The sequence below is a fragment of the Bubalus kerabau genome, chromosome 10 (genome assembly GCF_029407905.1).
Source record: "Bubalus kerabau isolate K-KA32 ecotype Philippines breed swamp buffalo chromosome 10, PCC_UOA_SB_1v2, whole genome shotgun sequence".
Taxonomy (NCBI): domain Eukaryota; kingdom Metazoa; phylum Chordata; class Mammalia; order Artiodactyla; family Bovidae; genus Bubalus; species Bubalus kerabau.
In genome coordinates, this window is record NC_073633.1 from 9771602 (window position 1) to 9843690 (window position 72089).

At 45.9% G+C, this 72089-nt stretch overlaps 1 long non-coding RNA gene across 1 annotated transcript; it reads right to left on the bottom strand.

The window, feature by feature from the left end:
- Positions 1–7562: 7562 nt before the first annotated feature.
- Positions 7563–36739, bottom strand: LOC129620385 (uncharacterized). Its single transcript, XR_008698503.1, has 3 exons — positions 36452–36739; positions 35737–35879; positions 7563–7799 (listed from the first exon to the last, which is right to left on the bottom strand). It is a non-coding gene; the product is annotated as an uncharacterized LOC129620385 (long non-coding RNA).
- Positions 36740–72089: the final 35350 nt, after the last annotated feature.

The window sequence follows — 72089 nt, forward strand, 5'->3', positions numbered from 1 at the left end:
TAAGTGTCTTACACATGTTGTCTCCATTTATCATTCCTACATATTTCTATCCCCATTTTTTCAGAGCTAATAGAACCTTTGGGCCAGGAAGGTCCCCTGGAAGAGGGCATGGCAACCCACTCCAGTATTCTTGCCTGGAAAATCAAATGGACAGAGCAGCCTGGCGAGCTACAGTCCATGGGGTTGCAACGATGGGACACGACTGAGCGACTTAGCATGCAACAGAACCTTAGGGAGGTTGACTAACTTGGCTGAGGTCGTGAGGCTGGTAAACAGCTCAGCTGGGACTTAACTTGTTTGTTTGACTCAAAGCCTGAATTCTTAACCATTATGCACCCCAGACCTACTGAATCTGAATGTCTGGTGAGCGGGGATGGCCTGGAATTTGAAGATGATCTTTAGGTCATTCTATTGTATCTTAACCCCTTTGAGAAGCACTCCTGTAGAGAGTGTGGCAGAAGGAGAGGAAGAAGGGAGGAAAGCTATCCATGGGGAAGGGAGGTTGAGATTTGGTCTTGAAGGATTAAGAGTTTCTAGGCAGAACAAAGGTAAAGTATATCAGTCAGAGAGAATGGAATGTACAAGATCCTTGAAGTATGGAAATTAAGGGACTTGGTTTGGTGTGAATGGAGACTAAGGCTGATGGAAAGGATGAGAGATGGGAAATGAATCTGGTATGCAGTTTGGACTTGACTGTATGCCTTTATCCTACAGGCAGCAGAGAGTCATTGAAAGGCAAGAGCGCTTCTTTAATAACTGCCATCATCACCTTGATCATCTCGCAAGAACAACATTGGATAAGTCCTTTATAATTTGCAAAGTGCTTTCTATAATACGAACAGAAATACTGCTCTAGAGTGATGTGGACCTGAAGCTCCATGAGGGCCCCATATCCTTGGGCTTTTCTTATTGTTCCTAGTACCTAGCAGAGAAGCTGGTACAATGTAGGAGCTCAGTAGGTAAGTATCTGCTGAAGAGGAAAAAAATTGGAGGAATCTAGTTTAGAGGCTGCTGCAATAATTCAAGTAAGAGAGAAGTGATGAGAAGCATCACTTAATCCAAAAGTGTAGAATTCTTTGAACTACTGACTCTGGAAAGGAAAAACCTATGGCCACCTACCTCCAAGCACCTTCAAGAGGTTGGAATTTAGTTATCCAAAATGGTTGCTGAATAATTGCAACAATTTTCCTCTCCAACATACCAAAAAGAAAATTGGCACCTGGGCGGCCAACACCCAGCCAAGCCAGGATTTCCTCTGTTGTATGCTCTTTATGTCTTCTGGCTCCTGAATTTTGGTCCCAATGGTCTCTATTATGTGGCAATAACATTCCATGCCATTGTTTGCTTCAGTGTTTTAAAGGGCAATCACCATGCTAATGAAACTCAGTCTTGGCTCAAGAACTAAAATCTACCTTCTGTTTCTCCACCCCTCTGGGAAGTCCACATGGACCCTGATAATAGCTAACCTACAGATGACTGACTTATATTAGGCTCTTTTATAGCACCTGGGGCTTCTCTGGTGGCTCAGATGGTAAAGAATCTGTCTGCAATGTGGGATACCAGGGTTTGATCCGTGGTTTGGTCTTGCCTGGAGAATCCCATGGACAGAGGAGCCTGCCAGGCTGCAGTCCATGGGATCATAGAGAGTCACGTGACTGAGCAACTAACACTTTCACTTTTTTTCACTTTATAGCCCTTGACATATATTAACCCTGTGAGGTAGGTATGACTCAGATGAAGAAAAAAAGAAGTCATGAGATTTGCTTGACAGAGGCAGACCTCAAACTTTGGCTATTTGACTTGAGTCTACAGTTTCCAACAATATACCTGACTGTCTCCCAGATACAAAATTTCCTATTTTGTTTCCTCCCACATTGCCCATGTAAGCCTGGAAAATAATTTAATCTCTGAGAGCCCCAGTTTCCTCTTCTGGAAAATGGGGATAAAAGTAGCCACTCAGGCATGTTGGTGGGGGAATAAGTGAGGTAATATATGAAGACAAATAAATGGCGCTGTTTCCTTTTCTGGTCTTCCTCATCTGGGCCAGCAGTTCCACATCTGCTCAGCTGCTTGGGCCACTATTAAATTCTTCCTTCTCCTCAGCATCCAATCCATCAGCAGATCATTCAAGCTTTCCCACCAAAATAATTCATGTATAAGTCTACTTCTTGCCCTTCACCACATCCCATCTTGTCCACCCCATCATCATCTTCTTCATGGACCATTGCAAGAGCTTTTAAACAGATCTCTCTGGTTCCACTCTTGCTCCCAAATGTGATTTTTAAAATGCTTATCCCAAACAATAAAGAACAAAAATTGTGAAAACAGTTGTTCAGTTAATCACCACAGAGTGATCACAAATGTGCAGCCAGCACCCAGACAGTAAAGTCCCTTTCATGGGATCTCAGTTATTACTCGCTTACTCTGCCTCAAAGGTAGCTGCATGTCTGACTTCTGACACTATAGATGAGTGTTGCTGACTTTTAAAATCATATACCACTTGTGTTTTGTATTTGGCATCTTTTGCTCAATACCATGCTTGACATTGTTGCTTTTGTCAGTAACATGTTGCTTTTCATCACTGTGTAGTATCCCACTACACAGTGGGAAAGATATACCCATCTGAATGAAGAGTTCCAAAGAATAGCAAGGAGAGAAAAGAAAGCCTTCTTAAGCAAACAATGCAAAGAAATAGAGTGAGACAATAGAATGGGAAAGACTAGAAATCTCTTCAAGAAAATCAGAGATACCAAGGGAACATTTCATGCAAAGATGGGCTCGATAAAGGACAGAAATGGCAAGGACTTAACAGAAGCAGAAGAGATTAAGAGGAGGTGGCAAGAATACACAGAAGAACTGTACAAAAAAGGTCTTAATGATCTGGATAACCACAATGGTGTGTGTGGTTACTCAACTAGAGCCAGACATCCTGGATTGTGAAGTCAAGTGGGCCTTAGGAAGCATTACTAAGAACAAAGCTAGTGGAGGGATGGAATTCCAGTTGAGATATTTCGAATCCTAAAAGATGATGCTGTGAAAGTGCTACACTCAATATGCCAGCAAACTTGGAAAAGTCAGCAGTGGCCACAGGACTGGAAAAGGTCAGTTTTCATTCCAATCCCAAAGTGCAATGCCGAAGAATGTTGAAGCTACCAAACAATTGCACTCATTTCACATGTGAGCAAGGTAATTCTCAAAATCCTTCAAGCTACGCTTCAACAGCATGTGAACTGAGAATTTCTAGATGTACAAGCTGGATTTAGAAAAGGCAGAGGAATCAGAGATCAAATTGCCAATATCTGTTGGATCATAGAAAAAGCAAGGGAATTCCAGAAAACTTCTGCTTCATTGACTATTCTAAAACCTTTGACTGTGTGGATCACAACAAACTGTGGAAAAATTCTTCAAGAGATGGCAATACAAGACCACCTTACCTGCTCCTGAGATACCTGTATTCAGGTCAAGAAGAAACAGTTAGGATCAAACATGGAACAACAGACTTGTTCCAAATTGATAAAGAAGTATGTCAAGGCTGTATATTGTCACCCTTCTTATTTAACTTCTAGGTAGAGTACATCATGTGAAATGCCAAGCTGGTTGAAGTACAAGCCAGAACCAAGATTGCAGGGAGAAATAGTAATAACCTCAGATATGCAGGTGACACCATCCCAATGGTAGAAAGCAAATAGGAACTAAAGAGCCTCTTGATAAGAGTGAAAAGGGAGAGTAAAAAAGTTGACTTAAAACTCAGCATTCAAAAAACTTAGATCACGGCGTCTGGTCCCATCACTTCATGCCAAATAGATGTGGAAAAAGTGGAAACAGTGACAGACTTTATTTTCTTGGGCTCCAAAATCACTGTGGATGATGACACCACCATAAAATTAAAAGACTCTTCCTCCTTGGAAGGAAAGCTGTGACAAACCTAGACAGCATATTAAAAAACAGAGGCATCACTTTGCTGTCAAATGTCCAGCTAGTCAAAGTTATGATTTTTTCAGTAGGCATGTACGGACATGAGAGTTGGACCATAAAGAAGGCTGAGTGCTGAAGAATTGATGCTTTCAAAATGTGGTGCTGGAGAAGACTCTTGAGAGTCCCTTGGACAGCCAAGAGATCAAACCAGTCAATCCTAAAGGAAATCAACCCTAAATATTCTTTTGAAGGACTAATGCTGAAGCTGGAACTCCAATACTTTGACCAGCTGATGCGAAGAGCTGATTCATTGGAAAAGACCCTGATGTTGGGAAAGATTGAAGGCAGGAGGAGAAGGGGACATCAGAGGATGAGATGGTTGGATGGCATCACCGACTCAATGAACATGAGTTTGAGCAAACTCTGGGAGATGGTGAAGGACAGGGAAGCCTGGCGTGCTGCAGTCTATGGGGGTCACAAAGAGTTGTAAATGAGTTAGGGACTGAATAACAACAAGTATATGACGATATCTCAATTTGTTGATGGATTTTTCAGTTGTTTTCAAATTTTGTGTAGATCTTTTGATATATATATGTAAGGTGTTTTTTTTTTAATATTTCCATGAATGAAATAAATGTGTGAGGTGTGTGTATATATTCAACTTTAGTAGTTATTTCCAAAAAGTTCTCCAAAATGGGGATACCAATTTAACTCTTTACCAATTTAACTCTTAAAAGCTATATTTGAGAGTTCTGCTTGCTCCACATCCTTGACAACACTCTGCATTGTCAACCTATTTTCACTTTCGACCGTTTTATGTATGCAGTGAATATGTAGTGGTTTCGATCTGAATGGCTGATCAAGTTCATGTTTAATGATTATTTAGAAAATTTCTTTTGTGAAATGGTTGTTCATTTCTTTTATCAGCTTTTCTATTGTGTTACCTGTCATTTCCTTATTGATTTATGGGAATTCTTTACATATTCTGGGTAAGAATCCTTTCAGGTTATATATATTGTAAACATCTTCTCCCAGCCTGTGACTTGCCTTTTTCCTCTCTTGATGGTATCTTTTGAGCAACAAAAGTTGCTAGCTTTATTTTTAATTTATCAAATTTTCCTTTACAGTTAGTGCTTTTTGTGCTCTGTTTAAGAAATTTTTGTCCATGCAAGATGACGAAAACATTCTTCTCGTTATCTTTTAGAATCTTTATTGTTTTATCTTTTATATTTAGACTTACAACCCGCAGAGAACTGACTTCAGTCATGGTATGAAGTAGGGGTTAAGATCAATTTTTTTGACTGTATGGCTACGGCATTGACACAGCACCATTAACTGAAAGACCATTTTCTCTTGCACTGTTCTATATGCTCTTTTTGTCATAAATCAAGTGTTCATATTTGTTTGGGTCCAATGTGGCTTTTAAAAGTGTGAAACAGGTCACGTCATTAGCGTCTTACATCTCTGATACATCTTTCCTGTTGAATCCAGAATAAAACGCAAACTTCCTATCGTACCCTTAACGATTTCACGTGGTCCGGTCCCTGTTAGTCATCCTTTTATTCCACCACTTTCCCTCTTGCTCACTCCACACCAGGTGAGCAGTTTCTTTTCACTCCTTGAATATATACGTCTCATTCACAGCTCAGGACCTCAGCTCTTTCCATTGTTGAGTATTCCTCGACATGCAGACATTTTTACAAATGTCTTCTCTGGGAAGTTTTAGCTGCCTATGTTCTCCAAAACAGCCCCTTCTCATCCCAAGTGACATTCCATAGGATTACCTTGTTTCACTTTCAATAACACTGATTGCCCTTTGAAACATTTGTTGTCTGTTTCTCTTACCAGAATATAATCTCCATGAGAGCAAGTCAATTGCTTTTACCTCTGAGCTCACGGTGCTGGAAAATGTGGCTCAAGGAATGTTTTTCGACTCAGTGAGAGTGACCGCTTCTCCACTCTGTTTTCCATGTCATCCAGCTCTTGTGTCAGCGCAGTGCACAGCATCTCAAAAGTTGTAGTGTTGTGTGACATGAACATTTCCAACATTATCAATTTCATGCTTGACTTATTTTCCTATTTTTACTGATATTCTTAAAATCCCAGCTGTCATTATTTCATCAAATCAATTTATAAGGGGAATTCTCCTAATTTTTGAGGGCAATTCTCCTAATTTGGGGGAGGAAAAGGAGAAACATTGTTATTTCTTGAGCACTTATCTCATTCAACCCCAAACAGCCATTTGAAGGAAAGTGTTCTAACCCTCGGTTTACAGATGAGGAAATAGGGACTCAGAGAGGCTCACTGTGCAGTCAGTCCTCATAAAAAATAGTTTAATCAGATTGCACACAGATTTCACAATGAAGCCAGTTCAAGCCCATGTCAGAACAATTCCACAGAATTTGTGGCACATGAAAATGAGGCATTTAGCAGAGGATTTAAATTTGGTTTAGGGAAATAGAACTTGGGTTCTAGACTTGGTCTTATCCCTTAAGAAATTTGTGACATTGAAAAAACCACATGAAACCAAATTTCCTCATACCTAAAGTGAGAATAAAATAGAATCTATTTTTTAGGATTATCTAGGGGATTAAATGGTAATATGCCTCTAAAGTGCTTGTATATAAAAAGAGCTCAGTAAATGTTGGTTGCTATTATTATTGCTGTCTTGAATAGTAACCCAGCTTGCTCTTTCAAGTTTTGCTGAGGAGTTGCAATAGGAGATAAGATGATTAGAAGTAATTAATGTAGAACTTTAGAGTTGTATGTAAAATCCTTCAAACCAGAACTTTGAGAGTCATCTTCTTCTGGTGAAGAAGAACATTCTGAATATGTCTCCACTTGCCTGTACAGAGAAAGGGAATAGGCTAGAGAGGTGAACTGACTTATTCAAAGTCATGGAGCTTGGATCCAAACCCAAACCCACTTCACCCTCAAGCTGGTACAATTCAAGGTACTTAGTCCCCTCCCCTTGCTCCTGAAATCACAGCCCCTCCCCTCTCCATTGTGTCTGCCATAGGGATAGAGAAAATCCAGAGATAATCCCTAAGCCTCATTTGAGCTAATAATCACATCCATTTATCTCCCCACCAAGCTGCTTATTGCAGCAATGGACAGGCAGTCCAGCTGATCGGGGTCAGCAACTCCTCTGTCACTGCCTGGTTGGGGGGTGGGGGGAAGGTAGAGAATGTTCTAACGACAGGGTGGGAGGCAGAGTCCTACAGAGAAAACAGCAGACAGACTCGGACTCATTGGTTGGGGGTGGCATCCAGGGGCCAAAGACAGCATTACCCATAGCTCTTTAGGGCAAATGAGAGACAAGTACTTCATGAGCATTTATTCGGGTTCAGAGACCAGAGAGGGTAAACTCTCTAAGTTTCAGTTTCCCTATCCACAAAATAGAGATAAAGACATCTCTGTTGCAGGGTCCTTGTGAAAATTCAATGATATGTTGAATCGCAGGGTGTTGAGATGTTGAGATGTGCTGAGACATCTCAGGTGTTGAGATGGCCTGTTTCTAGCTAAGTGTCAGTTGACACCACAAAAGCCAGAAATAAAATGTAGGCGCCAAGCACCCTAGGCAATGTGAGGTGCCAGTCCACCCACGAAAGACATACTCACTGATTCTGAAGCAAGTTTGTCATAGTCGTTGTTGTTTGGATGCTCAGTCGTGTCCGACTTTGCGACCCCATGGACTGCAGCACGCCAGGCTTCCCTGTCCTTCACCATCTCCCAGCGCTTGCTCAAACTCATGTCCATTGAGTCAGTGATACCGTCCAACCATCTCATCCTCTGTTGTCCCCTTCTTCTATTACTTTCAATCTTTCCCAGCATCAGGCCCTTCACATCTGGTGGCCAAAGCATTGGAAGCAAGTTTGGCCAAACTTAAGGGCATAAAAAGATTGAAGTTAAAAGAGAGAAAGAGAGAAGTTACCTTTGGAGTTAGTGTCTTTCTGGGTACCACCCTACCCTCCCTCTGTGATGGGGATGAAAGAGGAGCACCTTAAGAGCAAGAAGGGCTCCAAGGAGATTCCCCTGGAGAGTCTCATCTGTATCTTCTGATGTCAGAAGACACGAGGCTGGTATCATCTATGTCTAGAGAACCCTAAAGAGTATGATTAGGAGGCTGTATTGATAGAATTCATTATTTCAACAAATATTTACTGAACACCTACTATGTGTCAAGAATGGTTTCAGATACTTAAAATTCATCCATGAACAAAACAATCCCTGACTTTGAAGTGCTCACCTTCTCATGGGAAGGGAGATACATAATAAACATATATATGAGTAAGACATTTGCTGTGAACACTGTTATGGGAAATTATTGAGCAGAGATGGAGCTAGGAAGTGCTGGGGATTTTAATATTTTTTCTGGTGGGTCAGAGAAGTTCTCACTAATAAGGTGCTATTTAAGCAACGACTTGAAGAAAGCAAGGGAACAAGCCACATGGGCATCGAACAGGGACTGCAAAGGCCCTGGGGTGGGAGTGTGCTTGGCACATCTGAGGAATCCAGCTGGAGATTCAGTTGGCTGAACTGGGGTGAGCAAAGGGGAAGTGGTTAGAAGGGGAGTCAGAGAAATAGAAGTGGGGGAGCTTGATTGCTATGGTGAGGATTTTGGGTCTAGGTAGATACTCGATAAACACCGAATGAGTAAAGGCAAGAGCAGAAGAAAGGACTGGAGTCCAGGGGAGTTGGTTTGGATACTGGCAGTGAATCTGCCCAATGGGAAACAGCACTGTCAGGGGGCCTTAAGGCAGGACAAATCATCCCCTAGACTCACAGATGGTGGAATGCAGGGTTTTCAGAATCATAGACATAAAACTGGCTGTCATAGTGCATATATTTGTGTACTGAGGGGAGGGCAGGGACCAAGAACTTAGGCCTGGACCAGGTTTTGCCATTTAGGGGCAGGTTTGAATTTGGTTTTCTAGAAACTTATCTTGTAAGAAGTCAGTGGCACTTTCATGAAAAAAAAAAAAAAAATAGAATTTAGGAGTTCAAGTCCATCTCCACTGCTGACCTGTCATGTATTCTTGGCTTGAATGTCAGTTTGCTCATCTGGACAACTGGGTTACTAGTATTTACCTTTCAGAGGAAGTGTGAGGCTCCAAGAAGGTAGTGGGTGGAAAGGAACATGGTAAAATGTGAAAAGGTGAGGCTTAAATTGTTATCACCACCTTGGGGGCGGTTAACACACCCTCCATTCAGGAAGTATGTAGGATTTGTGGTCTCGAGTCAATTTCTAGTCACCCAACATCTCTTTTCCCCTTCGTAAGAGTAGCTTTCATCTCGCATCTCATGTCTCATCAGTATCTTTCATCTCCGTCGTCATGGAAATGACATGAGGATCAGCCAGTGACATAATCGAAGTCAGCCAATCAGGGCCAGTAAGACTCAACACTTTTTCTCTTGTTCAGCAACCTCCATCTCCTGTCCCCCTCACTTTTATTTTTCCTGGAGTATTTTAAAGCAAGTCCTAGAATCTTACCGTTTGACTTAGTTGTGCCTCTTACCAATAAGAATTTTTCTTCCTTTTTTACAAGTAACCATAATGCCATTATCATGGCTCATAAAATTAACAATAATTTTATAAAGGTTTTTGACAATAGCAAACTGAAACATTAGCTCGAAATTCTAAATAAAAACACTGGTGATTAGAAAGCCTGCAAAGATGTACTGATCCAGGGACAGAGTTAGATGGTACTACTAGAAATTATATTGTAAAAGAATATTAACATGGGGAAAAGTTCAAAATGAGTGTATATAGTAAACATTTTGTAAAGTGTGAAGTATGTATAATATTTTTATTGTGTACAAATATATATGTGTATATATAAATATATACATATACATATATATATATATATATATAAAATCTGCAGATGGTGACTGTAGCCAAGAAATTAAAAGATGCTTTCTCCTTGGAAGGAAAGCTAATGACAAACCTAGACAGCACATTAAAAAGCAAAGATATCGTTTTGCCAACACAGGTCCATATAGTCAAAGCTATGGTTTTTCCAGTCATGTATAGATGGGAGACTTGAACCATAAAGAAGGCTAAGTGCCAAGAATTGATGCTTTGGAATTGTGGTGCTGGAGAAGACCCTTAAGAGTCCCTTGGACTGCAAGGAGATAAAATCAGTCAGTCCTAAAGGAAATTAACCCTGAATATTCATTGGAAGGACTGATGCAGCCAAAACTCCAATACTTTGGCCACCTGATGCAAAGAGCCAACTCATTAGAAAAGCCCCTGATGCTGGGAAAGATTGAAGGCGGGAGGAGAAGGGGATGACAGAGGATGAGATGGTTGGATGGCATCACCAGCTCAATGGACATGAGTTTGAGCTAACTCTGGGTGATGGTGAAGGACAGGGAAGCCTGGTGTGCTGCAGTCCATAGGGTCCCAAAGAGTTGAACATGACTTAGCGACTGAACAACAGCAAAAGCAACATATATTTTAAGAAGCTGAAAAAGCATATACTGATATCTCCAGGACTATCCGAGAGGTGAGACAAGTGTTTATTTTTTTCCTTTGCATCCTTTTATGCTTGTGTGTGTACTGGGGACCAGGGACAGGAAGAATGTTGGGGAAGGATTATGGTCACTCTAATGGAACTGAATTAATGTAATGATTAAGACTCATTTCTGAGACTTATATAGAGCTGTTGGCAAGTGAACTTTAGTAATCTTTGGAGATACTGACAGATGTCCTCTGACAAGGGATTAGCCAGCTTTAAAATGAAGATATTGTTGTAGTAGGCAGAGAGGAGGGATGGAATGAAACTGGATTCTTGGTGGCATCATTTGAGAGCCTGAACCAAGCCTTACCTGAAACTAAGCCAACATCTGCCCTTTTCATTCATGTGAGGCAACAACCTTCTTTTATTGTTTAAACCAGTTTAATTTGGATGTTCTGATACTTTCAACATAAAGAATTCTAACCATTATATAGTTGGTTCTGAGTCCCAAAGTTTGATGAAAAAAGATTGGATTTGGAATTTCCTGATGTGAAGTCCCATTCAAAGACCTCTTGCCCCAAGGCAGTGTAGCTTGTCTATCTCAGTTTCCCTTGAGAATGAATGCATGGTTAACTGCTACCTCTTTCTCTTGGTGATAAATGGGACCAATCCAACAGAAATGTAATCGTTGTGAACTGGTATTGGGGACTGGCTGGAACTGGTCTGGGTTATTTCCTGGAAGAGGCTGGTATCGTCCAAGCAGACATCTGGAATGAAGAGGAAAGCTGAGGACTGCACAGAGAAGAGGGGAAAGAAAGACGAAGAGCCAAGGAGGCAGAGACACACGGAAAAGCAGGATGGGAGGCGGGAGATGAGCTATGGCAGAGCGTGGTGGGGTTGTGGAAAGAGACAGCTGTCCCTGATGCCCTTCTCAGTGGGTGCACAGAAGGCCTGGGGAATATACTGAAGGATGGGCAGGCTGGCAGCGGGAGAATATCCCGAAAGATTGAGGAACATCCTCCTTTGATGGGGCAAGTCTGGTAGCCAAGGAACACAACAATAACATGGTGTGGTCAAGGTCATTGAAGAGGATCTTGATTTCTCAAGATTAATTGGGGACAAGAAAAAATACCCCACTTAACATGAACCACTTCAGGTAGGGGCTACCACTTAGTAGTAAATGCAGGCTAATAGATTTGATTTGGACTTGGTCAAGGGTTTAAAAATGAAATAAAATGAATGATAGCCTATATTTAACAAAACAGAGGTCATAATGAAAACGATATGTTGGTTTTAAGGACAAATAAGAATTGAATCAGGTGTTGAATTTAAGGGTGTTTATTTTTTTTTCAGTAAAATTGGACAGCTCATTACAACCTTCTTTATTTTTCACTTGACTTTTGTAGTACATTTATCAAGAGGCTCATTTTTGAACAAATATTCATGGATTAAAAAAAAATTCCCAAGGGTGTCTCATAATACTTTGATATCAAAATTATGCTCCTTTGAAGTGCCTTTGCATCCATTTGCATGGTGTTTCAGTTACTTTGCTACATAATAAGCCACTTCAAAAGTTAGTGGTTTGATAAGAAACAATCATCTATTTAGGTCACTAATCCAGAGTTTGGGCAGGGTTTGTGGGGAAGGCTGGTCTCGGCTCCACGTAGCATCATCTGGGGATACTTGGCTGGGGCTGATGACTTCAGCCCTGAGGTTGCTGACTCACATGGCTGGCAAGTTGGTGCTGATGGTAAGCTGGGATTGAGGATTGGAAAAGGCAATGGCACCCCACTCCAGTATTCTTGCCTGGAAAATCCCATGGACAGAGGAACCTGGTGGGCTGCAGTCCATGGGGTTGCTAGGAGTCGGACACGACTGAAGCAACTTAGCAGCAGCAGCAACAGTGCCCCGATAGCTCTCCACCTGACCTTGTCACAGCTGCTCAGCCTTCCTCATGTCTGGATTCCAGAAGCTGCACGCCTTGTCTAATCTAGCTTTAAAAATCAAATAGTGTCCATCTTTCCATACTCTGTTGGTCAACCAATTGCTAAGTTTGGCTTTGATCCAAGAATAGACATAGACCCAAGCTCTTGATGGAAGGGATGTCAAAGAATTGTGGAGTCATGTTTGAAAACCACCATGGTCTACTCCCTAATCAGAAATCATTTGTTTTTCATATATGCAAAATATATTCACTTCTACTAGTACTTTCCCCAAATCTCATCTGTTCTGTGGTCAGGTGCAAGCTCAAGGTCTAGAATCACGCCATCTGAATCAGGTTCGGTTGTGGGTGACGCTTCTCAGCTGCAGGATCTGGGTACGGTTGCCCGAGTGTCACTCCTCTTAATCGAAGAGTTGGGGAACTAAACAGGTCACTTATAGGCCTCCTCCTTCAACCTAAGTGATGAGGCAAGCACAGCATACCTGCTACAAACACTTTCACTGGGAAAGGGGGGAAACAAGCCAGCCCCTTTTCATCAATCCCATATTATGCAGTGGGGTAACTGAGGCAGGAGATGTGGCCCTGATAAAGAAGGTGTTTATTTTTGAGGTTCCATATCTTAATCTTTGTTTGGAAGGCTTTGATTTTTTTTGTTGTTGTTGTTGTTGTTCCTTTATGCACAGCCAGCCAACCAAAGCTTAGAAGTTTCTTTCCAGTGCTTCCAATATTCTGAACAGCTTTGCTGAATACTTCCCCCTTTTCTATTATTCCCTCAGCAAAGATAAAGCAAATATCAAGATTATATGAACTTAACCTATGGGGGAAAAACATGGGCCATTCACTATAGATATTTTCAAAGTTTCATTTGGAAATGATTTCAAACTTACAGAGAAATAGCAAGAAGAATAAAAAGAAACTCAAAATGCTTTTTAGTCAGACTGAAGATAAAGAATCTCAACTAATTGGCTCCCAACTCCAAAAGAGAGTGTAAAGTGAAAAGAGAGGGCAGGATGTCTCTGAGAATATAGGCAAAGCTTGGGCTCACCTCCAGGTGCAATTTGAGCACAACTCTTTAAAATATCCAGTAATGGACATCATTTGACTCCTGGCCAGCAACCTTCCCCCTTCCTCAATGTTAATAGGATACAAAATTTCCAGATATGTGCTTTGCTTGGGACAGACCCCGCCATGGGTCTCTTACAACAACCAAGCATGGGCTTTGGTCCTAAGCTGGACCAATCAGAATTAATTTGCTAGAATTATCCTAAGAATTCTGTGACAAAGAGCTGTTCTTCCCTGTTGGTCATAAAAGTAGAAACATATAGCCTAGGGAGCTACTTGAATCTATCTTGGGAATACTAGGGTAACAGCTTTGGGATGAAGGCAACACTGTAGATGATAGAAACCAGATCTTTGGTAATGTCACTGAGCTACTGGATCTAGCTTTGCCTGAAGCCTGAAATACTTCTAAAATTTTAAATGTCCATCAGCCAATAAATTCCTTTTATTTTTAAAAGTCCATTTGAATGAGGTTTCCTGTTATTTGCAACCAAAGGTTTTTTGATGTACTCACCTAATGCAGATAGTCAGTTAGGGACTGAGGATATTGGGCCAAGGATAAATTCCAGTGAAGGAAAGAGATCCCAAAGTTGGAGGGATAAGCGTGGTATTGTGTGATATGCTTTAGAGAGTGCAGCTGGGTTTCTTTCAAATTTCCTGATTTGTCCAGAATTGGAACAGAACTGGGTCTGTAGAATGGTGGTCAGTGGGCCTCAACTATGAGGATATGATGAGAGTAAAAGCTGGTACCTGATGCTGGGCAAGAGCTCACCAGCTCTGGAGCAGATCTGCCTCAGAACCTGGAGAAAGATGAGGGCAGGGGCTGGACAGTTTCAGGGGGCAGGCAAGCAGGGGAAGCCTCGGGCTCTCAGAAACTCTGAGTGCAGAGAGCCTTCTTCTTGAATAGTTGTAGAAGGGGCTCCACAGGGGCAGTGGCTCACAGGAGCACACACGTATGACTTATCACGTGCCTGTGAGGGTGAAAGTGACGGTGATGATGTTAATGATGGCAGTGATAGTAACAATAATGATTTTGATGATGAAAATTAACAAACCCTATGCGTGCTTATGGATGTCTGTATTTTGACATGTCCAGTACAATTATCTTATCTATAATAGCCTCCTTACTTTCCTTTGGATACTTTTTTCTCCACTATCAGTCCTTGTTGGAACTGGGTGGGATTGAGCCTGCCTAGAATCCAGGGTTTCAAACACGGCCGCTACTTAAGCTTGGCCAACAGGAATATGGTACTTCCTGGTTATAGTGATTGCTTGAGGAGTAGACCTTTAGCCTAAAGTGTGCCAAGCAAAGACCTTTTCGATCTTAAGATTATTGGTAAATAAACATTCTCTGATGGCAGAATATAAGTCTAGGGCTGCTTCAAGGGAACATTTATTTGAAAATAAAGCAATTTTGGAGAACAGTAGAAGAAAGAGGCAGCAACAGAGAGAGATTTCTGATGATGTCACTTGATGGCCTTGCTTTCGAAGTTAGATGTACTCTTGACTCTTCACAGTTACACTTTGAACCAATAAATACCTCCTCATTTTCTCCCCTTGAGTTGCATTCAATGAATGTTGGCCATTTCTAATCAAAATAGTTCGAATAGTGTATCTCTTACACGACCCTTACAGTAACCCTATGAAGTAGACATGTAGTATGTCTCTTTTCCAGATAAGGAAACAAGCTTAGAGTGAAAAGTGCCTGCCTCCACCTGCAGAGCTGGCAGAGGGCCGAGTTTGCTGAGAATCAAGACTTTTTCTGGCTCCAGGTTCAGTGAGATGCACATTCCATGGCCTGGATGAGTTCCACGTTCCTTCCCGGCACTCAGATTCTATTTCTCTGTCCTCACTGCCTCTGAGTTGGACCGGTGCCGGGTCGGGGGCAGCAGGTAGTGGACCAGCTGCTGCCTGGGTCAGGAGCCCAGCATGTTCTCAAGGACACAGATGGGCTGGCAGCCTTATGCATGGGCAGGGAGCCTGAGGCGGGGGTGGACACTGGCTCCTGGAGAAAAAGCTCATTCAAGACTCACTGATACCCAGCATTGGGCTCTAAGCCCCCAGGGTGCAGGCTTGGCACGATTATTCTCTATGTGCCCAGTGCCCAGCATGCAATGTCTGTTTAACTCAGCCCTTGAGAGCTCTTACACAATCGGGGGGAACCCCCCCTTGGCGATGGTGATTGTCTGCTTGGATGTGTGTGCAGTGGGGAGAAACATGGCAAACTCTGGAAGCGCATCCAGGGGAGCCCCAGAAAAATCTTGTTGAACCGAGAGGAATAAACATCTTAAATCCCTTGGAGTTGCTAGACCCATCAGTCTAGAATTACAACTCTCGGATTTCTGTAAGATTAATAAGGGAACAGATGACATTTTCTAGATTACAAACTACTAATGACTAGTTAGCACCATTTATTGAACAACTATTATGTGCTTGGTACTAGTTTGGAACTTTACATTCACGATCTCATTTGATTCTCAGTATAGTCCATGAAGAAAATAATCTGCCTGCAATGAAGGAACCCTGGATTTGATCCCTGGATGGGGAAGATCCCCTGGAGGAGGGCATGGCAACCCACTCCAGCATTCTTGCCTGGAGAATCCCCATGGACAGAGGAGCCTGGCGGGCTACAGTCCATGGGGTCGCAAAGAGTCAGACACGACTGAAGCGACTAAGCACAACACAGCACAGCTCAAAGTCCATGAAGATGTATTTTTGTTTCCACTTGATAGATGAAGAAACAGAGGCTTGGAGACATGAAATCGTATATTGAAAGCCCCATGGAATGCATATTAGCAGAGATAGGAATTTCTACCCAGATCTGGATGTTCTCAAAACCGTGTTTTTTTCCACTGTACCTGTTCTGCTGCCAATTATTGAATCAAGCAAGAGCAATCAAATATCCTCAAGGCCGAGTGGCTTTCACTTGATTTAAGCATCTAGAACAGCTCTGCTTCTGAGAGGCATCTCCTCAGTAGGTCTGAGCATCTCTGGGAATCTCCTGGCTGCCTCTCAAGCGTATTAAATGGCCAACACAGAGGCCTTCATCTTCTGTACCCTAAACCTGCCCCCAACCCTGCCTTCCCCATCTCACTGGGGGCAGGGTGGGGACACTTGATCAAGACAGAAACCTGGACATGACCAGAGACTTTTCATTCCTGTGTCTAATCCATTGTTAGGTCTGGTGTGGGTCCCACTCCCCATCCCCACCTTGCTCCCCATGTTAGTTTAAACCTCTTCATCTCTTGCCCAGGTGGCTGCAGCAGCCTCCACAGTGGTCCCTGCCTCCATTCTCCTCCCATTCTTCCTCTCTATGTCAACTGCTCAAGTGACCTTCTTGAGCACAGATTCATGTTCAATCACTTCTTGTTGCCCGGAGGATAAAGTCCAAATGCTTTAGCCTGGTAGCCAAGACCTTCACAGACAGACGCCTGCCTACTTCCTCCTTCCCAGCCTCATCTTCTACCAGATCCACATGTCACTCCAACATCTCACACGATACACCCTGATGACTTCCTATCGCCTATGTGAGGCAGGAGACAAGAGCTGAGAGCCCCAAAAGCAAGAGGAGAGATGGCCGTGACAGCGAGCTGCCTTTTCCTGGCACATGGACCCTATTCATAGGCTGTTCAGAGTTGTAGGGTCCTGCTGGTTCTTTCCTCCCTTTTGGGAGAAAAAGTGACAGAAGGATCAGGCCAGAGCATGGACAGGTCCCCGCCCAACATGGGCACCATGGGGAGGGGGTCTGAAGTATAAAGTAGTCTCTATCTGGCTTTCAGTAACTATCTCCCTCAATAAACGACTCTACTCTAATCCCAGAAGATGGTGGCAGGCAAAAACCAAGGCCAGTCGCTTATGCTCCAGTTGAGTTGACACAAGTCTTTATGCTCTGCCAGGTGAGCTGCAGTGTAGCAGGAGCCATTTGTATTTTTTACCTTGAAATAACTCATTTTTATGGAGTGTTTCCTAAGTATTTAACCTAGCTTTCACAGAAACAGCCACATTGTCTTTTTTGCATTCGTATTTTATCAGTTCATGTCATGTTCAACTAAAGAATGTAATTACCAGAAGGAGTTCAATACGAGTGAAATATAGAGAAGAAAGTCCTATTTCTTTGAGAACTAAGTTGAATGCTTTTGGAAACACTCCATAAAGGTCAGTTGCTAAAATTTCTTTTTTGTCAAATTATGTGTGGGTGAGATGCCTGTAAAATATTAGGGAAATAAGCATAGAAATTCAGAAAGATTCTGCATTCAGGTTGCTTTTTCTAGTTTCATTTTGAGGGTGCCTGAAGTGTAAATGTTAGACATATTATGGCTACAGTTTATGGAGAAAAGAGAGGCAGGATTCTATCAACAGGGCTATTCTTCAAAGCCTCAGAGGCTTCCATCTAAATATTGTTCTGATACATGTACATTTTACATGTTTTAAGTTAGAACAAGATGTTTAGCAGTAGTATGGGTCTGAGTATTTGAGTCCCCTCCTCCACCCACCAAATTTGTATGTTGAAATTCTAGTGCCCAGTATTATTAGAAGGTGGGGGTCATGAGGGTGGAGTCCTTATGAATGGGATTAGTGTTCTCATAACAGAGACCCCAGAGAGCTCGCAGCCCCTTCTACCACGTGAGGACACAGCCAGAAGGTGCTGCATCCAGACAGGGAGCCTTCCCGAGAACACGGCTGTGCTGACACCTTGATCTTGGACTTCCCACCGTCCACAACTGTGAGAAATTCCTTTTGTTTGTAAGCTATCCTATTTAGGGTATGTGGTCATATCAACCTGATTGGACTAAGACAGGCCGCATATATTATCTAAATGATTTTCCTGCTTTAATGGACTTTTGTGATTAACCAGTCAACTCCCAGCCACAGCTATGGGCATTCAGTTATAGTCACCATACACAGTGCAGAGGAAGGTGACATTTTTGTTTGGGAAGCTTAGGAATAGGGAGACCAGACAGTAGATACAGACATGCAGAGATAGAAGAGGAGAAATACAGATATGGTTATGTTGCTGCTGCTGAGTCGCTTCAGTCGTGTCCAACTCTGTGCGACCCCATAGACGGCAGCCCACCAGGCTCCCCCATCCCTGGGATTCTCCAGGCAAAAACACTGGAGTGGGTTGCCATTTCCTTCTCCAATGCATGAAAGTAGAAAGTGAAAGTGAAGTCGCTCAGTCGTGTCTGATTCTTAGCGACCCCATGGACTGCAGCCCATCAGGCTCCTCCGTCCATGGGATTTTCCAGGCAAGAGTACTGGAGTAGGGTGCCATTGCATTCTCTGAGACACAGGTATAGAGAGATCCATATACAGTCACCATTCTTCCACCATTCCCAGTTCACGAGGATGCTCTGTGAACTGTTTCCCACCCCCTCCCCAGGCAAAGTCATGCACTGTTATCTGCATTCTGCTTCACTTTCCACATTGCACACCAACTCTTTTGTGTTTTGGACATCCAGAGATAAGTTTGCAGCAGCAGGAGCCGGCATTTTGAGACCAGAGAGACTTGAGTTGGAATTTCAGTTCTGTCTGTCCCTTGCTGGCTGTGTGACCTGGGGCAATACTCACGAACCCTCTGAACCTGAGCTGTGGCCTTCAACAGGAGCACACACAAACAGCCTCATAAATAAATGACAGGTGTTATAATTATTGTTATGGGACATCCTCTTATCTTGTACAATTCTGTTGATGCATCGTTTTTCTCCGGAGCTCCCCAAGTGCACGGCAATGTCCTATTCTACTTTGTATTCTCAGCGTCCCTCGATTAGAGTGAGAATCCCCTGAATTTGTAGAATTAAATCATCTTGTACCTCTTTGATGTTAATAATTTTTGAATCATCATCAGGGGCCTTAGGGTGCTTCCTTGAAAGTTTCAAAGGGGATGAGGGGAAGGAGAGAGGAGTCAGAGTTGGGAGGAAGGCAGAGGGAGAGAAAAAGAGAGGCAGGACCTGGGGCGTCAGGCTGGCTCTTCCACCCTCTCATGGCCTCATTAGCGGCCGGTGACCAGGTGGAAGGACACTGCTGAGGAAGATGCCTGAGATGGGGGCAGGCTGATGGAGATGGAGCTGCTCTGTCAGCCAGAATGTCAGTTTATGTCAGTCACTCTGGTCCCTCTGGCTGGGAACGAAGCTGGTGCCAGGAGCCCCAGGGGAGGCAATAACAGATGTACGGATGGGGACAGGAGAGGGAGTGATGGCATTCTCTGAGGCCTTGCTGTGACTTTGGCACGGTGCTAGGCCTTTTTACCCCATCTTCATTTCCTGCTCGTGTTGACCCCAAAGAGGAAGGCAGTAATTATACTGCCAAGTTAAATATGAGAAGCTGAAGACTAGAGAGGCTAAGGATACCAGCCACAGTCACACAGCTGCAAGGAGGGTTTGAAACCAGATTAGCCTAAAGCTGGGTACTAGGCTTTTTTTTTTTTTTTTTAGCAAGATGTCATCCAGTCTTCTGCTCTGGCAGAGCCGACCAAGAGCCAACCAAGAACACAGGATCCTGTGAAATAAATTACCTTAGGACTCTTGTCATGGATTGTCACTGACTTAGGGTCAGGAGACCAGTGCAGAGTGCCAACCTTGCCATTTCCTGGCTTTGTGACCTTGAGCACACCATTCCACCTCCTTGAGCCTCACTTCCATCACCTGCAAAAAGGGGCAATAATATGCATCCTGACTAACAAGGGGACATGTTGGAAAGGTGGAAAATATTAATAACAGTTACGGAGTGCTTGTCCTATGTCAGGTACTGTGACAAGCCCCTAAGAGTTTTATTGCATGTAAACTTCACACAAACCTGGGATAGAGGTTACTGTTAGTGCCATCTGAAGAATGTGGAAAATGAAGCTTTGAAATGTTATATAAACTTCTCCCTGCTCACACATTTAGAGTTGGAGGCAGGCTGCCTCATAGACCATATGATGCAGAGCCTGGATGCTCACCTTCCCTAAAATGTGGGTAAAAGAGCTTTTTAGAATGTAAAAGAAGCACAGAAATCTATTACTTAGTGAGGCTACCATGGAGCAGGTCTTTTGCTTATGGCTTCATCTGCATCATTTTACATACTCCCCAACTGCCCTGGAAACCAAGGTCCAGCACACCACACCTCAGAGAGGCTGATTCATCTGCCCAAGGTCACACGGCCAAAAGTGGGATACAAATCAGGGGTGCCTGATCCCAAAACTCTAGGGTTGATGCTCCCATTGTAGACAATGATGGCGGTTGACTTGGTCCAGGGGTGATGAATCCAGAACGTGGCCCCAGAGTGAAGCCGTCACCTCCTGAGCGCCTGGATGAGGTCGTGTCCTCAGTGGCCCTCTTGCACTTCCGCCTGGAGACAGCCCTGTGGATGCTGCTGTTTTGTTTTCCTTTTAATGTTTTCACTCATGTTTCAGCTCGGCTTTTCTGTCCCAAGGCGCTTTAATCACCAGGGGCCCTGTTCCAAATGTGCCATGCATAAATAATGAAGGAAATAAAGAACGCCTGCTGCTTCCACTACCAAGTTGAGCCGGGGGTGGGGGTGGGGGGGGGCAGGTGCAGTGGGGGATGCGGGATGCTGGGGAGTGGCAGGGATCTCCCAGGGTTTGAGCCCCACCCTGCCTCTGTCCTGCGGTGTGACCTCTGCCAGCTCTCGGAAGCTCTCTCTGCTTCAGTTTCCTCACTTGCCAAATGGGGAGGAAAGCACCCCTGCAATCCTCACAGGGATGGCCAAATCAAACCGTCCTCAGGACGTTTGGGGAAATGTGAGCAGGTGAACAAGGCAGGCCGAGGGTGTGCGGTGGTGACTGCTAACTACCCGTGCAGTTTAGGTGGGTGATCTTCCGTCTGCTTCTCTCTGTAGCCCAGCCAGGAGGCACCAGGAGCCCAGGTTTACTGGCACTCAGAGGGGAAGGCTCCAGCACGACACCCCCGATCTGGGATCACGTGTCTCCTAGGCTGGCGCTTTTTACCTGCAGGATGCAACCCCATGGGGAGTGGATGTCTCAAGCTGCTCTTCCCCAGGGAGGAGGTTTTTCCTTTGAGCAGAAACCCAAAGACCTGCAAAGCTCCTGCCTGCTCAAGACAAGGGCTTGTCAGCTGGAATGGAAGGGGCCCGGTGCCTGTCTGCACCTTGCACGTGCAAGCCAGATGTCCTTAGAGGCACTCAGGATGGTCAGGGTAGTGAGTGATTTCAGAGGGAAGCATGCTGAAGCTAGGCCCACTGTTTAAAGAGCAAGGACCACCCAGGGCCTGGAGGTAGGGGACAGGCATGGCACAGAAGAGGCCCCAGGAGACCATCCCTGGGACAGTGGTGGACCTCGGGGTCCTGGAGGGGTCATCCAGCCATATCCCTTTGCTCTCAGGATTGCAGGCTCTGAGGCTGGTGGGATTGTATCCTATGGTCTTGTCACCTCTCAGCTGTGCCCTTGAGCAAGCGACCTAACCCTTCCGAACTTCACTTTCCTCATGTTGATACTCTTGTCTCATAGACTGGTCATGAGGTTGAGTGAAGATACATAAAAGGCTTGGCGTGATGCCTGGCAAGCTGTGACTATTCAAGAATTTCTGTTGGTTATTCATGTTTGCAAAAGTAGAGTTTGAATATCCTCCCATCCATACACTAATCCATCTGGTCATTTGTCCTTCCACCCATTGGTAAATCCATCTATCCACCTATTCTTTATTCTTTCATCCATTTATTCAATGAACTTTCATTGAGCCCTACCCACGTTCTAGCTCTTATCAGTGCTGACCCCTGGAGTCCTGCGATTAAAAACAAAACCAAGCAGAATGGAAACACACAGTTTTCATGTGCTGGGAGCTCATAGTTGAGCTGCGGGGTTAGCTATGTGTGTCAGATCAGGGCCTTGTCAGGAAGAATGTGAGTCCAACTGCGAAAGGCTCAGTGGAGGAAACATTCACAGGACAGGGACCAGGTTAAAGGGCTAACAAGAGATGGTGTACTACCTGGGAAACTGTTACCACCCTCAGGGGACAGAGGACAAGAGGAAGAAATGGTTACTGGAGCTCTACCAGAGCTGTGGCACAAGCTGGAATGAAGCAAAGCTGGAATCAAGATTGCTGGGAAAAATATCAATAACCTCAGATATGCAAATGACACCACCCTTATGGCAGAAAGTGAAGAAGAACTAAAGAGTTTTTTGATGAAAATGAAAGAGGAGGGTGAAAAATCTGGCTTAAAACTCAACATTCAAAAAACAAAGATCATGGCATTCGGTCCCATCATTGCATGGCAAATAGATGGGGAAACAATGGAAACAGTGACAGACTTTATTTTCTTGGTCTCCAAAATCACTGCAGATGGTGACTGAAGCCGTGAAATTAAAAGATGCTTGCTCCTTGGAAGAAAAGCTATGATCAACCTAGAGAGCATATTAAAAAGCAGAGACATTATTCTGCCAACAAAGTTCTGCCTAGTCAAAGCTATGGTTTTTCCAGTAGTCATATATGGATGTGAGAGTTGGACCATAAAGAAAGCTGAGTGCCAAAGAATTGATGCTTTTGAACTGCGGCATTGGAGAAGGCTCTTGAGAGACCCTTGGACGCAAGGAGATCCAACCAGTCCATCCTAAAGGGAATCAGTCCTGAATATTCATTGGAAGGACTGATGCTGAAGCTGAAGCTCCAATACTTTGGTCACCTGATGTGAAGAGCTGACTCATTGGAAAAGACCCTGATTGAAGGCAGAGGAGAAGGGGACGACAGGGGATGAGATGGTTGGATGACATCACTGACTCCATGGATATGAGTTTGGGTAAACTCCAGAAGTTGGTGATGGACAAGGAGGCCTGGTGTGATGCAGTCCATGTGGTGGCAAAGAATCGGATACAACTGGGTGACTGAACTGAACCAAACCAGACCAGAGCTATGACTCTAGGAGGAGCATTGCCTGAGGGTGGGGTGGGGTGGGGAGCAGCTGGAAGGAAGCCAGAGACTCAACCCCCACCCAGTCTCCTCCTCACTCCATCCTTTACTGGTGTCTCCCATTTGCTAAGCCAACCAGATTAAGGGGGTGAAGGAGCCCAGCTGCGAGGAAGGTGCAGAGGGGGAGGGCAAGCGGCAGTCAGTGTGGGATCTCCACTCTGTTCTGTAAACAGCCGGGAATGATGCTCGCATCTTGCATGGGGAGACAGTTCTGTGGCATCACAGCAGAGGACTCTAAATGCTGGTGGGAGTGACGAGGGTTTCTTGGACGACAGGACCCTGGGGTCTAGGGATGAGTACGTGTTAGATTGCATTCCTGACCGAGAGCTGCCTGAGCATAGAGATCTAGGTGCAAAGCAGGGCAGCATAGGGTGCATATGCAAGAGGAGGGGCAGACAGAGAGGCTCCCCTGGGGCAGGGCGGTGGGGGGGCAGAATGGGGTGCAAGTGCTTACTGGTGGTCCTAGAGCAAGGAGGGGAAAGACTGGGATTGGCTCCAGGTCCAAGGGCTTCTCCAGTCTTTTCCTCCCTCTAGGACTGCATTTCCCAGTTAGAGTCATTTTTGAAAAATTAATTTTTAATGACACAAGTAAGCCCTGAATATATTCTCCTTGTCAAAAATGAAAGTGCTGTGGATCCATCACTCCTGCTGCACTGCGTGCCGCACGGCTGGGGTTTGGTCTGTGACTTCCTTTGTCTAGTAGTTCTCCACCAGGGGCAACTGTGCCTTCCAGGGACATTTCTGATTGTCACACGTGGGCTTTGGTACTACCTGCAGCGAGTGGGTAGAAGCCAGGGAGGCTGCCAAACACTCTGCAACGACAGGACAGCCTTATACAATGAAGACTTCTCTAGCATGTCAGTAGGGCTGAGGCTGAGAAATACTGGCCTAGGCTAGGAATTCTTAGCTTGTTTTTTTCACTATTGCCCCCCTAAAGAGTCTCTCTCTTTTTTCCTAAATACTAAAAAAAAAAAAATACTAAATACATCTCCTCTCACCCATGACGTATTTTTATTATATCATTTATCTGCTATGTAGTCTATGCATATCTGTGCTTTATATACAAGGAGGGTAAGACTTCTTAGCCTCCCTCAAATTGACTTTTGACCCTTGGTAATTTTGAACTGTGGTGTTGGAGAAGACTCTTGAGAGTCCCTTGGACTGCAAGGAGATCCAACCAGTCCATTCTGAAGGAGATCAGCCCTGGGATTTCTTTGGAAGGAATGATGCTAAAGCTGAAACTCCAGTACTTTGGCCACCTCATGCGAAGAGTTGACTCATTGGAAAAGACTCTGATGCTGGGAGGGATTGAGGGCAGGAGGAGAAGGGGATGACAGAGGATAAGATGGCTGGATGGCATCACTGACTCAATGAACGTGAGTCTGAGTGAACTCCGGGAGTTAGTGATGGACAGGGAGGCCTGGTGTGCTGCAATTCATGGGGTCGCAGAGTCGGACGCAACTGAGCAACTGAACTGAACTGAACTGAATTGAATATTGCTGTCATTGAGAACATAGGGTGTGGGTATTTACACAGTAACCACGCTCTCTGTGTGTGTGAATTTTAATCTAAATGGTACCATGCTACATAAAGAGTTCTGTGACATAGCTTTTCGGGTCAGAGAGAGGTTTTTTTCGTTTTCCTTTAGGTTCTACACAATATTTCATTTTATGGAGCTGATGTTATAGACAACCATTCCCCTTCTTGAAAGTGAAAGTGAAGTTGCGCAGTCGTGTCCGACTCTTTGCAATCCCACGGACTGTAATCTACCAGGCTTCTCTGTCCATGGGATTTTACAGGCACGAGTACTGGAGTGGGTTGCCATTCCCTTCTCCAGGGGATCTTCATGACCCAGGGTCATGAAGGCAGGTTCATTGCAGGCAGACGCTTTATCCTCTGAGCCACAGACAACTATTCCCCTTCTTAAGAATATGTAATCTGTTTCCAGGTTTTTTCCCCTGAATACAAGCAATATTACAATTATTTTTTAATTAAACGGTCTATTTTGAGATAATTGTAGAGTGACATGCACTTGTAAGAAATGATACACACAGACCCCATATACCTTTCAATCAGTTTCTCCGATGGGAACACCTTGCAAAATTATAGTACAGTAACAAAACCAGGATATTAACAATAATAGAGCTGAGATATAGAACAATTATAACAGTGAAATGTATATATATTAAATTATATTATATAGTATATATAATGTTATTATATATAAATTACATACTCTTAGAACTTCTCAAATAATACATATAATAAATATATTCTTCATTTACCCTAGATACTCGTCCTTGTTGGATACGTAGTTTGTGATATTTTCTCCTAGTGTGTAGCTTGTCTTTTCATTCTATTAACAGGATCTTTCACAGAGAAACATTTTTTAAAAAATTTTAATGAGATCCATCCAACATATCAATTTTTCCTTTTATTGATTTGACTTTTCACATCAAATCTAAGAACTCTCTGCCTGGCTCTAGGCCCTGTAGATTTTCTCCTATGCTTTTTTTTTTTTTTCCAGAAAGTTTTATAGTTTTACATTGAACACTGAAATTCATTTTTAAGTTAATTTTTATATAAGCGATGAGATTAAGGTTGAGTTTTTTTCTCCTATGGATGTCCAATTACTTTAGTATTGTTTGTTGAAATCCAATGAAATGCTTTTGCACCTCTGTCAAAAATTGGTTGAATGTATTTATGTGGATGTGTTCCCCGGTTCTCTATTCTCCTCTTTTGTTTGCTGAATATTTATTGGAAGGGCTGATGCTGAAGATGAAACTCCAATACTTTGACCACCTGATGCGAAGGACTGACTCATTGGAAAAGACCCTGATGCTGGGAGGGATTGGGGGCAGGAGGAGAAGAGGACAACAGAGGATGAGATGGCTGGATGGCATCACCGACTCGATGGACATGGGTTTGAGTAAACCCCAGGAGATGGTGATGGACAGGGAGGCCTGGCGTGCTGCAGTTCATGGGGTCACAGAGTTGGACACGACTGAGCGACTGAACTGAACTGAAGTGAATACCTCCATCAATCCCATACAATCCTGATTACTATAGTTAAATAATAAGTCTTCAAATCAGCTAGAACACTTTTCCCACTCTGTTTATTTATTGAGGCCTCACTGCATGGTGTTCAGGATCCTAGACCCCTGCCCAGGGATGAAACTCTGAGACGGAAGCATAGCATCGCAACCACTGGGCCGCCAGGGAAGTCTAGTCTTCTTTTCAAAACTTGCATTAACTATTTCAGCTCCTTCACCTTTCCACATAAATTTTAGAATAATCTAATCTATATCCACAAAAATATTGCTTAGATTTTGATAATAATTTTTTTAAAACTTAAATGTTAATTTGGAAAAAATTGACCTATTAAGTCTTCTACTCTATGAACAGAGTATGCCTTTCCACTTATTTAGATCTTCAGTTTCTTTCATCAGCATTTTATAATTTTCAGTGCACAAGTCTTATACATGTTTTATTAGATTTATGCCTAAATATTTCTCTTTTTCCAAGTGTTTCTAAATGGCATTGTGATTTTAATTCTGGCATCCATGTGTGCATTGTTAGTATATAAAAATACAATTGATTTTTATGTGTTTATCTCATATCTTATGACCTTGCCAAACTCATTTATACTCAATATGGTATAGGTTTGCTTTTGGCTTTTTTTGTTTGTTTTAAATTCCTTGGAAATATTTGTGTGCTTATGTGTGCTCAGTCATGTCCAACTCTTTGCAGCCCCATGGGTTGCAGCCTGCCAGGCTCTTCTGTCCCTGGAAAAATACTGGTGTGCAGTTCTGCTTCCTACTCCAAGGGATCTTCCAATCCTGGGATCAAACTCGTGTCTCTTGTGTGTCCTGCATTGGCAGGCAGATCCTTTACCACTAGTGCCACCTGGGGAGCCCAGGAAATGTTTACATATAAAATTACAATCATGTCATCTGCAAATACTGACAGCTTTATTTCTTACTTTCTGGCCTCATGCCTTCTTTTTATTTCCTTATCTTGCTTTATGCTGCTGCTACTGCTGCTGCTGCTGCTGCTAAGTCGCTTCAGTCGTGTCCGACTCTGTGCGACCCCATAGACGGCAGCCCAGCAGGCTCCTCCGTCCATGGGATTTTTCCAGGCAAGAACACTGAAGTGGGGTGCCATTTCCTTCTCCAATGCATGAAAGTGAAAAGTGAAAGTCAAGTCGCTCAGTCGTGTCTGACTCTTTGCAACCCCATGGACTGCAGCCCAGCAGGCTCCTCCGTCCATGGGATTTTTCCAGGCAAGAACACTGGAGTGGGTTGCCATTTCCTTCTCCAATGCATGGAAGTGAAAAGTGAAAATGAAGTTGCTCAGTCCTGTCCAACTCTTCACGACCCCATGGACTGCAGCCTACCAGGCTCCTCCGTCCATGGGATTTTCCAGGCAAGAATACTGGAGTGGGGTGCCATTGCCTTCTCTGTCTTGCTTTATTGCACTGTCTAAAACTTCCAGCATTGTGTTGAATAAGAAGAGTGATGAGATCAGACCTCTTGGCCTTGTTTTTTAATCTTACATTGGGCTTTCAACATTAATGCTAGCTTTTGATTTTGTGTAGAAGCTTTCATCAAGCTGAGGAAGTTTCCCCCATTTCTGTTTTTCTGGGAGTTCTTATCATTCATCATGAATGGATATTGAATTTTATCAAATACCTTTTTTGAATCAGTTGGTATATCCTGTGATTTTTCTTCTTTAGGCCGTTAATATAGGCTTCATTAATTGTTTTTCAAATATAGACCAGTGTGGTGTTTAATTCTTTTCATATAATGCAAATTCTATTTGCCAATATTTTGTTAAGCTTTTTGTGTCTATATTTAAAAAATTTTTGTACTGCATTTATCTGATTTTGGTATAAGAGTAATAGTAGATTCATAACATGAGTTAAGAAGTTTTTCCACCTGTTCTGTTTTCTGGAAGATATTGTGGAGAATTAATGTTAACTTTTCTTAGACATTTGGTAAAACTCTCTGGTAGTCCAGGTCTGGAGATTCCCTTTTTGGAAGTTCTAATATTAAATTATGAATTTAATATCTTTAATAATTTTGAAAGTGAAAGTCATTCAGTCTTGTCCAACCCTTTGTGACCCCATTCACTATACAGTCCATGGACTTTTCCCGGCCAGAATACTGGAGTGGGTAGCCTTTTCCTTCTCCAGGGCATCTTCCCAACCCAGGAATTGAACTTAGGTCTCCCACATTGCAGGTGGGTTCTTTACCAGCTGAGCAACAAGGGAAGCTCAAGAATACTAGGGTGGGTAGCCTGTCTCTTTTCCAGTGGATTTTCCTGTCCCAGGAATTGAACTGGGGTCTCCTGCATTGCAGGTGGATTCTTTACCAACTGAGCTATCAGGGAAGCCCTTAGGGCTATTCAAATGATCTATTTAGTATTTGATGAGTCGGGGGTAGTGTGCGCTTTGCAAGGACCGATCCACTTTATCAGAGGTGCCAACTGATGTGTGAAGAGTTGTCTCAGTGTTCTCTTCTTCTCCTTTTGATGACGCAGGATCTGTAGTGATATCCCTGCCTTTAGTCCTCATTTTCCCTTCTTCCCTTTGTTAGTCATGCCAGAAGTTTGTCAATTTTATTGACCTTTTCAAGGAACCAGCTCTTTCTTCCCTTGACTTTTCTCCATTTTTTAAATGATTTTCAGTTTTATTTATTTCCCCTCTTTATTATTTCCTTTTCTTTGCTTACTTGGGGTTTATTTTGTTTTCTTTTTTCCTAAGTTCTTGAGGTAGGAGCTTTGATTACTGTGAGGCTTTTCTTATTTTCCATTGTAAGCACTTAGTGCTATAAATGTCTGTCTTACCCTGAATTGTGGCACAAATTTTGATATACCCTACTTCCATTTTTACTCAGCTCAATGGGCTTTTTTGACACCCCTTGAGACTATCTCTTTGACTCATGAATTCTTTGGAAGCATGTTGTTTATTTTACAAATGTTTAGAGATTTTTCTGCTGTATTTCTGTTATTGATTTCTAGGTTTACTTCATTGTGTTTGAAGAGCATACTCTGTGTAATTTCAGTTGTTTTAAATCTGTTGAGATTGGTTTTTGTGTTTGTTTGCTTTTTAATTTTTTTGAGTATTGATGGCCCAGAGTACGGTCTATCTCAGCACATGTCCTGTGGGCACTTGAAAAGAATGTGTATTCTGCTAGTGTTGAGTAGCTGCTGCTGCTGCTAAGTCACTTCAGTCGTGTCCGACTCTGTGTGACCCCATAGATGGCAGCCACCAGGCTCCCCCATCCCTGGGATTCTCCAGGCAAGAACACTGGAGTGGGTTGCCATTTCCTTCTCCAATGCATGAAAGCGAAAAGTGAAAGTGAAAGTGAAGTTGTGTCCAACTCTTAGCGACCCCATGGACTGTAACCTACCAGGCTCCTCCATCCATGGGATTTTCCAGGCAAAGTACTGGAGTGGGGTGCCATTGCCTTCTCCGAGTGTTGAGTAGAGTGATCTATAAATGTCCATTAGACCCTGTTTGTTGTTGTTAAGCTCTTTAATATCCTTACTGGCTTTCTGTCTAATTGTTATGTCTAATAGTTTTCTCAGTTATTGAGAGAATATGTTAAAGTCTCCAGATATACATTAGAATTTGTCTTTTTGTTTCAGTTCTACTTCATATATTTTGCAGCTGTGTTTCTTTGTTGCATACACAGTTAAAACTGCTATCTTCTTATTGAACTGACTTTGTAATCATTATAAAATGTCCTTCTCTGTCTCTGGTAATTTTCTTTGTTCTGATGTCACTTTATCTGATATTACTATCACCACTCCTGATTAGTTTAGAAAATTTCATCTTTGTCTGGGACTCCAATGATGTAAATGTTAGATATCTGTTATAATCTCATATGTCTCCAAGGTTCCTTTAATTATATTTTCAATCTATTTTCTCTCTGTTGTTCAGATTTGGTAATTTCTACTAGTCTATTCTCAAGTTCTCTGATTCTTTCTTTTGTTCTCTAATTCTACTGCTGAACTCCTTCACTGAGTTTTTTGTTTTGTTTTTGTTTTTAAGTTCAGTTACTGTATTTTCAGTTCTAAAATTTCCATCTGCTATTTTTTTATAGATCTCTACCTCTTGCTGAGGCTCTGTATTCCTTTCCCCAGCTTTCTATATTTGAATTTCCTTCAAGCATATTCATGATTGTTTGTTGAAGCATCTTTGGGATGGCTACTTTAAGATCCTTGCTATATATCTAACATCTTTGTCATGTTAGTTTTCGCATCTGTTGATGCCTTTTCTTGTTCAGTTTGAGATCTTCCTAGTTCTTGGTATGATAAGTGATTTGATTGAAACCTAGGTATTTTGAGTATTATGTTATGAGACTCTGCATCTTAGTTAAGCTTTCTGTTTTAGGTTGTTTCTTTTGAAACTCCTCTGGCAAGAGAAAGTAGGTGCTATTGTGTAGTTGCCAGATGGGGACGGAAGTCCAGATTTCCTGTCTTGTCTCTTTGATACCTGAGGTGGTGGGAACTCCTCATTACTGCTGATTGCGTGTGGAAGTTCCAGATCCCCATGCCCGACTCCACTGACACCTTCCTGGGTGGGAGAAATAAGAGTCCGTATTACTGCTCCCTATATGGCTTCTGGGACGTCATGGGGGAGTGCGGGCTCCCTATGTGGCTTCTGGGATGTCATGGGGGAGTGCGGGCTCATTTCTGCCCCCTGCTTGGTTTTCTTTGACATCAGTTGGGGTTGATGGGGTGGCAGATTGGGGCACATTCTTACAGCCTTATGAGGATGTCACTCTAGGCTTCCTGATTGGTTGGTATGGGTGACGCTGGAACGATGATTTTTCTGGAATAGAGTGGTAATTGTCTAAAAGTTTTTGGTCTTTCTCAATTGTCCCTTTTCCAGTCCACTGGCTACAGCAAGCAAGCTTTTGTTGAGCCTTTTGTATCTATGCTTGTTGGCATTTCTTGGTTGCTGGCTTCTTCAGCTCTAAGTCAGGAATGTATGAGGCAAACAATACAAAACAAAACAAACAACAAGAAAACCCCAAACCAAAGCAAAAGAAAACAAAAAACCCTGGGGAACTTACCATCGTGTTGTTCCTTGGATTCTGAGGTCCCTAGCCAATTTGCCTTCTCTCACCTTTCCATCTTTTAATGTTTGTCTTATGTATAACATTCAGGGTTTTTAGTTGTACTTTGCAAAAGAAATAGGGAAAGTACAATATGTTTACTCCATCTTCCTGAAAGTGAGAGTCTTCTTTTGTTCATTTATAATTGTTAACATTCCATTTTATGCAGACATAAGAATTTTTTTTACAGGTAGCTGCTGAGAAGTGGAATTGCTTGGTCAGGAACTGTGTGTGTTTTAAGGTTAAAATTACCTTCTGAGATGGTGGGCTCATTCACACTCTCATTAGCTGAGTGTGCAGTTACCCCCTCCCCGTATACTCTTGCAATATGCAGCACCCTCAAACTTTAGAAATTTTACCAACTTACGTGAAAAAGTAACCTGTCATTACTTTATCCTGAAATTTCTTTGATTACTAGTGAAGGCAAATATCCTTATCATAGATGTATTGACTGATTACATGGATTTTACATTTTAATAAGGGAGAGGAACAAAAGGCAAGCAAGCCAAGTAACCAGGTAATTTCAGAGTGATAAGTATTATGAAGAAAATAAAATAGAGTAGTGGACAAGAGTATTTGTGGTTTAAGAAATTTGGGCCTCTTCATAGGAAAAAGATGTGACTGAGAGGTGGTAATGTGGTGCTTAGCCAGGGTTGCATATGGTGTGAAGTCTCTCATAGTAGGAGTCTGTCCAGAGGCTTATGGCAAGGAGGCCACATCCAGAGGGGAACTCCTGGGGGGCCAGACACGAGGTTTTAGGTCTAAATGGCGTCACTCAGCATCAGGGTGAGGAATCCCTGGATCAGAGACTTTGGAAGAGCACTAGTAACTTAGTTTTTGCTTTTTTTTTTTTTTTTCTGTTTACACCATGCAGGATACAGGATCTTAGTTCCCTGATCAGGATGAAACCAGTCCCCCTGCAGTGGAAGCATGGAGCCTTAAGCATTGGATCACCAGGGAAGTCCTAGTAGCTTTGGTCTTATAAACTCAAGCCCTATCTTGTCAATGACCAGTAGATACTAGGTATAGTTTTGTGGAGTATGCAAATCAATAAGGCCTTAATTGACTAAAATCTGTCTGTTGGTTTTAAAAAATTGGTAGATCTATAAAAATTTGAGTTTGGTGGGCTTTTGAGCTAACAGGTCTCAAAGAAATAACCTAGGGGCCAATATGCAGTGGCTGTCTTTGGCTGATTTATAAAACAAAGAGTTATGGGGGTCAGAGGACTCCTTTAGATGGGGCAGTTAGGGAAAGCTTCTCTGAACAGGGGACTTTGAGCTGACACCTGAGGAATGAGAAGGAGGCAGCTGTAAGAAGATACAAAGGCCTTGGAAGTAGGAAAAAGCTTTGCCTGTGTGTTCAAGAGACAGAACAAAGCCAGAGGGGCTGGAGCTGAGTGAACAAAGATGGACCCATGATCAATGAGATGAGGTGGGAGGACAGAACAGGGGATAGGAGACGCTGGTATGCCAGGATAAGGAGTGGGCTTCTATTTTAAGTCCAGTACAAAGCCTTTGGAGGATTTTGATTAATATTTTAAATATTCCGGTTTATATTTGGAAAAACCTCGGGCTGCCATGCGGGGGAGGAAGCGGGGACAGGGGAAGCAGGGAGACTAATGAGGAGGCTCTAGATAATAGAAGATGGCGGCTTGCATCGGGAGGTGGAGCCGAAACGGCGCGAAGAGAGCCGCTGGTGGGGGCTGGGGCGCACCAGAGGACTCAGGGATGGGTGGGCCGGGGAGATGTGAGGCAGGGAGATGACCGAGGATGATGGGGGTTGGGGGATGGGGTTCCATTTCCCGCGATGGAGTAGTCCAGGAGAGGAGCAAGTGTGGAGGAAATCAAGAATTGCCAGTGTGAGTCTCATCCTCCTTGCTGTGTGGATGCTGAGGGGCAAGATGATTCTTCACTGGGCCATTGGCTCCAGAGACGACCTGTTCTCATGTATGGATTTAACTGGGGCATCTGGACTATGTGCAGAAGACTCCAGAGGACTCTGTGTAGCCAACCAAGAAAATGAGATACCAGCCATTAAACTGTTACTCGATCAAGGAGTAAAAATACATTCTGAATTAACCTCTGCTGACTGCATGTGAATTACAGCTCCATTTAAATGGCTTCTTCTTAAAGGCAGGGTGGTGGGGGGCTTGGGTGGGGTAAGGGAGGGCGAAGGCAGTGTCTCAGATCACACAGGGCATGCCAGCATCTGTCTCCTCCCAGGAAGCCCATCGTGTTGTTTCTGTTCTCTCTGTATTACAGGTGGAGAGTCTGAATCTCCAGAAGGGAAATAACTTGGCCAGGGTCTTAGAGCCTGTAAGCAGCAGCACCAGGTCAGAATCCTGCTCTTTGGTTTCCAAAGCCTCTTCCTTTGTTTTACCATCCCTGTCACGTGCACACCTTTCTATATTCCTTCATTTTCTTTAGCTTGGTTTAAGTTAAAATTCAACCCCCCATCTCATTTGACAGACCAGAAGGTCAGTGTTGGTCATTAGGGGAGCAGCCTGCCCCTTGGTTTAAGGCAAAGACCACACATTCTTAGGCCTTGTCGCAGCTTCCGAGGGGTCCCCACTCTCACTGGGTGGGCATCAGTGGTGCCCGTCAATCACCATGGAGACGTCCCTAGTCCTGGCTCCAGCAGAACTGGTAGTTCTGAGGTTTCTATGCTGCCTGTGGGATTCAAGGGACTTTGTCAAGGTGGAGTGCTGTCCAGATTGAGAAAGCCTCTCCTGCTCCTCTCTGGCCAATCAAATTCTGCCTGCCTGTCACTGAAGACCTAAGCAGCCTGCCTCCTGCCCTGCCTCGGCCTCTCTGTGAGTCAAGGAGCACAAAGTTGCCAACTTGTATGAGATGCAGGAAGAGAAAAACCTCTCTTTGAGCAAAAAGCACAAGTGATTATCTCCATCAATTATCCAGGAACACTTCTTTCACTTCGCTTGGGCTGGGCCCTGTCCCAGGTTATGGTGGAGCATGTTGAAACATGTCAGAGCAGCCCACACTGATAGCAAGCCAGGAGGCTTATTTTTATTTTTTAACATTTTATCTTGGACATATCAAACCTATACAGAATTAGTTGTTGTTCAGTCGCTAAGTTGTGTTCCTGTCATTCACTTTCTCCCCGTTTGCTCAAATTCATGTCCATTGAGTCAGTGATGCCATCCAGCCATCTCATCCTCTGTCACTCCCTTCTCCTCTTGCCCTCAATCTTTCCCAGTATCAGGGTCTTTTCCAATGAGTTGGCTCATTGAATCAGGTGGCCAAAGCACTGGAACTGTTCCTTTGGTATCTCTAATTTTCTTGAAGAGATCTCTAGTCTTTCCCATTCTATTGTTTTCCTCTATTTCTTTACACTGTCCATTTAAGATGGCTTTCTTATCTCTCCTTGTTGTTCTCTGGAACTCCACATTCAGTTGGGTATATCTTTCCCTTTCTCTCTTGGCTTTTCCTTCTCTTTTTTCCTCAGCTGTTTGTAAATCCTCCTCAGACAGCCACTTTGTCTTCTTGCATTTATTTTTCTTTGGAATGATTTTTGTCACCACATCCTGTACAATGTTATGACCCTTTGTCCATAGTTCTTCAGGCACTCTGTCTATCAAATCTAAAGCCTATTCATCACTTTCACTGTGTAATCGTAAAGGATTTTATTTAGATCATAACTGAATGGCTTAGCAGCCTTCCCTACTGTCTTCTATTTAGGCCTGAAATTGGCAATAAGGACCTCATGATCTGAGCCACAGTCAGCTCCCAGTCTTGTTTTTGCTGACTATGTAGAGCTTCTCCATCTTTGGCTGCAAAGAGCATAGTCAATCTGAGTTTGGTATTGACCATCTGGGGATGTTCATGTGTAGAGTCATCTCTTGTGTTGTTGGGAAAGCATGATTGCTATGACCAGCATGTTCTCTTGACAAAACTCTGTTAGCTTTTGCCCTGCTTCATTTTGTACTCCAAGGCCAAATTTGCCTGTTACTCTGGACATCTCTTGACTTTCTATTTTTGTATTTCAATCCCTTGTGATGGAAAGGACATCTTTTTTGGTTGTTAGTTCTAGAAGATCTTGTAGGTCTTCATGGAGCCAATCAACTTCAGCTTCTTCAGCATAGAGAAGTATTTAATAAGCATCATATATCCATTACCCCATTTTCAACAGCTCCTGGCTATTCTTGTTTAATCTATACCTCTATCCATGCTCTCTCTTCCATACAATTTTGAAGCAAATCACAGACCTAGTATCATTTCACCCATAAATATTTCAGTTTGTGTCTATAAGAAGTGCATATATATATATAAGTACATATATAAATATATATTTACATTGAAGTATATCTTTGCCACTCCATGGACTGTGGCCCACCAGGCTCCTCTGTCAGTGGAATTCTCCAGGCAAGAATACTGGAGTAGGCAGCCATTTCCTTCTCCAGTGGATCTTCCTAACCGAGGGATCAAACCTGGGTCTCCTGCATTGCAAGCAAATTCTTTACTGTCTGCGCCACCAGGAAAGCCCACATAATTAAGTTACAATATTACATTAGTTTCAGGTATATAAAATAAATAAGCAACAAGGACAGATATGTTTTTAGAGGAAGAAAAACTTCCCAGTTGAAAACCTTTACTTATTTGGAAATGGAGGACCATGATCCCCAGTGAGAGATGGGAGATTCCAAGCTCTTCCTGACCCTTCCACTGTGCAGGTTGATCAAGTTCTGTCCCCTTACTGCTTCCTTTTCCTCATCAGCAAAATGCAAATGAAAGTATCCACTTTACAGATGAAAAAACTGCGGCCCAGAGAGGGAACAGGATTTTTCCAAAGTTACCAGATTTTAAAGTCCTCAGGCTAGCTGGAGAAAAGGTCACTTAAGCAGGCTAATAGTTTCTTCAAATCAGTATTTTTTAAATACGTGGTCAAGATTTATTTAGAGGTGATGCTTAGTGTTGCCCAAATTAGGATGAAGAAAGGGGATTCTGGTGGCTGCCTCAGCCTATCCTTCTCTCTAGCAATTCCATTCTAGTCCCAGCTTGTGTAACTTACCTGGCAGAAATCCTGCAGTTCCCCTGCCCACTCTCCTTTGAAGGCAGTTTAGCAACTGCTTGTTATTCAATCAGCCCAGGGCTGGGGGGTGGTAGTGTCTCACTCTTGCCCCAGCTTCTTCAGTGATTCCTCTCAATCTCACAGAGTTCTCTCACTGAGATGAGTAGAGGTGATGCAAGTGACAGAAAACCCAACTCAATTATCTCAGCAAAAGGGAAAATGTATCGGTCAATATAAGTCCAATAGAATCTCCTTCAGGCTTGGTTGGATCCAGGAGGAATCTTTCACTTCCCCTTCTGGCCTTGCTTTTCCTGATGTTGGTGCCCTTCTCAGGCAGGCTCTGCCCTCTGGGGCAGGATGCTGGCCTCTTTCTGGCTTACATCATCTCCTTTCATCAGCCCAGCAGAAGGGAGAGATTCTCTTTTCTGGCTCTTATTGGCTCATTTTGGGTCACATGCTTATGCCTGAGCCAATCACCATGGCCTGGAGTTGAGGTGTGCTGGTTGGATTAGATCCAGATCATCTGGGGTGGGTCAGCCTCTCACAAACCCCAGTGGAGTGGGGCTAGAGGATTTTGATTCCCAGAGGAGAGTCAGTAGGTTGGCTGAGGAAGAGGGGTAGATACTGAGCAGCAAATAATGGATTTCCACTCTCCAGTTATATTTCTAGGGATGTTTAATGCCTCTTAGTTGAGCTCTGGGCAACCACCAGCTGCTCTGTCCTTTACTGCAGCGCTGGCTTTGTCGGGGCTATAATTAGAGGCCGGGACTCCCGGCTCTCAGCCCGTGCTCTTCATGTCCTTTACCTCCCACTTGCTGCAGATATGGTCTACAGACAGACTGCCTGGGGCATCTCTTCTCTGGGCAGGGCCGCCTGTGGCAGGCCTGCCTCTCATCTTGACCAAAAGCAACTCTCAGCCTCTTAACCTGAGACTCAGGGAGCTCTTTCCTATTGAAACTGTCATCTGGTTTGCTATGACCTTGAGCAAGCTCTTCACATCTCTGAGCCTCAGCTGTATATTTTAAGACATCTGTAAAATGGAGCTAGTAGTGATACCTATCTCCCAGGGATGTGAGATGCTAAAATGAGCTTATGATTTGTAAATGAGTGTAAAAATGGAAAGAATAATACTAACCATTACTATTGCTACCTGCTTCTTCCTCCAGGGAAATTTTTTTTCTCAGCCTACCCGTTTTTTTTTTTTTTTTTTTCCCTCCATTTCCCCCAGGGGAGCAGCCACTTGCTCATGGCTTTGATCAAGATGAGTTTTGATGGCTTGGAAGCTTTCAGAGCCTCCCACTCTTCCTCCTCTCATCCTGCTGAGCTGACAATTTCGTATGACATCAATTCCTCTGACAGCCGTGTAAACAGATGGTGGTCTCCGCTGCCCGGGGTGCTGGGGGGAACGATACCATGGTAACCTGCTAAACTGTGACAGGTGCCAGGACGGGGGGAAATCCAGGGCCTTCAGACGTGCACGCACATGGCTCCGGCAGCAGGCCCTGGGTTACAGGTTTATCTCAGACACGGGGAGGTGCGACTGGCCCTGCGGCAGCAAGGTCATGGGCTCGAGTGACAACCCGCCCCCTTCCAGCCATGTGACCATAGCTAAATTGCTTCCTCTCACCTGGTCCATGGGGGATAAACAGCGTTATCCTAGAGTCAGCAAGGGTATGGATGAACGTGCCTAACTCTAGAATGGGCATGTGGCTGGTGCCCAATAAACGTTTGTTGAATGAATAAAAAAATGAGTGAAAGAGACCCAGAAGATCAACTCCCTAGAAGCTGGTTGGAAACAGGGCTCCTGGCAAGTACTGGCTGGAAAAAGTCAAAGTGTGTGAGTATTTGGGATCTGGCCACCACACCAACTCTTTCTCTGAACAGTTAGGACCCGGTGCTTTGCAAGTGGTAGGATCCATTCCCAAGTGCCCCCAGGCCAGGAGGATAAGCCCTCACTCCCAGCTAGCAATCTGGTGAGTGGATCTAGCTTTTTATAAGTCTGCTTAATGACCTTAGTTTCCCAAATTGTCCTCTCATCCCTGCTAGGCCTGGAGCTCTGCTTTAAACTGTGGGCTATTCCAGGCTCAGAGAGAGACAGGACTTGACTAAGGCTACACAGCTAGCCATACAAACCACCTGAACCTGGGGAGCCTCTCTCATTCTACAGCCAGGCTCGGTGTGGGTGTGGACGTGACCTCCCAGCCTCCCATCAGCCCTGTGAGCCCTGCTCTTTCACATGGCGGCCCCAGACCAGCCCCATCCCCTCCCCTTTCTCGCTGTCCTCCTCTTGCTCCGCATGCATGCCTGCTGGGTTTGCCCCCTGCCTGAATGTGCTTAGTCACTCAATCATGTCTGACTCTTTGAGATCCCATGGACTGTAGTCCGCCAGACTCCTCTGTCCATGGGGATTCTCCAGACAAGAATACTGGAGTGGGGTTGCCCTTCTCCAGGGGATCTTCCCAACCCAGGGATCAAACTCAGGTCTCCTGAATTGCAGGCACATTCTTTACCATCTGAGCCACCAGGGGAGCCCTGACTGAATAATAAGGATCAGAATGAAGCGGAGCTCAAGCTCACAGTCAGGCTGACTTGGCCAGCTAGCTGTAGCCTTGGGCAAGTGACTTCAACTTTGGAAGTCAGTTCCTTCATAAGTCAATGGAGAAAGATAATTTAATAGATGGATTAAATTAGATAATTTCTGCAAAGTGCATGGAAGAGTGCCTGGCACATAGCCAACTTTTAATAACTTGTAGTGATTTTTGATGTTATGAAGACAGGGTCTCTCTTCCCTGTGGAAAGATTGCTTTCCGCCAATGGGACTGACTTCAAGCAGGATGCAGAGTGGCAAAAGCACAGGTACAGGAGACAGCAGGATGTGAGTCAAGTTGCGTGACCCCGAACAAGCCATTTACCTTCTCTGAGGGTCTGTAAAATAGGCCCAGTGACCCCGACCTACAGAGTTGTTGGGATCGGATGGGTGTGTGGAGCAGAGCAGGTGCTCAGTTCGTGCGAGCGTGATGCCGACTGCGGTACTCTCCTGGAACAAGGGTTGTTTTGATACCACTGAGTGCCAGGATCCCTCACATTGCATTCCAGGAAGGTGGCAGCATGGTGGCCTCTGCTTGCATACCTCTGGGGACAGGCAACTCGTTCCTGAGTAGTTGGATAGCTCTGCTAGAAGCTGAACCTCTGTGGAGTTTAGATTTGCTCTGTGTGGGTGGCGCTAGTGGTAAAGAACCCACCTGCCAATGCAGAAGACATAAGAGACGCAGGTTTGATTCCTGGGTCGGGAGGATCCCCTGAAGAAGGAAATGACAACCTACTCCAGTATTCCTGCCTGGAGAATCCCATGGACAATGGAGTCTGGCGGGATACAGTTCATGGGGTCGCAAAGAGTTGGACATGACTGAACGGCGGTGGACATGACTGAACGGCTTAGCACTTAGCACAGGCATCTTCTCTGGGGTCTCTAGATCTGCCCTTGGGGCCACCAAGACCAGCTTTCCCTCCACTCTCTCAGGGCTTGGCAGCCTGCTCCTCTGAGCTGATAGGAACCAGCATGGAGGAGATGGCCCAAGCCCATGCCTACGGCACCCCCTTCTCTTCCCTCCTCACTCCCAAAAGCTCTTTCTGACCTTGTTGGCCAAGCTGGAAGGTTTGTGAGCTGACAGGCAAGTACAGAAGATTGTCTTTGGGAAGGCTAAATGGGCCATCTGTCCTGGCTGAATCCCAGAGTGGACCTGGGTGAAGGACCAGATCACAGCCGTGCCCAGGATGGATACCAAGGCATGCACGGCTGTCTCACAAGCCCATGTATGCATCCAACTCCTGTATTCACGACTGGGTTGAAGGGAATGGTGACAAAAATTCCTGCATCATAGAGTTCTTCGAAGGATTAAATGGTTGGAGATATTTTAATGTCTAACAGACTTTTTGGAATCTGCTAATAATCACTTTTTTTGAATCCCTAATCAGTGAATGGGTTAATCTGCTCCAGTGAGAAGCTTCAAACGAGGCAAGCTTTTAAACATCCATTACTTTTTCAGCTTCAGGTTTTTTTTTTTTTTTTAATTATTTTATGCTTCTTTTAAAATTCATCAGCTTGGGGCAAGCTGGCTGCCTTAATAACAGCACTAAGGAAACGTTGATAAAGTTCTGCCAATAACAGCGATCCTCTGGCTGGAAGGCAACATCAAAACAGCCTCTGGAGACTTCCAGTCTTCCCTTTAGGTTTTCAGGTGAGACCTGACACCTCTAGACCCTTTTCCATGACTGTGTGAGCCATGTGGCTCCCGCCTTGTCTAGAGGAGACAGGGGGATTGAAAAGAAGGCAAGCAAAGACCACAAAGAAGGGAGGAACTAGGTCATAACCGCCCTCTACTTGTGTTTCAGGTTCCAGTAAAATTTGAGGCTTCGACTATCTGCTTTTCCCACTTTTGTTTGCATTTCCATCACACATCGTTATACTCACAGGCATTACCGGGGAGGACACAGATGGGAGAAGGAAAGACTTTCAATCTGAAAAAGCTATGGAATCCTGAACTTGGAAGAAAACTAAGAATCGTTCAGCAGAGCTGACTGCCTACAGGGGGGTGCTGTTGTTTGAATGTTTGTGTTCCCCTCCCCCCTCCCACTGCCAAATTCAAAGTTAAATCCTATTCCCCAAGGGGATGGGTGTGGGAGGCAGGGCCTTTGGGAAGTGATTGGACCATGAGAGTGGAGCCCTCAAGACTGGGAGTAGTGCCCTTATAAAAGAGGCCCCAGAGCACTCCCTGACCCCTTCCTCCCTCTAAGGACACAGTGAGAAGTCTGTGGCCCAGAAGAGGGCCCTCCCTTGACCATGCTAGCGCCCTGGTCTTAGACTTCCAGCCTTAAGAACTATGAGAAATGAATTTCTGCTGTTTGTCAGCTACCTAGACTGTGGTGTTTTGGTATTGCAAGTTTAACAGACCAAGATAACTGCAGGAAGTGTCCCTGGAAGGATGTGGGCATCCAAGGCCCCTTGCACACTTCCTCTGTGATGGAGCTTCCAACCTTGCAAAAGGCTCAGGAGAGGGGAAAGACCTCTGAAGCAAGAGTGTTGAAATATGAATTCTAGTCTTGCCTGCACTGCTGAGCTACCTGATTTGGACAAGTTGATTCCTCTCTGGATCTCCATTTCCTCACAGATCAAATCAGAGGGCTGGACTATCTGATAACAATAACAATCTAGAAGTCATCTTTGCTTGGGCTTCCCAGGTGGCTCGGTGGTAAAGAATCTGCCTGCCAATGCAGAAGGTGTAGGTTCGATCCCTGGGTTGGGAAGATGCCCTGGAGAAGGAAATGGCAACCACTCCAATATTCTTGCCTAGGAAATCCCATGGACAGAGGAACCTGGCTGGCTGCAGTCTTTGGGGTCACAAAGAGTCGGACATGACTAATTGAGTGCACACGCAGGTCATTGCTTGGGCGCTTTGTGTGGACTGGATTCTGAGTTACATTTATGATATAAATGATCCATTTTCACCCTCCCAACAGCTCTAAGTTTCTTTGGAGAATCTGAGTGTCAATAAATATCATATTAAATCTTAGGTCTTTTATGTATCTGAAAATTATTTCAGTCATGTTTTTATGTATTTGCAGACATCGGCCTCTTGATAAAGAACAAAGAATTTGCAATTAGATATGTATCAGATAGGATTAGGTGCAGCTGTTTGTAACAGAAATCCCAAAGAAACAGGGGCTTAAACACACAAGGATTCACTTTACTACATAAAATAGTCAAAGAAGTTGGAGTGCAAGGTTGGTATGGAAGCTTTAGAAATTCATCAAACCACAAGGGAAGCCCAAGAATACTGGAGTGGGTAGCCTATCCCTTCTCCGGTGGATCTTCCCTTCCCAGGAATTGAACCAGGGTCTCCTATATTGGAGAAGGAAATGGCAACCCACTCCAGTATTCTTGCCTAGAGAATCCCAGGGATAGGGGAGCCTGGTGGGCTGCCGTCTATGGGGTCACACAGAGTTGGACACGACTGAAGCGACTTAGCAGTAGCAGCAGCAGCTTCTGTATTGTAGGCAGATTCTTTACCAACTGACCTATGAGGGAAGCCCCTTGTGGCTCAGCTGGTAAGGAATCCTCCTGCAATGTGAGAAACCTGGGTTCAATCCCTGAGTTGGGAAGATCCCCTGAAGAAGGGAACAGCTACCCACTCCAGTATTCTGGCCTGGAGAATTCCATGGACTGTATTGTCTATGGGGTTGCAAAAAGTCAGACACGACTGAGCCGCTTCCACTTTCTTCACTGACTACTAGAAACAAATAAATAGAATGTGATGTTAGAAAGAAGTGTACTTTGGCTGAATCAGTTCCCTAGAGGCAGCCTGCCTGGAGTGCCCACAGTTCACTGTCATTCACATGCCAGAACTTAGTCCTGTGGTTACACCTACATGCACGGGGAGAGTGGGAAATGTAGTTTGTTTTTAAACTGGGCATGTTGCTACCCTCAATGAAATCTAGGTTCTGTTCCTAAGGAATAAGAGACCAAGGGACGCTGGCTGACAAATGGGACTCTGTTACAGCTGATTATCTGCAAAGGGCTATCTGCATAATCACAAACCAAGTGGACCATTTGGCAGATGTATTGATGTAGTGATTTGAACCTGGAACCTAAAATACCAGTGTTTGTATGTATCAGTTAGGATTCTTTTGGTTGTGAGAGAAACGCCATTTCTAACTGGCTTACACAATAAGAACATTTGTTAGGACACATGTTTTACTTCCAGGGGAAAGGTTAGCTTCAGAGTTGGTTGATTTAGCAGTTCAACGTCATCAAGCCTGGGGTTTGCCCACCAATCTGCTCTCTGGTACTGATGTTGACTTTTTCTTTTTTAAGTTTATTTATTTATTTTGGTTGCACTGGGTCTTCATTGCTGCACATGGGCTTTCTCTAGCTGTGGTCAGGGGCTGCTCTTCAGTGCAGTGCTCAGGCTTCTCGCTGTGGTGGCCTACTCGCTGTGGGGCACGGGCTCTAGGGGCATGGGCTTCAGCAGTTGCCGCCTGCGGGGTCAGAGGCTGTGGAGCATTGGCTTTAGTTGCTCCGCAGCATGTCTAATCTTCCTGGATGGACCAGGGATCAAACCCGTGTCCCCTGCACTGGCAGGCAGATTCTCATCCACTGTACTACCAGGGGAGTCCAGAGTGAACTCTATCAGAGGTAACTGGCTACACTGGTTCCAGGAATCCCATCCAGACCCAACAATATCCAAGCAAGGACAAAAGAACCTTATTCAGTGACTCTCTCTTAGGAGCTACTAAGTCTTCTCAAAAATCTCTAATGGCTCAGTGCCAGCCTTGAATCACAATCTATCTTTGGCCAAATCATTGGCAAAGGGAAGGGGCAATTAGGCCATATCCAGAGCTGAGAGCAGCTTTCCTGAAACTTGACGTGACCTGGGGGAGCAGTAGAGACCTTAAAAAAAACTGGGTTCTATTCACAGGTGCTGAAGGAGGAAGTGCGCTGATAGGCAGCCTACAGGGTTAACTACAGTTTGGAGACAGGTACTGTCATCTCCATTTTGCAGCAACAGGATAGAGGCCCAGAGAAATGAAGTGCCGCCAATGCACAGCAGAGACAGAGCCTGAACCAGGGAGGGTTGTCCCAGATTTAACATGCCTAGCACCATGTTCTGCAACCAGAGGAGGGAAGGGTTTCAAGAGTCAGCCATATCCATGTTTCCGAAACTTCAGCCACTTGTCCACCACCTCTGTGGCACTCTCCTCATATTTACTTCTATCTGCACTATGATTTAGTCGATATTTTTATTTAGGTAATACAACTTTATAATTCTTGTTCAAGTAAAATCACATTTTTACATCAACAACAGTGTTTAAAAAGAAACTAACACACTGACATAAATAGAACATTAGTCCAGTCCTCTCGCCTGGAGAATCCCATGGGCGGCGGAGCCTGGCGGGCTGCAGTCCATGGGGTCACTACGAGGCAGACACGGCTGAGCGACTTCACTTTCACTTTTCACTTTCATGCATTGGAGAAGGAAATGGCAACCCACTCCAGCCTCTTGCCTGGAGAATCCCAGGGACGGGGGAGCCTGGTGGGCTTCCATCTATGGGATCGCACAGAGTCGGACACGACTGAAGCGACTTAGCAGCAGCAGCAGCACTGCTTGCCAGAAATGGAACGTAAATCATCAGAAGACGCACAGTTGAGACGGCACTCATGTCTATTCTAGGGAGATGCCTCACCTGATAGAGGGCCTGAGCGCAAGTTCTGCTCTGTTATGAAGACATGACCAGGAGTGAGGAAAGAGTGAAAGACTTACCAGGACCAAATTGAAACCTCCTCCATGATGAAATAAGGAGTTTAAGAGAATGGGACACAGCAGTGCTTTCTTATGATGCAATGAACGTCACGGAAGGCTCCTCCATGTTCTTGGGAAACCATCCCACATGCCATTATTTGAGAAACTTTAACTTGGAGCGAAGCCCTACAGGTTAGAATTTGCTGCATTACTCTCTGACAGGATCTCGGGGGCCATACAATAGTAACACTCATTCTCAGAGATCTGTGCTTTAGCTGGTGCTCGGGAATTGATTAGGTAACTCTTCTGTCTAGCTGAGAACAGGGTCAGCAAACTTCTGTAACAAATCAGAAAGCAAACATGTTAGAATCTGTGGAGCACACAGTCTCTGTTGCAACGACCAAGCACTGCTGTGGTGGTGTGAGGGCAGCACAGACACCACGGAAATCAGTACTCAGGCATGTGTTTCAATAAAACTTTATTTATGAACACTGACATTTGGATTTTTCTCAGACAGTAGAGAATCTGCCTGCAATGCAGGAAATAAGGGTTCAAACCCTGGGTCAGGAAGATTCCCTGGAGATGGGAATGGCAACCCACTCCAGTATTCTTGCCTGGGAAATTCCATGGATAGAGGGGCCTGGTGGGCTACAGTACATGGGGTCATAAAGAGTCAGACACAAATGAGCAACTAACACCGCACTTTTTAAATGCCACATCATGTATTCTTCTTTTGATTTTTTTCCCCAGTCATTTAAAATGTAAAAACTTCCTTAGTTGCAGGGTCAAACCCAAACAGCTGATGGACAGAATTTGACCTAAAGAATGTCATTTGTTGGCCCCTTATGGCAGAAACTGAAGAAGAACTAAAGAGCCTCTTGATGAAAGTGAAAGAGGAGAGTGAAAAACTTGGCTTAAAGCTCAACATTCAGAAAACTAAGATCATGGCATCTGGTCCCATCACTTCATGGCAAATAGATAGGGAAAGAGTGGAAACACTGTCAGACTTTATTTTTTTGGGCTCCAAAATCACTTCAGATGGTGATTGCAGCCATGAAATTAAAAGACACTTACTCCTTGAAAGGAAAGTTATGACCAACCTAGACAGCATGTTAAAAAGCAGAGACATTACTTTGTTAACAAAGGTCCATCTATGGTTTTTCCAGTGGTTATGTATGGATGTCAGAGTTGGACCATAAAGAAAGCTGAGCACCGAAGAATTGATACTTTTGAATTGTGGTGTTGGAGAAGACTCTTGAAAGTCCCTTGGACTGCAAGGAGATCCAACCAGTCCATCCTAAAGGAGATCAGTCTTGGGTGTTCATTAGGACTGATATTGAAGCTGAAACTCCAATACTTTGGCCACCTCATGCGAAGAGCTGACTCATTTGAAAAGACCCTGATGCTGGGAAAGATTGCAGGCAGGAGGAGAAGGGGATGACAGAGGATGAGATGGTTGGATGGCATCACTAACTCAAAGGACATGAGTTTGGGTAAACTCTTAGAGTTGGTGATGGACAGGGAGGCCTAGCATGCTGTGGTTCATGGGGTCGCAAAGAGTCAGACACGACTGAGTGACTGAACTGAACTGAACTGATCTAAAACAAAAGCTATCACTGCTTCTGCCAGGGCTGGCTTCCTGGGTATGTGTGCTGTGAAATTGCACAGGGTCACGCGTTAAAAATCATTGATCTTTCAATTGTGAGTACTTTCAAAATCAGAGACTATACCTTTGCATTTTGCAGTGAGGACCTGCTAATTATGTAGCCAGCTGTGGCTCTGCTCACAAGATGTGTGGTTTGTAGTTGCTCAGTTGCTCAGTTGTGTCCAACTCTTTGCGACCCCATGGACTGCAAGGCATCAGGCTTCCTTGTCATTTACCGTCTCCCAGATCTTGCTCAAAATCATGTCCACTGAGTCGCTGTTGCCATCCAGCCATCTGGTCTTCTGTCATCCCCTTCTCCTCTTGTGTGGAGGAGACATGGAGAATTAGCCCCCAGCAGTGGTCACACTGGCACACATTCTCCCGGTGGTGATGACAACCCTGCGAGAAGCTTAGTGGAAATGCCTGGGTCTGGTAACGTCTAAGCTTGGGACAGGCTCATCTTCACTTCTGTCCACCGGTTTTGGCCAAAGCAAGTCATATGGCCAAGCCCAAAGTCAAATAAAAGGCAACTACACCCTACTCTTTTGATGAGAAGGACTCATCATATGAAAAAGAGGTTAGATGCAGGGAGAATTGAAGAACTGGAACCAATAATCTACCACCAGCCCAGGACAAGTATGTTAATCATTCTGGCTGTTTGCACACTTCAGTATCAAAGAACTCATTACTCAGTCCTATTGTCTCTTAAGTTCTATTAGTCCCCTATGACTGAAGCGACTTAGCAGCAGCAGCAGCAGCAGCCATCAGCCCAGGCAGAGACAAGGACAAAAGATTTGTGTGTGCCCTGAGGTTGATTTCAGGGAGCAGCCACACACTAATAGACTTTCTTCCCCGTCTATAGGAGAAGGGAGACAAACAGCACAGGACTGATTCAATTTGTGCAGAAATAAGGGACTAGAACTAGCTGGCATTTTGAATGTATGAGCCAGCATGCCAATCTCCTCCCACAAGACTTAGCATGCTTCCTTTCCTGGAAGAGTCCTCTTGGGGATCTCAGTACCTTGGATAGCACCTTCGTGCAGAAAAACTTGAGAAGAAAAACGTCTGGCTCACTTCCTACTTGGGGAAGTCTTTCTAGGTTTTAAACACATTTGAATAAACAGAGTGAGCCTACAGATATATATATCTGATTATACCACTCCCCTGCTTAAATTCCTTTTCTGGTTCCCATCACTTATACTTGGCTTAACATTACAGCCCTCTGTGACCTGGCCACCAGCCATCTATAAAACTGCATTTTCTTCCACAACCTGCTGAGAGTGAGTATCTGGACACACTGGCCATCTTCCACCTACTGTCACAGGTCTTTGCACTCACTGCCACAACCCTGGAGGTCACCAGTGTGATAAACCATCTCAAATACTTAAAAAAAAAAAGAGAGAGAAAATTGGCTGTGCAATTGAATATCTAATGGTGGAGGGAGCTTCAGTCATGCAGAGGGCTTATGCAATGTCTTTAAGAGGATGCTTTCCTCTGTGTCGGCTCCATTCTCAGGCAGGCACTCCCTTCACAGTGATCAGTAGCAGCTCCAGAGGAAAAAACCAGTCTCTTTGCTAGACATCCCAGCAAAAGTCCCAGGGTCGACTCTGGTTGGCTGATTGAGATCACGTGTCCATTATCAAGCCAATGACTGTGGGAGCTGGCATGGACTAATTAATTCGGCAATGTCAGAGTCTGTGCAGTTCACACCTTCCTTGATTTCTGCCTGCTCCTGGCTTTCTTCCTACATGGCCCTCAACTTCTGCATCTGTGCATGTCCCTTAAGATCAGTTACTGGTGTGTGCACCTCAGCATACCCTTCATATCCACAAAAAAAAGAAAAACCCTATGACTTGTGATTTTATGATTTTAATAGCTTGACTGAAGATTCGCACCTTCTGCCATTAGGCTGGCTCACCACCTGCCTCTTGCCCCCTTCCAAGAGCACCTTTCTCCCCAGTGTGGCACCGCCCCGGACTCAGCCTTGATTCCTCCTGTCCCCCTGCAAGGCACTGTCTGTACTTACTGCTGGCCCTCCCCACACTGGCCCCTCCTCCTAATTCTGGTAAATAATTTACATGGTGCAGTTCTAATGGTCTGCTGAGTCTCTCTCTCTCCTCTGCAGGATCTGAGTTCCCTGCGTGCAGGGCTGTGTCCAAATCATCTCTGTGTCTCTGCTGCATAAGACTGAGCGCAGCACTGAGGAGGTGCTTGGTGGAGGGTAAATACAAAAAGTATTTTCAATAAAAGACTGCATTTTTTAAAATCAGAAAGAATTGCTTTGGCTCTGCAGGAGGCACAGAGAGTGTGGGTGAGTGATGATTTCAGCAGAAATGCCAGGGAATGCACGGGTTCCCAATTATTTATGGGGCTAAGGAGACGTGTTCCCAGAGCAGGGCAATATATTCTGAGGATGTCAGGGTAGACTGTGAGTGACTTTGTTCATTATCGTCCCTGCAACCCTATGCTGCACATGAGAGGGAGGGGGCCTATTAGCTTCTTTTTGCGCAAAAAAAGAACTGTATCTTTTGGAGCTCAGCTCTGCTCCTGCTTGGTTACCATTTCTCACTGTGCTGGAAGGGTGCGAGTGTGCAGTGAGGGGAGAGTTGCAGTCTCTGGAGGCAGAGGGATCCAGGTTCAAGCCCTTCTCTGCCCTGGGTCGCTCTGTGCTTGCCTCTCTCTGGGCTGCCGTTTTCTCATCTGTGCGACTGAGACCAGCACTACTTCCCTGCTAAGGACTGGGGCACTCGGGAAGCTCAACCCAACACAGGGTACAAGAGCAGATGCCCACTGGACTGCAGCCCTGTGCTCTGTCCTGCCTAAACAGGGTCCAGCATGACCTTACCTGAGTTCGTCGTATCTCCCATCAGTGCAGAGTTTCTGGATGCAATGTTGAAAGAGATTTACAAAAGATTTGTCTGTCATTTGAACCAGTGGGTAGAGACTGTATAATGATTTATGCAAAGGATTTCTTCCTTTTTTTATGGAAGAAAGAGACAGTGGGTTTTCAGGGAAGACTACAAGTGCTTTTGTTGAGAGCAGCGAGTACGTCAGTTCTGGTCTTGGGGCCAGAGGGTGTGCTGGTCTGATAGGACATGCATAGACTCTGAAGTCAGTCTTGAACCTTCATTTTGTCCTTTGGAGACCCCAGAAGGGGTGGGGGATGGAGGCCGCCTTTGGAGTCCAGTCCCCGTTGGTAGTGGCCCTGATTTTTACCATGGATTTCTACTTTGGGGTATTTTCTATAATGTTCCTGTGATGACCACAGAGACTGTGATCAAAGAGGTATCTTAGGTGCTGGTAGTAAATTATTGTTGAATGCTTTATTTGATCAGGAAATAGACTTGGTGTGAAATGGAGTTTGGTGCAAATTTTATATGTGCTTGGCTAAGTGTCTATTCCTTCTGAACATCAGTTTCCTCATTTTTGAAAGTGGGTGTAGAACCACTACGTGTGCTGGCTGTTTTGGGATGGTACGCAGTCACAGTCAGAGACCCACCTACCACTGTTAGTATGTGTGTTAATTCATGATGGTTTCTCCACGATGATTTCTCCCTGGGAGCGCCCCGCTGCCTTCTTCAGAATTTCAGAAGTCTCCATTTTCCCCTTATGCTTCCCTAAATAAATCATTTTCTCCTTAAGTACTATCTTCTGGATAAATAAAACTCTCTTGATTAATTTCATTGTTTTCCCGTTTAATTACTACCATTAACATGTTAGTGCTCTCTTATACTTTTTTCATGGCAAATGTGATATGTTAGCTCCTGTTTGGGTTACTGTAGTCATCAAGTTTCTGCTGTTGCTAGGATCAGAAACTTGATTCAATATGGTTGAAGGAAAGCGGGACATTTATTGGTTTCCATAATTAGATATTCTAGAGGATTGCTTAAGCCAAAGATAAGGCTGTGTCGGATCAGACGATGGGCCCAGGATGCTGTGTCTGTTCCTGGCTCTGCTTCCTTTGCTGTCCTCACTGGTGGGTAGACCAGCATTTTTCTTCCATCTTCATCTCCTAATAGCTCCATTGAAAGAGCTTTCCTTTCCCACTAGAGACACCAGGAGTCTTGGGTCTGGAGTCCTAACCCTGCAGCTGGGGGACTGTGACATGCTGGCCAGCCCTGCTGGGTACTGTGCCTACAGCTGGGGGTGTTGGCTCAGCCCCATCCTAAGCTCCTAGGCTGTGAGAGGCATGGGGTGGATTCCAGAGGTAAATCAGGGCAGGGCTCTGCTCTCCAAGACAAGGGGAACATCAAGCAGTAGGATTATTTTCATTCCTATTTTACAAGTGAAGAAACTACCTGTATCCAAGCAGCTAACTCACCCCCTTCTGATAAGCTTATTTCCTCTGAAAGATGGAACTTTGGTTTCAAATAGTCAACCACCCCCCATTTGGAGCCAGCTTGCCTGTGTGGACTTTTGGCTCTGTCCAGGGCTCTGTTTGGAGCCTAGTAGCTGAGGTGCTCTAATAGGAGCGGGGAGTGTGTTGTCCTGATCTTGTCAAAGGGGGTCCTTGATGATCTTGTGCAAGAACCCCATCCTGGGTCTTCGTTCCCTCATTCGTGAAATAGAAGCAGTCACTTCATCCTCTTAAAGATGTTTGGAGGATTTGCCAAGGCGGCAAATCTCAGAGCACTCTTGGCAAGTGTTCTGTGAGCACGAGGTAGACTCTGAACCAGTGTGGCCTTAGGCAAGTTGCTTCTGCTCATTGAGCATCTTTGCCTGTACAATGAGATCATGGTTGATCTCTGCATCCAGGATCAGGCATGCAGGAGGCACTCAATAAGCATTTGGAGACTGAGAGGAGAGAGAACTTTGTAAATGATAAATACCTACCAGGTGCCAGCTGTTTTCATCTACCTGGTCTCACAGTTACTAAGCTGTTTAGATGAGGAAACAGAAGCTCAGGAGGTGAACTTACTTCTCTAAGATCACACAGCAGAGGGACAGAGCCAGCTTCTGAGCTCTGTCCCTTAACTACTGTTCCAGTTGCTTCCTATATAAATGTCTCGCCCTCAGGGCCTGGCTAAACATTTACCTCTTGTGCAGTCTCCCCAGGGCTCCCAGCTCCCCAGGGTTGGGGCCGTTCCTCCATTGCTTGCCTTTCCCCCGCTCTCTAGCTCCCTAGGCCCTCCACCACAGCTCTTACTCCCTGGAGTTGGAGCTATCTGTGTGTGTGTCTCTCCCCACTGGACAAGGGATCAGGTCTGTGTGCCTGAGAAGCCCTGGTCCCTGGTGTGCTGCTGGGAGTGAAGATGGAGCAGGTAAGAAGAGAGTTTCTGGTTTCATTCCCAGATCTCCCTAGATGGACCTTGAGCAGAGTTCTGCACCTGGCTGAGCTTCAGTTTTCTCTTCTGGGGAATGGGAATAACAGGACCTTCTCAGCTGAGTTGTTGTCAGGATAGAAGTAGTTTAATAGTAGTAAGTAAAAGGAGTATGTCAAGGCTGTATATTGTCACCCTGCTTATTTAACTTATATGCAGAGTACATCATGAGAAATTCTGGGCTGGAAGAAGCACAAGCTGGAATCAAGACTGCCGGGAGAAATACCAATAACCTCAGATATGCAGATGACACCACCCTTATGGCAGAAAGCGAAGAAGAACTAAAGAGCCTCTTGATGAAAGTGAAAGAGGAGAGTGAAAAACTTGGCTTAAAACTCAACATTCAGAAAACGAAGATCACGGCATCTGGTCCCACCACTTCATGGCAAATAGATGGGGAAACAGTGGAAACAGTGTCAGACTTTATTTTTTTGGACTCTAAAATCACTGGAGATGGTGACTGCAGCCATGAAATTAAAAGACGCTTACTCCTTGGAAGAAAAGTTATGACCAACCTAGATAGCATATTGAAAAGCAGAGATATTACTTTGCCAACAAAGGTCCATCTAGTCAAGGCTATGGTTTTTCCACTGGTCATTTATGGATGTGAGAGTTGGACTGTGAAGAAAGCTGAGCACTGAAGAATTGATGCTTTTGAAGTGTGGTGTTGGAGAAGACTCTTGAGAGTCCCTTGGACCGCAAGGAGATCCAACCAGTCCATTCTAAAGGAGATCAGTACTGGGTGTTCATTGGAAGGATGGATGCTGGAGCTGAAACTCCAATACTTTGGCCACCTCATGCGAAGAGTTGATTCATTTGAAAAGACCCTGATGCTGGGAGGGATTGGGGGCAGGAGGAGAAGGGGACAACAGAGGATGAGATGACTGGATGGCATCACCAACTTGGTGGACATGAGTTTGAGTGAACTCTGGGAGTTGGTGACGGACAGGGAGGCCCGGCATGCTGTGATTCATGGGGTCGCAAAGAGTTGGACATGACTGAGTGACTGAACTGAACTAAACTGAACTGAATATTGTTTGAGGGTTTACTCATTTTCTTTAGTTCTTCCAACAGTCTTTTAAGGCAGACACTAGAATCGTGCACACTTTATAGAAAAGAAACAGACCAAGAGAGAGGAACAGATTTGCCCAGAGTTGCAATGCTGGAACTTACAACATGCATGGCGGGAACCTGATGAGTGGGATCTACAGCAGGGATATGTGTTCGTGGAGTGACTGAATGAAGGCGCCTCACACTGACTCTCTCTCCTCTGCCACCGTGTGCCCCTTTGTTGTTTTCAGTCGCTCAGTCTTGTCAGACTCTTTGCAGCCCCATGGACTGCAGCACGTCAGGCCTCCCTGTCCTTCACAGTCTCCTGGAGCTTGCTCAAACTCATGTCCATTGAGTCGGTGATGCCCTCCAACCCTCTCATCCTCTGTCATCCCCTTCCCCTCCTTCCCTCAATCTTCCCCAGCATCAGGCTCTTTTCCAATGAGTTGGCTCTTTGTATCAGGTGGACAAAGTATTGAAGCTTCAGCTTCAGCATCAGTCCTGCCAATGAATATTCCCTTGGTCCTTGTTAAGTACAAAGCTTACCCAGGGCAGGTTACTGGGCTGTGAGAGGTTGGGAAGGAGAGTATGGCTTCATACCCCAGGGCTGGGGTGACTTCTGGAAGGAAGGTGGTTTGGGGCAGAATAGACATCTTACTCGGCCAGCTCTGAGAAGCTACCTGGCTTGTGAAATCTGATGTTCTGATCTGGAGAAACAGGGTGCCTCTTCTCCCATCTCAAATTTTCCTTGCCTCTTCCCCTTAGCCACACCCTCCTCCTCCCACAGGAAGAGCTGCAGCCGCCACACGTAATCTTTCAGGAGCAGCTGGTGACATTGCTGGAGCATTTATAGTCTGTGCTCTCCTCAAAGAAGGAAAGGCAGAGAGACAGGGGGGCCCAGCACTGAACAGGCTGGATTCAAACCCCCCACTCTGACGTTCACAGACTGTGTGACCTTGGCCTTGTCCCACTTTCTCTCTGAAGGCGGGAGAAACTGCCACCCTGTCTCAATGGATAAAGTGAGTGAGGTCTCAGTAAACGCCCCCAGCATATAGTAGGTGCTCAGAAATGCTTCCTTCTCCTTCCTGCCACTCCCCTTCCTTCCTGAGACATTTACTGAGAGCCTGTACCAGCTGTATCAGAGGGATCACAGGTTCTTTGGAAGCCTGGAAGAGCTGCAGTGTTGGATCCAAGGATCAATGCTGAGCCCAATACATCACCTCTCCTGGGCTCAGTGTCCCTAACTGGATCCAACTAAATGTCCCTCACCACCAAATGCAGTGTCCTAGCCTCCCTGGAGGCCCCAGGTGAGAGACCATCTGTCTCCTTGGTCCCCTAGGTGAGGATCTCTTAGGATTCAAGGAAAGAAGGTGGTCTGAGGGTGGGGACTCTTTGCTAATCTCTGCCTGCCTTGGCTAAGGTCAGGCACTTAGCTAGGTGAGGTTGGGAACTCTGGAGGTTCTGGAACCTTCTGGTTCATGTCATGGCTACATGACATGCCAGGGATCCCTCAGGAAAGAGCTGGAGATATTTGAAGTAAAAGGGTGGGAACTATGGAGATATGGGGGGGCAGAAGTGATGAGGAACTTGAGAGACATTCCCAGCGCACCGCCGTGAGTGCTAGGACTGGGCCCGCATGGGGAGTGGAGGGGCAGTGGGAGAGGGACGCGCTCAGGCTTTCCCAAAAGACTGGAGGAAAAGTAAGTTTAGGGAGCAGACTTGGACCCACTGTCCAGGGAGAGGATGATTTGCCAGAGAAATGGTAAGCTCCCTGTCTCTGGAGGCGTTCAAGTAGAACCCGTGCCTATCAAAGACATGGAAGGGCTAGGTCACTAGGAACCTTGAGGATCCTTCCTGATTCTCTGTCCAGGGCTGATAGATGATCTGCTGCTCTTCTGCTGGGTGACCTTGGCCTTGCAGAGAAGACCCCAAGGTGAGAAGCATTGAGCTGCCTTTTGGGATCCTTCAAGGACAGGGCACAGCAACCCCCGGCAAGGTGCCAATGACTCCTCCTTTTCCCTGATCTCGAGGATGGCAGCTGCTGCCTCTCCCGCAGCTTAGCATCTGGTTCCGACGGACTCATGCTCCAGGAGCTGAGAAGCCAGAGAGCAGACGGGCAGCTCACTCCCTGAGGGTGAAAGGACAGGGGAGGTCAAGAGGGCTCTGGGAAGGTACTTAGGTGACGTGGTCACCTGGAAGAGGTCAGGATCCTATGGGAAGCATTCCAACCAGGGCCAGGTGAGTTGGGAGTGTGGAGAATCAGGGACACCTTCCTTGGAAAGGTGGCATGAACCACAGTCTTGAAGAATTGGGGAAATTGAGGAAGAGTGGAGAGATGTTGGCTATACCCCCTAGACCTAAGAGTAGTGCTGGAGACTGGCCATGTCAACATCCATTTGGTTGCCACTGCTAGAAAGAGGATTAAGCCCAAATGGGATTTTCCTGTGTTGTTATTGTTCACATGATTGAGATGTTGGCTTCAGGTATAGCTAGATCTAGATTCTCAAGCAATGTTATGATTTCGTTCAATATGACTCAAGTCTTCTTTCTCCATGGATTATCTCAGAGGAGTTGGCCCATGATGGTCACCAGCAGCAATTTATTCCCCAGCCACTCCAGAATAACTTACAAGAAAGCTTTCACTGTCCTGGCTTGGACCAGTCCCACCACTGAACCAGGCATGAAAGACTCTGGTTGGTTTCAACTTGGTCATGGTCTAACCTCCAAGTTAAGAATGTGCGAGAGTATCTCCATGAAGAAATTTGGGTTGCAGTTACCAGAAGGGGCAGAGTGAAGGTAGGCAAGGCACAAACAGCTGTCCGTGCATAGGGGTGATGAACTTCCCTCTGGGGCTCTGCCACCTTGCCTTCTGACTTCTGAATATGCTCATCTTCCTTGTTACTGCGTTTGGTCACCTGCATGGATGCTCGTTTTCTTGTCTGATCATCCTCTTGGTGATCATAATGCCCCCCAAAGATGTCCATATCCAAAACCCTGGAACTTGTGACCTTATAGAGAAAAAGGGTCTTGGCAGATGTGATTAAATTAAGGATCTTGAAATGAGGAGATGGTTTTGAATTACCTGGGTGGGCTCCACATAATCCCCTAATTATGTAAGATTGCTTTAAGTGAAAGAAGAAAGCAGGAGAGCCTGGGGTTGAGGGGGGGTTGGATATGGGGGCAGAAGCTGAGATGGGAGGGATGCAGCAATAGGCTGGGAGCCAGGAGCCAAGGAAAGCGGGCTGCCTCTAGAAGCGGGAAAGGCAGGAAACAGACTCTGCCCTGGAGCCTTCTTGAGGCTCCTTTTGGACTTCTAACCCCTCAGAAAGGTCAGAAAATACATTTGTATTGTTTGCAGTCATTAAGCTTGTGATAACTTGTTACATCAGCCCCAGGAAGCTAATAACCCCCTCAGTACCTCGTGTGTCCACCTTGTGAAGCTCTGCCCCACTCCGGTTCCCTCCATTAGCCGAAGATTGAACCGTCTCTCAGGGACTCACTGAGGAAGGCAAGCGAGGACTCCAGTCTGTTCTTCTCAACCCACCGCACTCTGCCTGGCAGGCTGGGCCACGCTCTGCACTGCCACCCTCCGTCGGGGCCATGGTCACACATCTTGCAGGTCTCAGCCTAAATGCCATCTCCAGGGAGTCCTTACACGTGTTATCAGCCGTCTTGCTGGTACTATGTCCATCAGCTCCGTCATCCTGGGGTGCACAGTTTTGATCATACTTTGGTGCAATTGCTCATTTTTAAAGTCTCTCCATTGAGCTTTGAGCTCACCGAGGACACTGATGGTGTCTGATTCACTGATGTATTGTTGATTTCCCTCACTCAGGGCATGCACACAATCGGGTACTAAGTAAATATTTATTAAATGAATGCATGACAGTAGATGCATCCCCGGCCATGTGAAGTGGGCCAGAGAGACATCTCTAAGGAAGGGGTTGGACTTGGCCGTTGCCTGTTCTCCTCAGATTCACCTTTCTCACTTCCTGGTTCTTCCGCCCTTGTGGCTGGATGTGGTCATGGGCTGAGTTCTGAGTTCTGGCCCATGAAACGCAGGCAGAAGCAATGGACTTCCTTTGCGAGGCTGAGCCTCTTAAAGAGCAGGTGTGTCCCTCCTCATTTCCGCTCCTTCCTAAAGCTGAAGGAGACGGTGACAAGGCCCTTGTTTTCAAGGGGATGCGGCTACAAAGTGAAGCCTGCTCCCTGGTCACGAGGAAGAGGAAGCTCCTACTGACTAGGAACACAGGCTCAGGACTCTCATGCAAAGAAGAAACCAAATTCTGATGCTTTTAGCCCTTATTTATTTGGATCTATATTTCAGCAGTTTATATGATTCTAATTAATACTCTAATAAATTGGTACCTTGAAGTGGAGGAGTTGCCATAGCAACAAGCCTAGAGTGTGTGGCATGGCCCAGCGCTGGGCAGTGGGTGGGGAGGACGTGGAGGTCACAGGCAGGAAGGCGGGGCGCTCGTGTCCTGTAGTTGAGAACACCTAATGAATAGTTGCCTAAAATGGGCATGGATGTGGTTGTCTCCGGAGAAGGGGTAAAGAGTCTGAAAGCTAGTGGGCATTCACTTCTTTCTGCTGCCTGTATTAAGGCAATACAAGAAAGACATGCGTTTAGGCAAGAATGGTCCAATCTGTAAACCAAAATGAAAGGAAATAGAGTTTGGAAATGCAGGGCCTCTCTGGCTGGATTTTCCAGACTTGCACATTGTGCGAGAGAAGAAACGAATGTCTGCTGTGTTTGAACAGTCTTCTCTGGGTCTCAGTTTTGTGGCTAGCCCCACACACGTGGCGCTGGCTGAGTCATCTGGCATGTAAGCATGGACCACACTGAGCCACCTTCTCACGGGGTGGCTCCCCAGGAACCGGCGCCATGGGTCTGCAGACTGAAAGCAGGACTCAGGCGGCTGCGGGATTCCTGAGAAGCAAGTTGCAAAACCCAGAGAGAGAAAAAAAGGGCTTTGTTTATTCCCAAATAAAAGGCCCTAGGCTTTGTTTTCAGAACCAGCTCCCACATCACCAAAGGGAAAGGCAAAAATAACAACTTGGAAATACACAGTTTAGAAGCTATCTTGTCTTTGCTTAGTTCCACAATTGACAGAGTTCTCACACATCTGTAATCTCATCCGATGCTTCCACCAAACCTGTTTGCAGTAAGATGTTAGTCACATCACATATTTTAGCTGAAGAAATAGAAACTTCTTCAGACGTAGATAACAGACTTATGGTTACCAAAGGCAGAAGGGGAGGGGAAAGTCAGGAGTTTGGGATTAGCACCCCACTCCACTACTCTTGCCTGGAAAATCCCATGGATGGAGGAGCCTGGTGGGCTGCAGTCCATGGGGTCGCTAAGAGTCGGACAAGACTCAGTGACTTCACTTTCACTTTTCACTTTCCTGCGTTGGAGAAAGCAATGGCAACCCACTCCAGTGTTCTTGCCTGGAGAATCCCAGGGACGGGGGAGCCTGGTGGGCTGCCGTCTATGGGGTCGCACAGAGTCGGACACGACTGAAGCGACTTAGCAGCAGCAGCAGCAGAAGCACATGACTACATATAAAATAAATAAACAACAAGGACCTACTGTGTAGCACAGGGAACAATCTTCAACATCTTACAATAACTTATAATGGAAAAGAATCTATATATCTATAACTGGACCACTTTGCTGTACACCTGAAACTAACACGTTATAAATTATGCTTCAATTAAAAATTGCAGTTCAATTCAAGATTAGTGGCAGCTAACGAACAAAGGGGCTAAAGCTCAAGGCTAGCTTCCCGTCTCTGGGAGTTTGCTGTTTAATGAATGAGGTATGGAGGGGCTTCTGTTCCACTGGGGCCTGGTGAGTACGTGTGAGTGCGTGTGAGAGGTAGTGGATGACAGAGGAACCCTGGCATCGCTGTAGGCCGTAGTGACCCCATCTATTGGGATTCTGCTGGACGGAGGGGCCAAAGTGGCAGAAAGGTCTTTACTGACGATACAGCTGAGGCCCAGAGGAGGCAGAGGTCTGCCTGATGTTGCACAGCAAGTGGCAGGTGCGCTGCCGTGAACTCCCAGGACTGTCTGCCCCAAGGGCCTCTCTCTGCCCGCCATCCTCTGTGAGCCTCACCCGCTCAGCCAGCTCTCACACTCTCAAAAGGAGGAATCTTGCCTGCTTCCCCCACACCACAGCTTTCCGTGTTCCACACTGCAGAGCTGGGCAGAGGGACAGGAGAGGACGTTCTGGTGGCCCAAACTCGCTGTATCAAATGATGTCGCGGATTTTCTCTGGTCTCTAGCCTCCCTGCCCCTTCCTCTGGGGGCCTTGCCCCTCCTGAGCTCTCTGGGGGTGTGGTCCTGGGGCTGCCATCAAGATGCACGTGTTTCCCAGGCCAGGCCAGGCTGGGGGTGGTGTTGGGGGGCTCACTCCAGCAGTCTTGAACCACAGGCAGAGACCCTGAGAGGTCACTCATCCCAGGGATGGCAGCCGGGCCGCCAGGAGAAGAGTTCTCTCCATCTGGGGCCCCCAGAAATGCTCCAGCGTTTGCTCAGCTCCATCCCCTGAGCTCCTTTCGTTTTTTGAGCTGACATCCTTCCAACAGATTCAGTTCCCTTAAGTCAGGGTTTAGGGCTTGCAGCCAAGTGCTGCTGAGAATGCCGTCAGAAACCCTAGTGGGTAGTTGGGGAGAAAGTGTTTCCCAACGCCCTCCTCAGAGCAATGCAGTGTGGACTGATTGAGCTCCGACTGTGCGTGCAGGGCGGCACTGCGGCTCTCCTCTGTAACAAGCCCAGGGAGCTCCCGTCTGTGGGCAGGGGGGAGAAGGCAGGAGAGGGGCAGGGCCCAGCGGAAGGGCTCTGCCGAGCCCGCTGTCTCTTATAGAATAAACTCCCAACTGCTAATTCAATTGGCACCCCGAAGGGTTTGCTTCTGTTTCCTCTCATTTCCCTTAAAACAAAATCAATAAACTGTTCACGATGTCTTTAATAGAGGCTAAATCAGAGCTTTTCATAAGCTTGTTATGGGGCTTGGCATTTCAACATTTCTCCCCTAAAGCCAAAGTTGGGTTAATGTGGCATGCTCTGGGAATCAGACAGTGGACTGAGACTCTGGGTGAATGATAATTGGCCGATCACCAATCCGCACGTGGCAATTTACCATTTCTGGAGGCTCTCCAGGGCGTAGCAAGAACCCCAAAGGTTAGGAGACGGAGGCTCAGAGAAGGGAAGGAACTTGCCTAAATTCACACAGCCAGGAGGGAAATGAGAGAGCTTGGGTTTGATCCGGGATCTGCTTGATCGCACAGCCTTGATTTTCTTGTTAAACAGTGCAAAGAAGCGCGGGAACTCAGAACTGCGGGGTGGCCGCGGCTGGGCGGAGACGGTTTCTGCAGGGAGATGGGAACCTTAGGGAAGGGCGTTCGCAGGGGCTGCTGATGGGCATGTGTGTTCCCGCACTGCCCCCTGGTGGCCGCCCCGTGCTTGGCCTCTGGGGGCTGAGAGTACTGAGTTTCGGAATTTCAGGCTGGTTGGAGTGGTAAGAGGAGGCTTCCCTGGTAGCTTAGAGGGCAAATAAGCTTTTGCCTGCAATGCAGAAGACCCGGGTTTGATCTCTGGGTCGGAAAGATTCCCCTGGAGAAGGAAATGGCGTCCCACTCCAGTCCCACTCCAGTATTCTTGCCTAAGATTCCAGGAGAAGTTTAATTCCTGCTTTTGGAGGGGTTCAAGACTGGATAACAGATGTTCATGTATCACCATATTTGTGGGAAAAGTGTTCCTTCATTAGATCAGTTCCTCAGGTCTCCAGAGACATCTGTCTGTAAGCCCCAGGCCTGCCCTCAGGGAGCCCCCAGCCTGTGGGAGGGTAGGGTCCTCAGAGAGACAGGAAAGATGCAGAGAGAAGTGGACACCATGTAGCCACGTGCAGAGCATGCTGGGAGCCTTAAGCTGGCAGGAATGGGGTGTGGAGGGGGGGTCAAGGAAGGTAGCAGGTGGGGTGCAGGTTAAAAGGGAAGGGTCCAGCTGACCCCAGCAAGGGAGAGGTAAGTCAGCTGTGATCCAGTGGCTTGAAGCTTCGGGGGCCCTCACTTTCCAGGGTTCTGGAATTCATGTTGCATTCATCATTCTGTGTTCTTTTCTTTCAGGAAACCCACCTGCTCCCTCTGCCAGATGGAATAAGCTTCAGGGGCTCCATCAGATCTGGAGGAGCCAAGGCGGCAGCGGGGTGGGGTGGGGAGCAGCAGAGAAAAAGTGACAGAAGCAGAGAACGCAGGTTGGCCCAGCCAGAAAGTGTGGATTCTGTCCACCCTCCTTCCCTGCCCTTCCCCGGCCCCTCCCTCCACTCCCCATTCCTGCCAGCTTAGGGCTCCCAGCATGCTCTGTGTGGCTTCAGAGTGCCCACTTCTCCCTGCGTCTTTCCTGTCTCTCTGAGGGTCCCATCCTCCCACAACGCTGGAGGTTCCCTGAGGGCAAGAGCTGGGCTGGGTCATCAGCCTTTTGGTCTGAGGCTTACAGGTAGGTGTCTCTGTAAGGGCGTGCATGCACGCATGTGTGTGTGTGTGTGTGTGTGTGTGCACTAAGTCACTTCAGTTGTGTCTGACTCTGTGTGACCCAACAGACTGTAGCCCGTAAGGCTCCTCTGTTCACGGGACTCTCCAGGCCAGAATACTGGAGTGGGTTGCCATGCCCTACTCCGGGGGATCTTCCCGACCCAGAGATTGAACCTGCATCTCTTATGTCTCCTGCATTGGCAGGCTGCCTCCTTACCACTAGCGCCACTTGGGAAGCCCTGTCCTACGGACAATGAAAGTCAAAGTCGCTCAGTCGTGTCCGACTCTTTGCGACTCCATGGGCTATACAGTCCATGGAATTCTCCAGGCTAGAATACTGGAGTGGGTAGCCTTTCCCTTCTCTAGGAGATCTTCCCAACCCAGGGATCAAACCCAGGTCTCCCACATTGCAGGTGGGTTCTTTACCAGCTGAGCCATAAGGGAATCCCAAGATTACTGGAGTGGGAGCCTAGCCCTTCTCCAGTGATCTTCCCGACCCAGGAATTGAACTGGGGTCTCCTGCATTGCAGGTGGATTCTTTACCAACTGAGCTATCAGGGAAGCCCTTTCAAGGGCTATGGGGGCCTATTAAAAGCTTGGAACAGGTCAGGCCACTCCTGAGTTGGAAAGTTTTCTACAGAACAAGGAGCTCTCACAGTGCAATGCCCAGTCCCAGGCAAGAGGGACCCGGGCCATGGTTCCCAAGCTTTGAAAGACCCTATCTTGGTATTCCAGCTGCGCCGCTCCCCACAGGCGAGGAGTCTGTGGGCCCAAAGGATGTGCCCACCTGGAGCCCAAGGCCTTCCCCTCTTCCAGATCACACCCCAGGGAACTGGGATCTGATTCCAGAATCTGTTCAGGCCTTGCCCCAGCTACGGTCTCCCAAAGGTGAGCCATATTGACAGAGTGTGTATGGCTTAGGCCCAAGGATGGCTATTTAGGGGACATAGCGGGGGAGTTGGAGGAGGGCTAATGCAGGCCAGCGGGCAGCTGGAGCTTCTCTCAGTTGGGGGAGAGGCCATTCTCTGGCCTCCCTGCGTGGACCTTCATCCCCTCTGTGGTGACTTCTGAGCTCCTGCACTGTGCCCTGTGCTAGGCTGACCCGGGGCCGGGCCAGACTTGGCTGGGTTGGACATGCTCTGCGGGCCTGGGTGCAGGAAATGCCCAGAATGGGTCCTGCGGGTGGGTTGTGGAAGCGGTGAGGCTGGGGTGGGGCGGGGTGGGGAGGCTTATTCCAAGAGGAGCCGGGCTGCAGACAAGCTCCAGGCCAGACAGGGGAGACAGGGCCTCCAGGCTGACCGTGTCTGCCGTGCCGACCCGTGGGGGAGGGCAGTGCAGGGCGAGGGCCAGGACCGGATGCCAGCACACAGCAACCTCTGCTCACGGTTGGTGATGGACTGCAGCACAAGAGTAGGTCTAGCGACTCAGGAGTCCTTGGGCAGAAACCCAAGGGGAGAAGCCACTGTCCTCTGGGAAGCTTGATCTGGGGTTGCCTTCTGGTCTCTGGGATACAAGCCAGACTTCTTGTTTCCTCAAGAATGGGATTCCCACCATGTCTGTAGACCCCAGGAGGCAGCAGGATCTCCCCAGAGGTGGGAGGAGGCACTATTCTGGCCCAGCCTGGTAATTAGATTCTTCAATTGCAATTACTTTTACAATTAGCTCAGCTGGTAATTGGAACTGGAGGTGGTAATTTCTGTCCTTCATGGAAGCTGCCTCTGAATGGGGCTTTACTGATCCATCCAGGGGGCAGGGTGGAGCTCCAGGAGCCCTGGGCTCTGTGGAAGAAGCCGCACACACTCAGCCCAGGGCTTGGCTCAAAGTAAAACCAAAGTCTGGGTTCTGCTGGAGCCCCTGGGGAGGGGTGTTTGGGGCCTGGCTCCCTTGAGTGTGGACTGGCTTAGTGACTTTCTTCTTACCAGTAGTGTATGACAAAGGTGAGGGTGCCCCTTCCATCAGAGTGCACAGAAGACTGTGCCTCCTGGCTTGCTGGCAGACTCTTTCCTGCCTCTGGCTTGCATGCTTTCATGATGTCAGCTTCCATGTCGGGGAGGCCCATGTGGCAAGAAACTGACCTAGGGCCTGCAAGAGACAGAATGCTGCCCACAAGCCCTGAGTGAGCCCAGTCGGGCCTTCAGATGAGACCATAGCCCCTGGGCCGACATGTACCTTAACTGCAGCCTTCGGAGACTGAAGCAGAAAAGTCAGCCTAGAAGGCCCCAGCTTCCTGACACGAAACACTGTGAGATGATAAATGTGTGTTGTTTTAAGCTGCTAATGGGGGGCAATTTATATACAGCAATAGGTAAGCAGTACACAAACTACTAAAATTAAGTATGTTCTATCCTTTGACCTTGACCAAGTATACTGTAAAAACTACCTGGAAGGTCAGGCTCAAATCTAGAATCTTTGGGCTCCTTGGGGCTGGGTACCAGAGCATGATGGGAGGGGAGGGCTGGACCTTGGCATGAAGCCATCCCTCCTCTCTTCCCAGCCTGGCTCCGCCCCCTATACCCCCAGTCTTGCACCCACTCAAGGGTTAAAACCCCACATATCCCCTCCTGCAAACAGTCACTCAGGGACTTCCTTGGTAGGGTCCGTTGGTTAAGAATCCGCCTGCCGATACAGGGGACATGGGTCCGATCCCTGGTCCAGGAAGATTCCACATAGTGTAAAGCAATTAAGCTTGTGTACCACAGCCACTGAAGCCCATGCGCCCTAGAGCTGTGCTCTGAAGCAAGAGAAGTCAGCACAGTGAGAAACCCTGCCACACTGCCGCTGCTTGCTCACGGCAACTGGAGCAAAGCCCAAGCAGCAGTGAAGACCCAGCGCGGCCAAAAAAAAAAAAATTAGCCAGCCGGGCCCAGGCATGTGTACAGTGCCTAAGTCTGTCCCATGGAGGCTGGTTTCTGGCATAGAGCCTGCACAGACCCTACAGTGGGCTTTAGTGAGTTCGGCTGAGGAAACCCAGGGGTCTAATTCCTCCAAGTGTGCTTGACAAGGAGGAGTGGGTGGGCTATCGTGGGCACAACCTCTTGGCCCCACAGACCCCGACTCCGGGAGGTGCAGCTGGAGGGCCAGGGAAGGATTTTCCAAACCACAGGAACCACAGGAGGGGCCCCTTGCCTGGGGTCCAGGCCCAGGCAACCAGGCATCCACCTTCTCAGTGAAGCAGGGAAGACGCACCTGAAGCAGATCCAGTGCTTTCCCCCAAGCATGCACGTGGGTTCTTGAAAAGCTGTGCCCAGCAGAGGTTTTGGTTCGACAGACCCTCATTCGATGAGAATTCACTGAATACCTAATACATGCCAGGAGCTGGGTATCAAGCAGAGAGGGATTTATCAGCACAGGGGTTATTAGAAAGCTCATAGGTTTGTGGCAGAACCGGCTGGCTGGACCTGTGACTGCGTCCCGCCCTCCAGCCCGATGCACTGCCTCCTGAGTCCACTGCTTTCTGCACACAGCTTCTTTTTAAATCAAAGGTGCTCCCTGCCTTTGATCGGGAGATTCTAAGTCACATGTCTGCATTCAAGGAGTGAAGGAGGCTGGCAAAGGCAGATGTGTGCATTCTCCATTGGGCAGGAGAAATTCACAACAGAGAAAACTACAGAAAAAGGGAGAGAATGCTTACAGATTTGGGCAGCCATGATTGACAGCTGCCTGCCAGGGCAAGAAACAGACTAAATAGACTGAAGAACAAGCTGAGCAGTGGTAAACCCAGCAGCCTTAACTCAGCAATCTACAAAAGTGAAGCATTTACATTTTCTCCTAATAGCATGTCACTTTTGTTTTTGGAGACCACTGGTTGGAAGAAGAAAGATGGATCTGATCTTGCCAAATAAAAGATTTCAATCCTTTCCAATTCTTTGCAAGTCACATTCTATTTAAATGTTGAGTAAATATTTAAACAACCTCATGAGTGCTCCTATGGCAGTTGCTGCCGTTTATAACCTCCGGATCAGCACTTCCTGCCCTTCTCACTGGTTCGTCACCCTCCCCCTGTCTAGCTTCTGCCTCATTTTATTCCAGAATGTAAAAATAAGACTGCAAAATCAAAGCCAATCAATGTTTATATTTAAACATATTCTGCAAGCAGTAATATTAAGCCAGCTGGTGAACTGTAATTGAATTTAACACTAATCGAGTCATTTAAGGTAGGGTCTGAAAACATCCTCATATGTTGATAAGATGTAGAGAAAATCCCCTAGATGGTATATCTTCAGCACTCATCAAACTACAGGATTATTTTAAACCCAGAAAACTTTACTAGCTTCAGCTGGTGACATGTGAAAGTTATTCACTTTAAAATTGTGGGACTTTTAGAGCAAATATTTACGAGGTACCAAATAGGTGCTGAGTACTGGTAAACATTATCTCCTTCAATCATGACCTGATCCTTAGACTAATGGCCACTCCCATTTTATAGATGGGGAAAACCAAGGTACAAATTAATAAATTATACACTCTCAAGTTCCCTTAGAACTTGAACTGGAATAGGAATTCAGCTCTTACGGTGTTGAGGCTTAGAGAGGAGTGTATCCTTCTTAGCAAAAACCTTGAGACCTGCAACTTGTGTGTTTGCTTTCTCCTATCCTGGGTCAGAAGAGAATTTGGTTTTGTCAACAACGATATGGTGGGTTTGACTGTAGTTTCAGAGAAGTGAGAAAGGGAGCCTCAACCTCCACCCCATAGTTGTAAGAGTGACCTTAGAGGGATTCAGTTTCTTCTGCTTGAAAGAGATGGTAATGCAAATGGAGGATCCATGGTGAATCAAAATTGATACTTCTAGATGAAGATTGATAATTATAGATGAAGATTGAAATGAGGATCTTAAAAAAAAAATTAGCTAAGGACCTTGTGGACATGAGGATGTGAAATCCCTGTTGAGACTTCTTCTTGGCCCCTAAGCATTACCATGGATACCAGTGGTGAATGGATTCCCCAGAAGACAGCTCAAGACCAGAGTACTCTTAGCATTTCTTATTGCCAGGTCCTCAGAGCCTGCAGCAAAGATCCCATGAGGCCAAATCAGTTGGATGTCCGTCATCACCACGTAGAAGAAGGAGCCTCCTATTAGGATGCTCTCCCACGAAGTCTGGCGGGTTGTGCGAGGGGGCAGTGGATCTTGTTGCCAGGATGCACAGCTGACGTGCATCTTGACCCGAGCCTACGCCAGAGGCCCTGAAGCATGGCAACTGACCAGAGAGAGAGAGAGGACAGAACGTCCTGGAGAGGCAGGAAGTCAGGGGAGGGCATGAACTGTGCCCACCCTCTCCTGCCAGATCCTGGGAGCCCAGGCAGGTTTGGTATGTGGACCTGGGGTTCTGTAGAGTCGAGTCAATCTCATCTCAGAAGCAGAGCAGGTGGGACCAGCTGTCCCTCTAAGAGATTGTCTCCAAGTGCGGAGCTATTTTTATTTCCATTTTGCTGCTGGTAAAACCAACACAGAGAATATGCCTCCCCTTCTGTCTTAAGGGATTCCTGATATCAGAAGTTGTGGCCACAGAGATCTCATATTAAAAGTAATTTCTATATAATCCTGAGTGGAAGTGATCTATGGTTGATAAGCTATACTTTACATAGACACTTAAAATTGTGTCTTTTGTCAATATTTAACTAAGAATCGATCGATTCCTTGGTTTACATGTTTCTTTTCATATTTTGGAGGCTCTGAATTTTTTCAGGCCCCAAATATCTTTGTACATCTTGGACAAGCTTGTGCTCATTGGAGCTTCCCTAGTAGCTCAGCTGGTGAAGAATCTGCCTGCAATGCAGGAGACCCCGGTTTGATTCTAGATCAGGAAGATCCCCTGGAGAAGGGATAGGCTACCCACTCCAGTATTCTTGGGCTTCCCTGGTGGCTCAGCTGCTAAAGAATCCACCTACAATGTGGGAGACCTGGGTTCGAACCCTAGGTTGGGAAGATCCCCTGGAGAAGGGAACAGCTACCCTCTCCAGTATTCTGGCCTGGAGAATTCCATGGACTGTGTATAGTCCATGGGGTTGCAAACAGTTTGGACACGACTGAGTGACCTTCACTCTCACTTTCTTTTTCATGGTGTCTGAAGAATACAACCACCCCACCAGCAGCATTGCTGCTCACTGGCTGTGGTGAGAAACCTAAGGTTTTGTTAAAGCATAATTTTTGAAAGATTAAAAACATGACTCCTACAAATGTATAGTCAACATGTGAAAGATTAATTTATCCCATTAGTAAGGGAATAAGCAGGAAGGTAGAACCAGCTCAAACAAGTGTGTGAGAGACAGCTAGATATCTGGAAAGGAAGAATCTCTAAATAAGATTGTTAAGTTAGATCCCAAACCGGTTGGTGTTCCATAGAACAAAAAACCATAACTTTTAGCCTTGTCTTTTCTATGGGACAGAAGTCCTCCGCATTTCTTCTGGGCCAGAAGAAAATTATTTGCAGCTTAAATTACTCTTATACAAGCTGGGTTCAGTCCCTGCTGCTGCTAAGTCGCTTCAGTCGTGTCCGACTCTGTGCGACCCCATAGACGGCAGCCCACCAGGCTCCCCCATCCCTGGGATTCTCCAGGCAAGAACACTGGAGTGGGTTGCCATTTCCTTCTCCAATGCTTGAAAGTGAAAAGTGAAAGTGAAGTCACTCAGTCGTGTCTGACTCCTAGCAACCCCATGGACTGCAGCCCACCAGGCTCCTCCATCCATGGGATTTTCCAGGCAAGAGTACTGGAATGGGGTGCCATTGCCTTCGCCTGGGTGGGGAAGATTCTCTGGAGGAGGGCATGGCAACCCACTCCAGTATTCTTGCCTGCAGAATCCTGTGGACAGACAAGCCTGGAGGGCTACAGTCTATAGGGTCACAAAGAGTCGGACACGGCTGAAGCGACTTAGCATGCATGCACATACTCTTATACAAGTTAACCTGTAACTTTGCAGAGTCTGGTCCTTAATCAACAGTAAATAGGAAATAAAGGGATGTGTCCCAAGAGAATCAGCTAATTAATCCTGGTCAGGCCTGCTAGGTATACTCACGTATGACATTCAGAGACGTGTTGTCTTTGGTTAGCCTTATTCCCAAGTTTTGATGAATTTTTGTAACAAGAGAAAAGGGGTTTTCTGAGCAAGTCTTGCCAGCGGCAGGTCTGGACCTAGGTCCAGGTCAGTTCAGCTCAGTCATACAGTCGTGTCTGACTCTTTGTGACCCCATGGACAGCAGCACGCCAGGCCTCCCTGTCCATCACCAACTCCCAGAGCTTGCTCAAACTCATGTCCATGAAGTCAGTGATGCCATCCAGCCATCTCATCCTCTGTCATCCCCTTCTCCTCCCACCTTCGATCTTTCCTAGCATCAGGGGTTTTTCCAAGGAGTCAGTTCTTTACATCACGTAGCCAAAGTACTGGCATTTTAGCTTCAGCATCAGTCCTTCCAATTTATATTCAGGACTGGTTTCCTTTAGGATGGACTGGTTGGATCTCCTTGCAGTTCAAGGGGCTCAAGAGTCTTCTCCAACACCACAGTTCAAAAGCATCAATTCTTTGGCACTCAGTTTTCTTTATGGTCCAGCTCTCATATCCATACATGACTAACTTTGACTAGATGGACCTTTGTTGGCAAGTTAATGTCTCTGCTTTTTAATATGCCGTCTAGGTTGGTCATAGTTTTTCTTCCTAGGAGCAAGCATCTTTCAATTTCATGGCTGCAGTCACCATCTGCAGTGATTTTGGAGCCCAAGAAAATAAAGTCTGTCATCGTTTCCATTGTTTCCCCATCATTTGCCATGAAGTGATGGGACCAGATGCTATGATCTTAGCTTTTTGAATGTTGAGTTTTAAGCCAATTTCAATCTCCTCTTTCACTTTCATCAAGAGGCTCTTTAGTTCCTCTTCACATTTTGCCATAAGGATGATGTCATCTGTGTATCTGAGGTTATTGATATTTCTCCCAGCAATGTTGATTCCACCTTGTGCTTCATCCAGCCTGACATTTCACATGATGTACTCTGCATATAAGTTAAATAAGCAGGGTGACAATATACCACCTTGACATACTCCTTTTCCTATTTGGAACCAGTCTGCTGTTCCATGTCCAGTTCTAACTGTTGCTTCTTGACCTTCATACAGATTTCTCAGGAGGCAGGTCAGGTGGTCTGGCATTCCCATCTCTTTAAGAATTTTCCACAGTTTGTTGTGATCCATACCAGGCAAAGAAGTGGTTTGGTACTTCTTTAAATCCATGTCTTTCAGTCTCTGTTCCACATTTATACAGATGGATCAGTGGAAAACTGATTTTTCTGTGAGTAAAAACTACATACAGAAGGAAAATCACTTACTCGTTAATGTCCATGATCCTAGTGGAGTCAGTTCTGAAAATATTCAGCAAAACATTTCCTTTTGTGTGTATGTGTGTGTGGTCAGGAACTTCCTTAAGTTCCTTTGGAGAGTATCCAAATCAGATAGCTTAGTGGGACGTATAGCAAAGAGTTTTAATTTTACATCATATATATTTTATTGGTAAGCAGCATGATTTTTATTGGTAAGCAGCAGAAATGACTGAGGTTCTGAATTTCAGCAGATATCACTGTGGATTCCACTGCTCTCTGACTGTAATGTATGTGTGGCAAAATGTACTGAAGAGGCAAATCCATGGAAAAGAGAAAGATCAGTGGTTGTCAGAGCTAGGCGGGTGACCGCCAGTGGGCACGGGATTTCTTTAGACAGTGGTGAAGGCTGCCCAACGTTGTGACTATATTACAAAGTACTGAACTGTATACATAGTTTAAAATGTTTAATTGGAGGATAATCGCTTCACAATACTGTGTTAGCTTCTGTTGTACAACAATATTGAATCAGCCCTGAGAGTATGCATGCTCAGTCACTTCAGTCGTGTCCAACTCTTTGCAGCTTCATGGACTGTAGCCCACCAGGCTCTTCCGTCCATGGGGATTCTCCAGGCAGGAATACTAAAGTGGGTTGCCATGCCCTCTTCCATGGATCTTCCCGACCCAGGGATCTAACCCAGGTCTTCTGCATTGCAGATGGATTCTTTACCACTGAGCCACTGGGGAAGCCCAGCCATGAGTATCTATCTATCTATCATCTCCCCTTCCTCTTAAGCCTCCCTCCCAAACCCCCATTCCACCCCTCTAGGTCGTCCCAGAGGGCTGGGCTGGTCTTCCTGTGTGATATAGCAGCTTGCTGCTGCTGCTGCTAAGTCACTTCAGTCGTGTCCGACTCTGTGTGACCCCATAGACGGCAGCCCACCAGGCTTCCCCGTCCCTGGGATTCTCCAGGCAAGATCACTGGAGTGGGTTGCCATTTCCTTCTCCAATAGCAACTTACTGCTAAGTATCTATTTTATACATGGTAGTGTGTACATGTCAATGGTACTCTCTCAACTGAATTATATATTTTTAAAGGGTAAATTTTACAGTATATGAGCTATATCTCAATTTAAAAAAATAAAGACCTGGAGAAGAATTAGCACAGAAAGAGTTTTTTTTTTTTAATTCCAAAAATCATTTACTTTGTTGCAAGTATAGGAGTCAATGCACATTTTGCCATTTAAGAGGAAAGAATGTCTGCATATCTGAAGGGACATATTTGTGGCTTGTTTCCATGTTATTTCAGAGCTCCCTACCCTGCCTGCCTGGTTCAAACCAGAGTTCAACTTGGTCTGAGTCTGTCTTTAGTAACCTGTTTCTGGGGAGACAGACTCCAAGAACTGAGGGGACCCTTCCCTCTCCTCTACTCACATGTAATATGAGTCTAAACTTTTTCAGACCATTTGAAACACCTGCTTAGATCCATCCGGTGCTTTAGTATTTTATGCTGTATGAGGCCTGCTCTTCATGTTGGAAACTCCAGTTTCATTGTTTCTGGTGCTGTGAGGCCCGCCATTCTCTGCAGGATGTAACCATGAGGAAAGAGCACTTCAAACACTTGTGTCTCCATGTATCCATTAGATGCTTTTATTAATCATATCTCTTAAATCTACAAGGAAGGTTTTGTGAATACTCTATAACCAAAATGACATCTGAGGCTCCCCAGTCGCTTGAGATCCGGACAAGGTTGGTTTGACCCCACTCATTCCTTTCTCTCTAGGAAGTCCAGTCTTCCCCCGACTCTGGTGACTTCCCAAAGGGCTCTGGTTCTCAGGTCCTCACAGTGTTCTCTGCCTCTGGGCACCTACACCCTCTGGGGTCCCTTCTGTTCTGTTCTACACAGACCTGGCTACCCCCTTCCTGGATGCCCCCCAAGAGCCATATGTACTGAAATATGCACGAGGACAGTGGACTCTTCTGGAGATCTTGTTGTCAGAGGAATTGTGCAGAAGGAGTTGCCTCACATCAATGCTCACAAAAGTAACCCGCACGCTGGGCTTTCCCTTTTCACTGACGTGTCCTTTTGGAAATGTGCGTGGTCTCCACCTTGGTGCCTCTCTTCTCTTCCCTCTTTTCCCATCCCTCCCCCACACCATTTGCTACCCCAGACCATGCCTCAGGGACTCCAGATCCTTCTCCTATCATTTTTCAAATAGAAGTTTTCAGACTCATCCAGGTGCTCAACAAAAACAAGGGGACTCAGTGAACAATAATGGCCTTCTCTTGGAAAGGCCATGCAGGTTAGAGAGAGTGTAAAGGAAAGGTCCGCAGCACTGAGGTCTCATGGGTGAGAAAGTGATGGCCAGAGAGGACTGCGTGTATCACTCTCAGCCCTGCCTGGTTCAGCCCACCAGGTCAGATGCACATTGGGTCCCTGGGACAAGGGTTTGGAGTAAGCTCAGCATATTCTCCATCCCTAAATCT